The 72,089-nt window shown below is 36.3% G+C and overlaps 3 protein-coding genes, 4 long non-coding RNA genes and 1 pseudogene across 20 annotated transcripts; 2 read left to right on the plus strand and 6 right to left on the minus strand.

The window, feature by feature from the left end:
- Positions 1-9,524: 9,524 nt before the first annotated feature.
- LOC113280284 (heat shock cognate 70 kDa protein-like) lies at positions 9,525-11,270 on the minus strand. The gene is made up of 2 exons (XM_026528931.1): positions 10,788-11,270; positions 9,525-10,349 (listed from the first exon to the last, which is right to left on the minus strand). The coding sequence occupies exons 1-2, from the start codon at positions 11,268-11,270 to the stop codon at positions 9,525-9,527; spliced, it is 1,308 nt and encodes a 435-aa protein (XP_026384716.1).
- A 560-nt stretch (positions 11,271-11,830) lies between these two features.
- Positions 11,831-14,254, plus strand: LOC113278312. 2 transcript variants are annotated; one of them, XR_003325423.1, is made up of 6 exons: positions 11,831-11,912; positions 12,032-12,185; positions 12,972-13,089; positions 13,177-13,280; positions 13,439-13,575; positions 13,654-14,254. It is a non-coding gene; the product is annotated as an uncharacterized LOC113278312 (long non-coding RNA). The 2 variants fall into 2 exon arrangements; XR_003325422.1 differs by having other exon boundaries at positions 11,844-12,185.
- Positions 14,255-15,382: 1,128 nt separating this feature from the next.
- Positions 15,383-18,998, minus strand: LOC113283910. Of its 11 annotated transcripts, none has more exons than XR_003327810.1 (6): positions 18,655-18,998; positions 18,159-18,377; positions 17,648-17,742; positions 17,484-17,563; positions 16,505-16,944; positions 15,383-16,089 (listed from the first exon to the last, which is right to left on the minus strand). It is a non-coding gene; the product is annotated as an uncharacterized LOC113283910 (long non-coding RNA). The 11 variants fall into 11 exon arrangements; XR_003327812.1 differs by having other exon boundaries at positions 17,648-18,044; XR_003327814.1 differs by having other exon boundaries at positions 17,484-17,742; positions 18,159-18,351.
- A 13,485-nt stretch (positions 18,999-32,483) lies between these two features.
- LOC113280285 (DNA-directed RNA polymerase V subunit 7-like) lies at positions 32,484-32,840 on the minus strand. The gene has a single exon (XM_026528932.1). The coding sequence runs from the start codon at positions 32,838-32,840 to the stop codon at positions 32,484-32,486; it is 357 nt and encodes a 118-aa protein (XP_026384717.1).
- Positions 32,841-35,441: 2,601 nt separating this feature from the next.
- LOC113280286 lies at positions 35,442-36,134 on the plus strand. The gene has a single exon (XM_026528933.1). The coding sequence runs from the start codon at positions 35,442-35,444 to the stop codon at positions 36,132-36,134; it is 693 nt and encodes a 230-aa protein (XP_026384718.1).
- Positions 36,135-38,002: 1,868 nt separating this feature from the next.
- On the minus strand, positions 38,003-44,263 carry LOC113278313. Of its 2 annotated transcripts, none has more exons than XR_003325425.1 (6): positions 43,964-44,263; positions 43,806-43,866; positions 42,577-42,659; positions 42,217-42,293; positions 38,239-38,352; positions 38,003-38,143 (listed from the first exon to the last, which is right to left on the minus strand). It is a non-coding gene; the product is annotated as an uncharacterized LOC113278313 (long non-coding RNA). The 2 variants fall into 2 exon arrangements; XR_003325424.1 differs by having other exon boundaries at positions 42,217-42,299.
- A 19,793-nt stretch (positions 44,264-64,056) lies between these two features.
- On the minus strand, positions 64,057-64,507 carry LOC113280287 (annotated as a pseudogene).
- Positions 64,508-66,299: 1,792 nt separating this feature from the next.
- On the minus strand, positions 66,300-70,423 carry LOC113278314. 2 transcript variants are annotated; one of them, XR_003325427.1, is made up of 6 exons: positions 70,109-70,423; positions 69,951-70,011; positions 68,721-68,803; positions 68,361-68,437; positions 66,734-66,847; positions 66,300-66,638 (listed from the first exon to the last, which is right to left on the minus strand). It is a non-coding gene; the product is annotated as an uncharacterized LOC113278314 (long non-coding RNA). The 2 variants fall into 2 exon arrangements; XR_003325426.1 differs by having other exon boundaries at positions 68,361-68,443.
- Between the last annotated feature and the right edge of the window lie 1,666 nt (positions 70,424-72,089).

Consider the following 72,089-nt stretch of genomic DNA (forward strand, 5'->3'; position numbering starts at 1 on the left):
CTCAGGACTTTGAGTTTCTTAAGTCTAGGGTTTTCACCTCAAAATGGATTGAATTGTGGGAATAGTGATGAGTCTTTTCCTCTTTACACCTCAAGGGTGTTAGGACTTCTGGTTATTTACACCCAACTTTTACTATCTTACTCTTGTTTGGTATTACTATTTACCAATGTACTCTGGGTAAAAATTGCTTCTTCGCAATGACTGTGAGCATTTTACACAGTTGTTTTCCAAAAGTTGCAGGGTAATAAGTGAAAGTGCTTATATATACAATCTTATTTAGATAAGATCCTGACATAAAAAGTAGAACAAAACTTGTAAACAATGTAATCAAAACCCACCAACAGTAGTAATTTTCCCTTCATCTCTACTTTTTTTTTTTGTACCAGTACTTGTTGGTGGATGGGTGATTCAGTAACTTACATACTGTATAAAGAATGCGGATAATAAATAAGGACTTCAATGTAGAAAAAAGCTTCGTCTTGAATTTTGTCTGTCGAAAGTTCAAAGGCCTCCGTCGTCACCAGTAGAAGAAGGTTTTTGGGCCTTCACTGAACATCAGTTTCAGCAACTAGTAGTCTGTCTACATGAGCTTTAAAAGAGCTTGGTCCCTTAGTGTTCCTCATCATAGAATGTAGATAATCAACTTTCTTGACCTGAACCCTAATGTAATAGAAACCATTTCTTTCATGTTAATTTAAATTGTTTAAAGCTCTATCTTTGACAGACCCTACAGAAACATCATCCAGATAAGGGCTTGGTTCTCCTGTGGCGCTGTTCCGGGTGCAGCATATATTGACACGGCTGTTAAGCAACCAACATTTATTCATGAAAATATTATTATCATCAAGTGTCAACTTTCTAAGCAGCTGATGAAACTGTAAAAGAAAAACTCATGAAACAAATCTTGAATACCACGAGAAATGAAAAAGTCTCTACTGCATGCTTGGGGCTTGGAAACTGTATTTGTCTAATTTTGTGTATGGAAAATATCATACACCTAAATACTAGAATAAAATCCGAGTCATATTATGCTGGGAGGATGTTCAAGAAAACCTAATAGCTAGAGCATATAACACCAGTTCAAATTCCATGGGATTGATAAGAACCAACACAAAGATCTACAGGTATTACAAAACAAAACTTGAGGACATGGAAACAAGTGGTCAAGTAGTTGAGGAAGAACCAGCCTTACTGAGCATAGAAAACTCAGCAGGGCTTCTAACAACAACAAGTATGTATAAAGGCAATAATAGAATCAATTCGCACCACTGAAAAGGAGTCGGATTCATGTAAATCAAGAAACAATACATTGAATTAGCATATCCATTCTTGACTAGGTTTTGTGATACTTTACACGGACAAATATGAGAAATATTTAAAGTATGAACACTCGGATCCAGGACCAAATAATAAACCTTGAATAGCTTTCAAGTTGCGGGAATGAAAAGTGACTATAAAGACCAAGATATATATGTACATACCATTTCAGATTTGCATTGAGAAAAGTTTTTTCTCCCCATTGTGTGTGTGTGGCTTTTTGATGGCTCCGGCTCTTGATATTGTGATTGAAAAGTACCTTATGAAAACACAAGTCAGTATAGATTAGACATGATTGTAAAGAAGAAAATTACTAAGTGAAGATAACAGAGTTATGAATTTACGTGATGTTCTTCAGCAGTCCAAAATGTCACAAGATCTTTCCTGACCCTGTCGGTTTTATATAACGTTCATCTAGTGCGACAAAATCCTGAAATAGATAAAACAATGTCATCCAGTACATAAGTCACCCGAACAAATCGTATGGCACCCAAAACAAGCAAACATAAATAAAGAAATGGCTATTCCATGTTAAGTAATCGAATAATTCTATGGTTAATCACATGCCAACTATCGAACGAAGGATACAAATTCAGTTTATAGTAAGTATGGTCACCTGAAGTTGCCCTTTCTTATACTCCCAAGCTTGCTTATCCCAATGACTATAGTGGTGATCCTGTCTCAGAACCCTGAAGTCAATGCAGCTTTTGGGCGTAGCTTCTCCTCCAACCTACATACACATTACAAAGATATCACAAAATACATACATGCAATAATTATTTTACACAAAGACAGGACCTCTACCAGGATATACCTAACAGTTAACCATACCACCAACTATAATAATTCACAAATATGTTGTAGCAAAATCAAATCACTACAGCCCTTATAAAAAGATTCGCCTTATATTGTAATTTGTCTCATTGTTGTTGGTCTCTAATAAGTTGCACAAATCCATATGTTGATCAGAAATATTGGGTTGAGGGAGATATACTACTAAGATGTTCAGAAAGATAAAGGGATTGATCAACATAATTGCTGCTGATAATTCTGGATCTTGAAAAAAGAACAATCAAATTCAATAACCACCTTTGGCAACTTAATGTTTCTTCGATCTCTACTAACAGTGTGTTAGTTACTAGTGATGATGCACCAGGTTGGTGTCATATACACCGGATCCATTACTCTTGGATAAGATGCATCGGTCATGAAATCCACCTTTCCTAATCCGCTCATGCCAATGATTATCCACAAATGAGTTCCTTCCCTTCGTTCTTTTCTTCTTGGTCTTCTTCCGTGTTACCCGAGGCTTTAGCAGCAACAACTTGGTAACTTTTCTTCCAACATCTTTCATATCTCTCTTCCTTGCAGTTGATCGTCTTGATTTCAGATTGTTAGTCAGAATACTCAGTCAGCTGCAAAACAGTTGCAACCATCTTCACAGTCTACGCAAGATAAACATTTAGTCCAGTCTCTGCAACTATTAACTAGGATCTAATTGCATTCTGTTATTCTGTTTTCACTATCTTATCTTGTAATCCATATAAATATATGCAATCTGTCTCCACAATATTCTGTGGAAGTAATTCACCCAAATATCATCTTTTAGCTTGGTATCAGGCTCTCGATCCAGATTCCGGCTTCCGCACCTATCAAAAAAAATCTATACAAAAAAAAAAATCAAAACAATGGCAGAAGTTACAACTACTCTACGCCAGGTTCAAATCCATCACCTTGTTACTTTGAAACATACTGGTACTAATCATGTATTGTGGAAGGCTCAGTTCAAGCCTATACTGAAAGGCTATGACTTAACAGGGTTTATCGATGGATCAAAACAAAAACCACCAAGAAATCTACCAGAAAGTGAGGATGTTAATCCTGCGTTTACAGCATATGAGCACCAAGACTCGTTGATCGTTGGTTGGCTGAATTCAACCTTGACTCCTGAAGTTCTCAGTGTAGTTGCAGAACTTGATACTGCACAGGAGATATGGGATATCTTGGAGTCTGAGTTTGCTCCGAAAACATTTGCTCACCGGATGAATCTAAAGAGACAGCTTCATAACCTGCACAAAGGTAATAAAACTTTGAAGGTGTATTCAAATGATGCTAAGCGTTTATTTGATCAGCTTGCAGCCACAGGATACACCGTACCAGCTCATGAGAAAAAGCAATCCATTTGCAATGGATTAAATCATACTTATGACCCAATTGTTACAACATTGAGTACTGCTGAAACAATTGACATATCAATCTTCGTCACTCATCTTCTGACATTTGAGATGAGGCTAGAACATCAGATGTCTCAGATGCAAGAACCAGTTGCCAACTTTGTCAGTTCTTCCTCGTCGTCTGCAGGCAGATATGCACCAAGAGGGGTTTCAAATCCACCAAGAGGACCAAATCCTCCAAACAATAACAATTGTCGCCCTCAACAGCCTCCAAGAAATACTGGTAATGGTCCAGTCTATTGCCAGATTTTCAAAAGGCGCAACCATACTGCAGATCGATGCTGGTTTCGCTATGACAAAGATACCCACCAACATGCCAAAGCGCCTGAAGCTTATATTGCCTTACCAGGTGGGCAGGCTAATGGACAATGGGTAACTGATACTGGTGCAACCCATCATTTAACTCCTGATGTGAACAACATCTGTATTCCGCATGAATATGGAGGCACGAATCAAGTCCGTGTGGGTAATGGTAATGGTCTGGAAATTGCGCATATTGGTAACGCAACATTCACTCATAATACACGTTGTTTTATGTTAAATCAGATTTATCATGTACCAAAGATTAAAACAAATCTTCTATCTGTTTCTCAGTTCTGTAAAGACAACAATGTGTTTTTTGAGTTTCACACAAACTTTTTTCTTGTGAAGGACAAATGCACGGGAGCAATGCTGCTAAAGGGGAGGAATGAGAATGGGTTGTATATTTTCGATGGAATAGGTGACATAAATCCATCCAAAACGCCACGGTCTTGTCTCTCATCCAGTCAACCTGTTTGGCACCAGCGCCTGGGTCACCCAATGCTTGGAACAGTTTCAAAAATAATTAGAAATTTCTCCCTTCCTGTTTTGCATAAGAAGTTCGATTTTTGTCACTCTTGTCATGTTAGCAAGAGTAGAAAACTTCCCTTTTCTCTCAGTACTACTACCTTTGATAAACCTTTGAGTTTGGTTGTTTCTGATATTTGGGTTTCTCCACAAATTTCAAGACATGGTTTTCGTTATTACTTGTTGTTAATGGATGTTTTCTCTCATTACACCTGGGTATTTCCAATGGTTCATCGATCTAATGCTTACAATCTTTTTGTTCAATTTCACAAACAAGTAGAAAATTTAACTGGTCATAAAATCCAGATTTTCCAATCTGACAATGCTCTTGAGTACAAAAGAATTACCTCCTATCTAAACAGTTCAGGCATCCAACATAGATTTTCCTGCCCTCATACCTCAGCTCAGAATGGTTTTGCAGAGCGTCGTATAAGGCATGTAACAGAAAGTGGTCTAGCACTTCTATTTCATGCTCACTTGCCAAAAGAATTTTGGTCAGAAGCCTTCACAACTGCTTGTTATCTTATCAATAAAGTACCTAAATCTAGATCAGATACAAAAACACCTCTTGAGTTGCTGTACAGTAAAAAACCAGATTATGCATTTTTAAGAGTGTTTGGTTGCTTAGGTTATCCCTGTTTGCGACCATACAATGCAAACAAATTAGAGCCCAGGTCCCTTCCGTGTGTCTTTTTAGGGTACATTGCAGCACATAAAGGCTATATATGCCTCCATCTGCCAACCAATAGGCAGTATATTTCACGCCATGTGAGATTTGAAGAAACAACATTCCCATTCTCTCCTCGACAGCAGCAAGATCTTGAAGTTTGTCATCCAATTACTGCAACAAGCACAGATATCCTTAGCTCATCAGTTTTCAGTCCAACACCTCCTGTACAGCTACAGCTCCAGCAGCCGCTATCACCAGCTTTGCCGCAACCACAATCTCCAGCATATGCTCTATATTCTCCACAGTATTCTCCAGCTGCATCAGCAGAGTCAGCGGGTAATTCCTTGTCTACTGCTCATGCTGAATCTGAGGTTCAACCTACACCACAGCACCAGCAACAAGGTCACATGATGGTAACACGAGCTAAAGTAGGTATTACCAAACCAATCCAGAAATTGTGTCTTACTACAACTAAGTATCCTTTGCAAGACGAGGATTTTATGTAGCCAACATGCTACTCTAAGGCTTGCAAAATACCTGAATGGAGAGATGCAATGGACAATCAGATAAATGCACTGATACGTAATTGCACTTACTCACTCGTAAAGTATGAAAATGGCATGAATGTGGTGGGGTCTAAGTGGGTTTATCGGATTAAGAAAAACCCAGATGGTACTATACAGCGCCATAAAGCACGTCTGGTTGCTAAAGGATTTACACAGCAAGAGGGAGTAGATTATGGTGAAACATTCTCACCGGTAATCAAAACATGTACTATCAGACTAGTTCTATCACTTGCAGTGATGAATGGCTGGCAGTTGCGTCAACTAGATGTTGAGAACGCGTTTTTACATGGTGTCTTGGAGGAAGAAGTATACATGAAGCAGCCTGCTGGCTATGTCGATCCAAACTTCCCCAATCACGTCTGTAGGCTACATAAATCCTTGTATGGCCTCAAACAGGCACCACGTGCATGGTTTTCTCGTCTCAGCAGTCATCTTCTCCATCTAGGGTTCAAGGCATCAGTGGCAGACTCATCTCTTTTCATCAGAATTTCTGGTGGTTCAACTACATATGTGTTAATTTATGTTGATGATATCATTGTGACAGGCTCTGAATCTAAGATGATTGATCAGCTGGTGACTGATTTAAGGACTGCCTTTGCTGTTAAAGACATGGGAGCCCTATCTTATTTCCTAGGTGTTGAAGTGTTACACCAAGGTAACAACCTAGTGCTTTCTCAAAGGAAATACATCTCAGATTTACTACATCGCACTAAACTATATGGAGTTAAGTCGGTTTGCACTCCACTGGCTGCTAACCTCCAAGTTCGTAGACAAGGGGCTGAGAAGTTTACTGATCCTACTCTTTACAGAAGTGTTGTGGGGGATTTGCAATATCTTCACATCACACGGCCTGACATAGCAGTGGCTGTTAACAAGGCCTGTCAATTTATGCATGAGTCATATTTGAAGCACTGGGAACTAGTAAAACGTATCTTGCGTTACTTGAAGCAGACAATCGACTACGGCTTATTCTTCACGCCAACCTTAAATTATTCACTCAATGCCTATTCAGATGCAGATTGGGCAGGGAATTTAGATGATCGCAGGTCAACTAGTGGCTACTGTATCTATTTTGGGGGTAATCTTATTTCATGGAATGCCAGGAAACAAAAGACTGTTTCAAAGTCCAGCAAAGAATCAGAGTATCGTGGCATTGCAATTGCAACTTCAGAACTTATTTGGATTCAGTCTCTGTTACAGGAATTAGGAATTCATACACCTGTACCTTCCTTATGGTGTGACAATCTGGGAGCAACTTATCTGACAGCAAACCTAATCTTCCACGCCAGAACAAAGCATATAGAGATCGACTATCACTTTGTTCGTGAAAGAGGGGCAGCTAAACAACTACAAGTGCACTTCATCAGTTCCATGGATCAAATAGAAGATTTATTTACTAAAGGCCTGTCTTCCGCAAGATATCAACTTCTGCATGACAAATTGAACATCCGTAAACTCCAGTTCAACTTGAGGGAGGGTGTTAGTCAGAATACTCAGTCAGCTGCAAAACAGTTGCAACCATCTCCACAGTCTACGCAAGATAAACATTGAGTCCAGTCTCTGCAACTATTAACTAGGATCTAATTGCATTATGTTATTCTGTTTTCACTATCTTATCTTGTAATCCATATAAATATATGCAATCTGTCTCCACAATATTCTGTGGAAGTAATTCACCCAAATATCATCTTCTAGCTCAGATCATCCTGCCTCTCTCTCTCTCTAAAGCTTTCAGGGTTAGGGTTCAAGATGACACTTTCCCTTTCTTTATATCTTTACCTATGCTGTTGCTTTACTATTTACCAGTTACCTTAGTAGGAATGGGTGTCAGAGATTAACACAAGTAATTTTTCTTTCTGTGTTCCACTGGCCAGTTCTAACTTTTAACATGGTAGAAAGAAAGTCTGAACTTCTGTAATAATTAAAATAAATTATATTCCGGGCCTGGGTTTGCTTTATCTCTTTGTTTAATAATCCCAAATATCTCTATTTCGGTTCTTATCAATTTGATGAAAGCGGAACTGGTGTTATGTACTGTAGTTGTTAATCAATTCTAGATAGCTATTAGGTTTTCTGAAACATCCTCTCGGTATATGAGTCAAAAGTATCCTAGTAGGTAAATTGAATTCACATACTAGACTAGACAAATAGCGCGTCCAAGCGGTAAGCATTGTAAAGTTTATTGTTTTCGTTCTTATCTACATGTTTTGATCAATCTCTGTGTTTGTGACTGTCTACAGTGTTATAAAAATTCTGGTCAGTCGAACTGCTTTTTGGGATCATGTATTCTAACACACATACTCCATTTGTTTTTATTGCAGCTCTGGTTGTGGGGTGTTCGTAGTGAGGCAAGAAAAAAATGGTCTTATGCACCCATCTTCGTTATCTGTATGAGCGAACTTGTAAAAGTGAACAGGTAAGATGTATTTTTGAGTCCTATGTTTGACAACTAGAGCTTGTTATCAAGAATTTCAAATATAGCATATCAAGATTTTAATATACTGGGAATCTGAAATTGGATGGGATATCTATTTGGGGATTTGGTTAATTGCTGTTAAGTATATAATCTCCGAGCGTCTGTCTAATTAGAATCGCCCGGCCAGTAATCTATTCTAAATGTTTGAACCCTTTTTGTTGATGTTCTGTCTAGCCCTCTTAAAACTTAAACATGTTAGAAAAAATGGCTAGTAGTTCTTATGCAATAATGATAATGGTATGTAGTTCAACGATGGTGAATTTGCTAGATCAGAATGAACATTTGGATGCCGTAGGAGAGTGTACTATCTTGAAACCATTTTACTATCCAAAATTAACTTCTCAGATTCCTCTTTTACTGGCTATCAAACAAGGAATGTGTACTATCTTGAAACCATTTTATATGTTAAAAGTTATTCTTCTGAATATTTAAAGAAGAAAAAACATGATGTAGCACTAACACAGCAGCCATATTGGATGATACGAAGATGATGCTCATATCAATAAAGTTAATTCTTTTATTTTTGATTTAGGGCTTTTGTTTCTTACTTTAGGTGAAGAGATCTTCAACCTACTGGAGGAGTTCTCTTGTAGGGAAAAGTAGAAATGGAACACCTTACTACAAAAACGAGAGAAGGTGAGAGAAATTAAAACCGTTAATAATGCTAAAATTTTATCAAATTTATGAATCAATAACAAGATTGATTTTTCCCTGATGATTTTGGGAGCAAATCAAGTAGATCTTGGGTTACAATGTTTTCTTTTAATTTCTGCGGATACATGGGTTAGGGTTTTTAATTTCTGCTGAAAGATTGGGTTGCTTTTGATCTAGGCTCACGATTCATCTTGCTGAGAACAGAAGTTGGATTCATGATTTCTTAGAATCAAATGAAAGAAGATAACTAAGAGAGACTGAGTTAGAGAGAAAGAGATAGAAGATTGTTTGGGAAGATAACTAAGAGAGACTGACGATAATTAATTTTCATAGACAGAATTTAGTATAGAAACAACAAACTTTGAGAAAACCAAACAAAACTAAAAAAATTCTGAAATTTCTTAGAGTTCAGATATTTGACAGAGATGGAGGGGGAAAAAAAATACTTACTTGGTGGGAAGTCGTTGGATGCTATCTGCATTATGACCGGCTTGATGTTGATGAACAGATGAGTCTTCCGCACCATCTGAAGATAAATGATTCTTAAATAGGTGTCGTTTATCTTCATGATGATCATCTATGATGAACTCAACATTCCCATTTTGTTGTTATTTGTTATTTTGACAGCTTGAATCCATGGTCAAATTTCACCTCAACAAAAATAAAATTCTGTTGTATTCTCTTCACCTAAAGTAAGAATTTCACCTAAAGTATTTCCCACATTCTTAAAGAGTTCAGTACTACCAGGAGACGCCTTAAAAATTTCATCCAACTTACTATTATAACACTTGTTTACTTCTTGCTAGTAACCAGCCAGCCACCTCCTGAATCTTTCTCAATGCACCTGGATCCAAATTTTTGCAAAGCACACTGCTACCATGCTCAGGAAAAAATTCATGCACAAACATTTCCAGTAGTCTCTTAACTTGTTTCCCCCGCTTCACCTGGTTACCCGCAGTTCTAATTTCTTCTGCAGTTCTTAACATATCATCCATCTCTTCTGCTGTAAACCTTTCAGTATTACTCCCCCAGGTGACTTTATGCTTCAAGATTTTATCCTTCACATGTGCAATACTGAAGATCCTGTTAATGTCTACGGAACAACCTAACTCCAATGGTACAACTGCTGAAGAAGGTGGCACTGTGTGAAGATTAAATTTACCGAGACGGTGGTAATCCCTGGAATCTGTACCTTCATTCTCAATCTCACTAATTCCAATTGAACATCCAGATTCGCGATTAATAGAACTCGTAAAACAAGTTGAGAATTTACCAGGGATCTTTGTGTTTCGTGGAACCAAAGTGATGTCAGGATCATCGATTGCTAAGCGAGACGGTGAAAATTCATCAAACTTTCCTACTGCTCCAAAGCCACTCAAAATTGCTGCTTCAATCGCCGCACCTTGAACAACAGCTGTGTATGGATCTATTCCCTCGCTTATACGACTATCTCCATTAAAGATCTCTTCAAGCAAAGGTTTGATTAATTGTGAACCAGCACCAGCTAGAATAACTTCTTGAACATAACATGCAGTAATTTTTGAAACATAAAGGCATTCTTCAACTGCCTTCTCGCATCTATAGAACAGCTCCCTATTCAATACCTTAAACGCATCATGATTTATAGTACATTCAAAACTGTTCTCATCTGGATAAAAAGAATCGAGCTCAATTTCATACTTGTTATCAGTAACAAGATGTTGGTTGAATTCGTCATAAGCATTTATCAACCTCCTCATGCGTGTATCGGTATTTTTAATCTCGTCCATCCGTTTTTGACGTTTTTTAATCTTCTTCTTCTTCTTCTTCTTCTTCTTCTTCTTCTTCTTCTTCTTCTTCTTCTTCTTCTTCTTCTTCTTCTTCTTCTTCTTCTTCTTCTTCTTCTTCTTCTTCTTCTTCTTCTTCTTCTTCTTCTTCTTCTTCTTCTTCTTCTTCTTCTTCTTCTTCTTCTTCTTCTTCTTCTTCTTCTTCTTCTTCTTCTTCTTCTTCTTCTTCTTCTTCTTCTTCTTCTTCTTCTTCTTCTTCTTCTTCTTCTTCTTAACTGCTGAGGACTCATTAATAAGCCTCAAAACATTAAGTCCTGCAAGTTTAGCCGCATCTTTGGTTGCTTGGCGTTGAGAATCATTGAAGAACGTCGGAACAGTGATGACAACATTTGTAACAGTTTTTAAACCAGATTCTTCAGCTATATCTTTCAATCTCATCAAAATCAATGACAAAATCTCTTCAGGAGAAAACAATTTTTCAAATCCCTTATGTCTAACCACAATCATTGCTTTATCATGATTACCAGCAACCACTTTGAAAGGCCAAAACTTAATACTAGATTGAACAGTAGGATCTGTGAATTTTCTACCAATTAAACGTTTCAAATCGAAGATAGTGTTGGGAAGATTATCTAGTACCTGATCTTTAGCTTCTTGACCGATCAAAATCTCATCCGAATCTGTAAACGCGACGAAATTTGGTATTCTTTCGTTTCCATGTGAATCTCTGATGATCTTTAATAATCCGATACAATCCATCCTAACTCTCCAAACAATTATTGAACTGAACTTTGTTCCTAGGTGAATCCCAATTGATTTACAAGGTTGTCTTTCGTAATCACCCATGGGAGAAAGAATTGAAGAAAGCAAGAATTGAGGAAATGATGTTAGAGATGGTAGTTTCTAGATCTATACTCGAAAGAATAAAGATGATGAAGTTTCGATTACAGAATCTGCAATCGATTTGTTGATTGTTTTGTTCCTGAGAGAAAGAATGGTAGAAAACAAAAATTGAGAAGAAGATGATGTTAGAGATGATAAATTTGTAGACTGAGAGTTTACAGATTCGTAGGAAAAAAAGATTTTTGATCAAGATTATGTGACTAGGTTCAATTTGATTGTTTTGTTCAAGAACAAGAGTGGTGTTCTTGAGAGGGAATGTTTTGAAATGTGAAGTAAGGGGCGGAAAATTTGATTTATAGTCGAACCTAAATTATGGGCCTGGTTTTGGCCCGTCCACTAAATTGGAAATCCAAACGGTTAATATATGTCCAAACTACCCTCCTTTGATTTATTTCTTCCTTGTCTTTCCTCTTGGGGTCTTTTGCTCTCTGCAACTAAACACGATTTCTAGGGTTTTATAGAAATCCATTGTTAACGTATTACTTTCTGTTGGTGTTGGTAGGGATGGCAATGGGGCGTTACTTTTGTACACCTCATTTCTGGTTCAATTTAAGTTGAAAGTATAAATGAGATCCTGATTTTCTTTCAATAATGTGTTTGTTTATTTTTAATTGCAGATTCAATTTGTTCTCATAAGATCTTCAGTGTTTGATTTGGGTTGTTTATTGATGTGACGCTATTGGACGATGCCTGGTGATAAGAAATCTGCCATCGTGGATGGGTTATAGACGAAGTGGAGGGGAATCATCTAATGGGAATAAGAAAGTTTTGGTAAGTGTCTCGTGTTTTTCTCTGTGATTATTTTAGACTAAATGTTCTATAAATGCTGTTTTTGGAAGCAAATTTTGCGTTTTGAAATAAACATATCCATCGGGTTATGGTACATATGCATGCAATGATTTGGAAAGTAACTTGCTAAGACTTCTTAAGGGGATTGTAGGATTTCTTAATTCGGTTAATGTCTTAGGATTTTCAAAAAAAGTTTATGTGATTTACAAGAGTACATAGTCTCTATTATGTGTAGCTATTAGCTAGTGACCTTTTACAGTACATTTCAAATGTACTCTCTTTATGTGTGCTTGATGATTGTATCTAAGGAAGTGCAATAATTACTGAGCGATCAAGTTAGCAGTATGTACTTGAATTTTCGATCGGTGAGCATGTTGAAAGAGGCCCCTATCAGCTCAATGGCCATTAACCATTGTATATTAAGTGCATTTTACATAGTTGGTTAGAATTTGCTTCGTTGGCTAAATATCTGTAACTTTTGGTTTCTTTCAGCTAATTTATGAACTTTATATATATCTTGAGCTAGCTATTTCATAAAAGCAGCACTTGCAAGTGACTCTGTTAGTCCCATTAGCTCCTTATATTTTATTTTTTTTGGAGATCTTTCATATGACTTCAGAAGTAATATGTTGAGCTCATACTAGTGTTTGCTTGTCTGTTTCCATTTCGATTCATATGGTTTTGAACAGAGCTACTTCTTGTTGGTGTATCAAGCATTACTCTAGTCTACCTATATTTCCATTCAGGCAACATGTTTCTTTCTTTTAGGTGATTCTCCCTGATGGCGAGCAAAAGTCTAAAAAAGATACCACTGTTGACCTCCTTCGTTCTGAACTACAAATCTTGCGGATGCATATGGCTAAGCTTGTTGATGCAGGGCGAAATAGTATGTGTACGAGATTACCTATTTTTGTCTGGGGTGATTTAAAAGAACACTCTGTTCATAAAAAATTTGAAATTGCTAATGTTGCAGGAACTGCTACGGAGTTTGCAATTTCCCTTCTCCAGACCTTATTTACCCGGGAATCCTGAATTGGTGTCTCTGAGCTCCATAATCTCGTAGAGCCACTGGCAAAGGTTAGAATGCCTTTATTTGTTATTAAGTTTTAAATCACTATAAGTGAATGGGATTTTATTTTGAGACATTGATGGTGTTCACCTGGGTGGTGGTTTTTTAAGGCCTGAAATTTGATTGCATCAAGACACAACTGATGGATGATTTTATGTTGTTGCAGATAGGTACATGACCTGGATCTCCTGAATAGTTACCGCAGCGTTTTTGGATTTCCTGGAATGCTTCTGCTACCGTCCCTGATCCTCCGGTTATATATCTAGCAAGGACAAGAAAGGGAAGCAGTGTAGATATAGAGAGGTATTTCCCTATGAGTGTTTTTTATCTTGTTAATAACAGCATTTTTAATAGTTATTAATTGCATTCGTATTTCTACAGGCTCCCTCTGCTCGTTCACTTGTAAGGGATGAGGAGTCTATAACATAAGATTCTCTTGGCTTCCGTAAGCAGGTAAATGTAAATGTCACTTTGCTGAATACAGTTTGCATGCTACTTTACGTTGTTCATTTACTATATGTTGATGTTGTCTCTTTTTTGAGGTATTGTTTTTGTGTTATCCACTTATCTCCTGTGTATTGTACTGATTCCACCTTATTACGTTATTCATCCATTATATATATAGACAGTTTATCTTTGCCAACAGTTACATGTTTGTTTATACTCAGTGAGGATAGTAGAAATATCTATAGACCTCTCTCTTGAAACATCGAGATCGTTGGTTTGTTGCATTGAGTGAATGCACCCCATCCTCTACTTTGTTTGTAAACAGTGCGTTGTAAAATGCACTGGGTTTATTAAATAGTGCATATAAAATGCACTCGACTGTAATGCACTGGTAGAACTACAAGGTTTAGAAGCATTAAACTATGAAACCTTTGAGAGTTGCAAGTAAACAAGAAATTCTGAATCCAGTAGATGTCTTAGGATTTTTTAATTTTGTTTTTTCTCTATGATTTGCACGAGTGTAAGCATCCCTTGGCTGATGTTGTATAGCTACAGACCTTTTACAGTGCATTTTGTCGGTACTCGATTATGCAAACGTGATGATTGTATCTAAGAAAGAGCGAAAATATACTGAGAGATTAAGTTAGCAATATGGATTTAATCTTGGTATTAACCTGGTTTTTTCGGTGCATTTTAAGTGTACTCGATTATGTGAACTTGATGATTTACACTATTTTACACACATGGTTGAAATTTGTGTCGTTGGCTCAATATCTGTAAACCTTTGTTACTTCGTAAGCTTGCTCCAAAAAGCGCACCTGATTTTTTGCAGTCCAACAGTAAAAACATGCATATCACCCGTTGTATTATCACGCAGGAAACTGCAAGTTAGTTGCTCTTGGGTACCGATGAGATGGTTGTTTTTTCCGAGTCTATTTTATTTAGTGTTTACGTATCAGTGTGAATGCTAATGCTCAGTTGCTCACTGAAAGAAAGGATTTATAGACCCTCCCTAAAAACAGATCTATTTCTTCTGTTTCCTCACGAGGGTTTTTGCTCTCATAAAGATGATTTCCAGGGTTTATAGAAAATAATGAAAATACTCAAAATAGTAATCTACATAATCTCCCTAAACTCATTGTTAACTTTGAAGATACTTTCTGGTGCTGGTATGTCAAGATAAGAGGTATTCTACTTCTAAAGAAGTTTGTCCACTTAGTTAGCTTTTCTAACACCTAATTTCTGGTTCAATTTTGAGATGGTGAGAGCTATTGATTGTTATAGGGTCACCTAATTTGCCGGTTGGCACCAACATTGATGGCAATGACAAGAATAAATTAAGACTCTTGGTGGCTGTGATTTGGGTAGTTTGAAACAAGTCTCATGTGGAGCAGCTCCTTTAAGTGGAAAGACAATGCAAGATTTTCTTCAGAGCTTTCCTCATATCGTCTTTTGTCAAGTGAAATAGCTTTTCCTTTTAAGTGTATTATATTCACATAGATCTGTATGTTTTTTGCGATCAAAAATTGTTCGTTGTACGAGTTTGTCTCATCTTCAGGGCAATGGAATGACTGAGTCCACTGCTGTGGGAACCCGCGGTTTCAATACTGAATATTTTCAAAATTATACTTCAGTGGGACTGTTGTCTAAAAAGACTGCAAGATGACAGCAAGACAATCTAAAAAGAGTACAGAACAGAAGAACAGTTCATATATGGAAAGAGTAATTTAAGAAACCGCACATGTTACTAGAGATTACATTTTGATATTCCAAACCCTGCACAATTTCGGCATGAAAAAGGTGGTAATATCAAACTTCCCACACCTGAATCTATGAACTAGAGAACTAGGTAATATCAACCTAAACCAGAGAACTTCGAGAATTCAGTATAGTTGATACTATGACTGGGTTTCAATAGACAGCAGACGTGCAGCACATGAATGGTACCCATTGTTTCACTTTCCTCTTTTCTTTATGCATTGTCACTGGAAACCTTGCGGGAAATCCAATTCCTTCTGCTGGTCGGTTTTCATGGTCAATTCTGTGGCAGTTGTAGAATTCAGTCTTGGGTAAGAGATGATCGTCTTTTGTTTGGTTTTCACCTTCTTGCTTTCAATTATTGACCCAAGGAGACTTCTTAACGAAGTAGTATGTCTTTCTTCTCCTCTTGATTAGTTAGCGTCTGGATATCAGAAGAAGCAGATTTTAGGTCTCCTTCATCACTGGATTTGGCCAAGGATGTGATAGAAGGTGGCTCAAGCCTGTTAGTGCTTACATTCTGTGAGTCAGTTCCTTGTGCTGCCTTCATCGACACTGGGGTATTAGTGTCTTGTACATCACTCGCATCTTTCAAGGAAAGAGCCGTTACATCTGCAAAAAAATAAATCATCAAACAGATTTAGTAATTGCTTTCGCACTATTACTTCCTTTTCTTATTATCTTGGTCCTGTTATGATCTTTCTACATAAATTAGACAAACTAATATGAGAATAACTTTATATATGATTTCCTATGGAACACTCTATTTCCTAAACAATGTGGTATGTGGAGAAAAGTGATACTTCTGTAACATACAAAACAATTACATCGAAATGGAGGATCTAAAAATTGATGTTAAGGCTAGTTGTATGAAATAAAATAACTGCTAATTAATACTTCCCACACCTGAATCTATAAACTAGTATATCTACCCTAACCTAAACCAGAAAACTTCGAGAATTCAATATGGTTGATACTATGACTAGGTTTTCAAATTGACAGCAGACGAGCAGCACATGAATGGTACCCATTGTTTCGCTTTCCTCTTTTCTCTATGCATTGTCACGGGAAACCTTGCTGGGGAATCCCATTCCTTCTACTGGTTGGTTTTCATGGTCGATTTCGTGGCAGTTGTAGAATTTACAGTCTTGGGTAAGAGATGATCGCCATTTTATTTGGTTTTCACCTTCTTGCTTTCAATTATTGACCAAAGGAGACTTCTTAATGAAGTACTATGTGTTTTCCCAGAATTTTTTTCTTTCTTCTCCCCTTGAGTAGTTAACGTCTGGATCTTTGAAGAAGCAAATTTTAGGTCTCCTTGATCATTGGATTTGGCCAAGGATGTGATAGAAGGTGGCTCAAATCTGTTGGTGCTTACATTCTGTGAGTCAGTTCCTTGTGCCGCCTCCATCGACACTGGGGTATTAGTTTCTTGTACATCACTCACATCTTTCAAGGAAAGAGACTCTACATGATGAAATAAAATAACTGCTAATTAATATTTGCAACAAGAACCGATCAAATAGAATCAAAGACTTGCAACAATAACATGAAACATGGACTCAGTTCAATGGGGTGTCGATAGTCCACACCTAACAATTGGGTATAGCCATTGTGACAGTATCCAGAGCTATAAAGGCATCTTAGTTGTCTATATACTACCTTGCATTTCAACTGCTCTTCTATAACATCGTATATCAGAACACTCCCAAGCAGATAATTTCAGAAAACTTACAAGCAGACCCATGAATGCAAATTGATGTGAAAAAATGAAAGTTGCATAGAATTTTTGCAGCAGTAAAACATGGTGTAGTACTATCCAGTGTATACTGGCATATGGTATTCCCATTCTTGACTAAGTTTTGTAATGCTTTACACAGACAAATATGAGAAACATTTCAATCACGAACAGTCAAATTCAAGACCGGATAATAAACCTCGAATAGCTTTCAAGTTGCAGGAATGAAAAGTGACTGTAATTTATAAAGACTGACATGTGTATGTACCTACAGTTTCAGCTTTGCATCGTTGGAAGTTTTCCCTACCCATTGTGTGCTTGGTTTTCTGGTGGGTTCTACTTTTTTACCTTAGGAGCACAAGTTAGAATTAGTTAGACATGACTGTAAAGAAGAAAATTACTGGGTGAAAATGACAGAGTTCTCATTTTTACTGATGCTCTTTAGTAGATCAAAATTTCACAAGATCCTTCCTCTCTTTGTTGGTTAGCGCATTGGATTTATAACGTTCATCTAGTGCAAACAAATCCTGCAATAGAAAAACAATAAACTTTGTCATTCAGTGCATAATTCACACAAATGAACTATACGACGCACAAAATAAGCAAATGAGTAATTCAGTTTTCAATCGCCAATGTCCTGCATATTTGCACAAGCAAATGATTGTGTGTCAATCGTGACCAGCTTGAGAGCATACACATTTCAAACTGAAACCCCAGGAAATTTCCCTTTTAATGGGATCGATTTCAACCCAATTAGCAACCGAAAAACCCCTGCGGCAGCACTCGAAATCTGAAACCATGTGTATCACACACGAAGCTATAACAAAACCTATATATAATAACAAGAGACAAAGTTGGAATTGCTGGGAAGAAATTTGAACGATTGAGTAGCACAGGTGTCAAACAAAATTTTAGCAGGAGAACTAAAATTCAGAAAAATTACCCTCAGTCACGGCATTCTCGGTTTCTCCTTCAACCACTGCAATGTTATTAGGCTTCCCTTGAACATTTGGTTGCCTCGGCTGAATGGGGTTGCATCTTTGCGCTGTCGGTAGGTGGTTTGCCATGGAAATTCTGTCTCCGCATATAAAGCTGAGGAGGTTGATTTGCAACTGGTGGTGCAGGAACTTTGATATCTTGCATTTTAGCACATGCTGTATTACTGTCCGGTATTCAACAAATAATGAATGACCAACTGTTTTCTTCGTTTTTCACACATAAAAATGAAATCAAATATATGCATATAGTCATCTTCTTATAAGTTGTAACTAGTAGGTAGCAAAATCATTGGAAAATCTCTTAAGTTTGATAGATGCCAGGTAACTTTCTAGTATGGCTAGAAATCAGCTTATTCAAAGCACTCTTACAAAATTTCAGAATATAAACATTGTTAGATAGCTAAGTAGTCGGTTCAATAGCAGTTGAAATTACACCCTTACCTTAAATGATAGACATTAACCAGTAACTTTTCTCCTTAAATTTCTTTGGAGGTAGAGGCGATCACAGGACATGTTAACTTTTCCGATTCCGCTCATACTGATTATCCAGATTAGAGAAATAAACCACTTTGTTTCTTCTTCCGTATCTTCTTTTTCGTCTTCTGAATCTAGAGCAACAACCCAAACAGTTCTGATTTATTACTGACTTTTCTTCTTCCATATCTTTATGTTTCTTCATCTTTGTTTTAGTATTTGGATCAAACAATAAATTAGATCTAAGATCTATTTATTCATCTGGATGTTTTGATTTCAGAAAGGGAAGACAGATTGGTTTGTATCACCAATTCTCTCTCTCTCTCCCCCAAACTTTTCCAATTTATATATTTAGAGTTGGATTTAGGACACCCACTAAAATATCTTCCACCTGTCCGATGCTGTTGTTCTAGTATCTACACAGTACCCACTGGATAAGGGCAGCTAGGATAGAGCAATGACTCATTGTTTATTGATGTGGATATCAAGTGAGTGTATACAGAAGTTACTGAAAATGGATTTTATGGAACCTATGCTGTATTTCAACAAAATTTCACAACTGAATACCCAAAGTACTATTTCGACAAAATTTCGAATTTCTGAGCTCTAACCTAACCCATTCCCGGGCTCAGCATAGCTCATTAGCAACAATAATTTTAGAACATAATATTGTAGAACCATCATTTGAGGCATACAAGAAAATTTTGGGCATATTATATAAGACAAAAACAGAGTTGGGAATAGTGCTTCTAGGGTATCCCTTATCCAACCTATTTTCATAAATGCTAAAATATCCCGAATGATTAGTGTTTAATTAGTGTTAAATTAATTGATTAGTTGTTAATGGGTGTAGTTAGGATTAGAGTTTAATTTAGGATAATAATATTCTTTTTAAATAGATTGAGTGAGTAGATTAAAGAAGAAGAAGAGGAGGAGGAGGAAGTAGAAAAACAAACTTTTTTTTCTTTGAGATTTTTGTGATTGTTGATAGATGTGTGAGGAAGGTGAATCTTACTCACGTAAACCTAAGAATATACATATCAATTAGGAAGGAAATCCGGAGATGGCTTATTTGTTGGATTATGAAAATGATATTACCCAAACTCAACTTTTTTCTCAATCTCAAGATGATGACTTTTTTGAGCCAAATCTCGAAGATGAGTACATGGATGAAGAACCCAATGCTAATAATACACAGGTATGGTTGTAGACGTTGTCTAATGTCCTTTGTAGCTTGAATTCACCAAAAGTTTTGATTTTTGTATGTAGTTATGCACAACATAGTTAAGTTCGGCAGATAGGTGTATGTCGAACCTTGATAAATAAGAACAGTTCGGTTTGTGCGATTGTAATATTTATAAGCCGAAGTGTCATTAAATTATTTTGGCGCCAAATAATTTACATGGTTCGGCTTGAATAGGATGTGCTAATATAAGCTGAACGATATACAAAATAATTTATGAGTTACAATGTAATGTTCGGCTCTCACGTCATACAGGCGAACAAATATGTTTTCAAAAATTTCAAGTCTGATGGTTCGGCTTATAATATTATTTCCCAATACGCCGAATCCATATATGACGAGTAGTTCGCCTTTGAAAGTCAAACACGGATGAGTCGAACTCAGTAGCTCGGCCTTTAAATTGTATTGCGAATGAGCCGATCTAACCCAAAACCCATGCGATATTGTTGTAGATTGTTCCTGAAATGAAAAATATGGAGGATCAACCACCGGTTGTTGATGTCATTCATGAAGATACTAAAGATCACTTCCAAATTGACTTGGTAGGTAATCTAATTTATGTTTTTATTAATTTTCAAGTATGTTGTATTCAAAATCATTAATAAAACTTAACTTTTGTACTTGTGGATATGTAGACGTGGAAAACAAAAGAATAAGTTGTTCAATGGGCTGAGAAACATGGTTTGAAAATCAATTGCGTCCTAGTTAAAGGTAGACAAAGCCGAAAGGAGCGGGTTGAGATGGTTTGTGAGAGAGGCGGGAAGAAAGTAAGCAAGAAGAAAAAGGTACGGTGTATATTGGGAAGACCGGGAAAAAATATAAGACTAAAACAAGGAAGATAAATTGTCCCTTCAAGATCGTCTTTAATTGGAACATAAATGAAAGAGTTTTCACAATGAATAAAGATATGGATTGCCGTCATAACCACCCACGTCCAAAGGATCTTCATGTACATTATAGAGACGGAAGACTCAAAGCTCATGAATATGCGGAGGTAGATAAAATGACACGAGCACGTATGCCACCCTCTAAAATTCTTAGCAAGTTGAAGACGGATGATAAGAATAACAAGATTACGTTGCAACAAATCTATAACGCGAGAAGTACTTTGAGAAGAAAGGATTTGAAAGGTAGGTTGGTGATGCAACAATTATTGTGGTTGGCGCAAAATAAGGACTATGCTTGCCAAAAGAAATTGGATGAATTCGGCCATGTGATGCACCTTTTTATTGCCCATCGAGAATGCGTAAAGTTGGCGTTACGCTTCCCACAAGTTCTCATATTGGAATGCACTTACAAGACCAATAACTATGATACGCCCTTGATGAACATGGTTGGTCATACGTCAACCAAGTCACCTTTCACCGTTGCTTTTTGTTTTTTTGCATGATGAGTTGAAAGAAAGCTATGTTTGGGCATTGGAACAAGTGAAGTTAATCTTCCGAGAGGACGCTCTTCCAAAGGTCATGGTAACCGACCAGGAGGCGTTATTGATGTTTGCTGTAAGGAAGGTATTCCCGAACGCGCAAAACTTTCTTTGTACCTTTCATGTATGGAATAATGTTAGTAAAAAATTCCAACATATAATTCAACCGCTCAAGTTGAAAGAGCTAGAGGTGATTGCTAAATTACCGGATGGAGAACGAGAAGTGAAGAAGAAAAAATTCAAGAAATCATATGAGGCTAACGAAAAGATGTGGGCATGTTTCTCCAACGATTGGGATGCTTTGCAATGGTCAATCACGAAGAATTGTATGAAGAAAATGTTACAAAACTCATTGCGAATTTGGGCGTCGCATACCCGGAAATCATTATATATTTACGCAAGTAATTCTTGGATACCAACAAACATAGATTTGTTAGTGTATTTAAAAACCACTACAAGCACTTCGACAACCAAGCTACAAGTATGGTAGAGTCGGCTCACTATCGTTTCAAGAGTAATCTATTTGAGTGCGTGGACACTTTCGTCACGGTGTTTGACGCAATGGAAGACTATTTCATGAGTGATTATAAGAATCAAAACGTTATTCAAAAAAAGTCTAATGATGAAGCATGATGATTACCCGGATGATAAGTGGCTCTGGGGACTAACCCATAGGGTCTCTCATTTGTGCCTTGAACTTATAATGAAGGAAGTGGATTTGATGGACAAAATGGATGCTAAACTCCCAAGAAGAGTGTGTTTGTAAAATACACGAAAGCACGGGACTTCCGTTTCGGCATGATCTACTTCGGTACAAGGATTGTATTGTACCTTTTGAGGATATTGATCCTCATTGGAAACAATTGAGTTGTGATCCTATGCCCGACGAGGACGATGATGTAGATATTTGGGACACACCTTATGGGAAAAGGTTGGCCGAAATGTATCGTGAGATGTTCCGAGCTCAAAAACAAATCTTATGGCACAACATGATGCCAATCCTCTATCCTCACACCCAACAAGGTATAAAAGAACCGGAAAAGAGGCCACAAAAAGGTAGGCCACCGTTGAAAGAAACCCGAAAAGTGCAAAGAGAAAAAGCGTATGCTCTTTCCAGAACAAGGGTACCACAAGGGATCCATCCGGGGTCGAGTACCATGATGCATAGTACGAAGAAGAGAAGAAGGCAATTGAGAAGTTAGACAAGATGGATGAAGTGAAACTATCAAAGAAACGTGGTCGACTGAGCAAGGATAAAGGTGAAACTAGTAACAAAGAAGTTAAGAATAGTGGCCCTCTATGTCCTCCCCCATTGCAAGGAGACATCAAGCTTAAGGGTAAGATGTTTCCATCTCAACAAATGGAAACAAAAAAGAGTACTCCGGTGCCCAAGCAAAAGGAGAAGAAAACCATATATGCGGATGGTAAAATTAAAGGTCCTAAAAGAGATAGTTTGGGAAAGTATTTGCGACCTACTAATATGATTTACAAAAACTACTTGCTCAACCTACCCGAAGCCATTCACGAGTATATCATATCTATGGACGATGTCGAAGGGGATGGAAATTGTGGTTTCCATGTCACCGCGGAACAACTAGGACCTTTTAAAGATGGAAACCATCTGGTTGAGAAAGGGGACGAAGTTAATTATATAAGGCAAAGATTTTTACAAACACTAGCCGAAACAAGGACTTCTACAAGTCAACGATGAGAGGTGGCGGAGACCATGGGGTCTCACAAGAGTTCATTAATTTGAACGGCGTTTACATGGGGATATCGTCATCACAAGTGATCGTTGGATGCAAATGCCGAAATGTGGGTTTTTAATTGCAGAGACCTTCAATTGCATTTGTTAGAGCATTGCTCGGTCGAACTCGCATGCGTTGCTATCTCAAGAATGTTTTTCAATGTTAGTGATCAAAACTATAAGTCTTGATTTCTAGTCTACTATAGCTAAGTCTCGGACTAGGATAGAAAGTGAAGTTGAGCTCAAGGACTTCATGGCGATTCATCATTCAAGAAGAAGAACTACTCAAGGAACCAGTGGAACTTCTCGACAAAAAGGTATGTGAAGACTTGAACTTATTTGTCATTCAAAAGTTTATCTACTCTATCTCCTACTTCTTGAGACAAAAAGTCGTATGTTATATATAGACTTAGATTATACACATTTGGTATTTCGATCCGAGTATGCCTCGCCTATCTATATCTCTAAATATGTGTTGGTAAGCGTTTAGCTTCAACCATGTTTATCTTTACCTAGTGATGAAATTCATGATATGTTTCAATCACTTTGAAAATTGCTTTGACGAGAAATGGTGTAACAACTACATAACGTCCTCTAAGAATGTTTCAATGGTTGGAATGAGAGTTTAGATTACATAACCAATGATGGACATAAGTATTTTTGTGGAAACACATATGTACATATGTCATATCCCTTGAACCAAAGTTTGTGAACTTTGTTGATCAAGAGAAACCGGAAGAATGGCTTGTTGCCAAGTCCGCGAACTGCCGAACTTCTCATCCCGAGAAATTATGCTGGAGTTGACAAACTTGTTACGTGAGTACCAGTCCGCGAACTGGCGGAAAGTCTTTGCCGAGATTTTCTGCTGGAGTTTGTAAACTCTTCCCGGTTGATTAAGTCCGCGAACCTAGTGTGCGAACTTAAGAAGGTTATATATCTGAAGATGATTTCTGAACTTAAACTTATAAAGACTAAGGAATGCAATTTGCAAACCGTGGATATAAAGTTAATAAACCGATTCGAGTGAATCAAATCATCTTTGCTTCAATTGTGTCTTGTGTAGTACATAAGATTTCCTTGCAATTGAACAACTCTCTAACTAGTTCATTTGAGTTAGTTATGGTGAAGAAGAATATGGTTGGTATGAAATGCTCATATGGATAACCTTTTGGTTAACTATTGTTGAACCAACAAATGTACATCTTTGGGTACGGTTAACAAACCTAGAAACGTGCATTTCAGTTGTGTATAACAAGCTAAGTTTTCGATCTAACGGTTGAGAAATATTAGCTTGAATCTAAATTAGGTTTTCATCTAATGGTGGACATTGTTTGCTTTGTGACCAAGGCGAAACCATGATTTGAAAGACTATATAAAGGAGACATCTAGTATTGTGCAAAACTAATCCCCACACTTCACATGTGATACTAGTTTGCGTGCTAGAGTCGTTTCTTCTTTAAACTTTGGGCTTCTTCTTCTAAAACCAGGTTAACGACTTAAAAACTTCATTGGGATTGTGAAGCCAGACCGATACTACTTTTATCGTAGTTGTGTGATCTGATCTTGCAACTTCCTAAGGATGTTGTAGTGCGCTTGGTATTTGAAATTTTTTCATTTCCATTTTTGCCATTCCTCTAGAGCTCGAACAACAATCTCATCATTTAAAGCTCGAACAACAATCTCATCATTTGTTTCACCTTTAAGCCAGTATCGATTGAAAATCCGAACCGTAGCTATGAAGTCCCTAACTTTATTTTTAATTGTTTCGATTCGACAAAACAATGATGGCCTATCCCGGTTGTTAGGATTACCTGTTTCATTGGTGAAGGCTTCATGAATTCTGACCAAGTAGTACATACTCATTAGACCCTTTACCTGTCGCTCAGCATCTTTCTTCAGATAGTACGTTACGTAATGTTTGTAAAGAGACAAATCTTCTTCTAGAGTATACTTAGGACTAGAGACTGCCATTTTGTGCTTTGATAATGAGATACCGTATGTGGACATATATATGTTTGACGGATTGTACTATTTGTAACGGCTATATTTTCAAATAATGTTTAAATCTAGATTGTTCGGCTAATACAACATTAAAATTACAAGCCGAACCATACTAAACGTACCAACCCCAAAGGCTAGTTTTTGATATTTTGAAACACATTACCAGGTTCGGCAGACACACATTTTCATTTAAAACCCGAACCTGTAAATTTTTCGACCATCTAGTGTATCTCGGCGCAAATGTCTTTAATAAATCACGGAATTCTTATCTTCAGCTATCTGTAACATATTCTGAGCTCGTATCTTCCTCCTCCATGTCGTATAGCCCAAAGGATTTAAATTCTAGCTTCCTAAATAAAAAGGAATGAGAAGTTAGTTTTATAAAAAGAAAACTAAACAACTATATAATGCAACATTAAGCTTTTGGATTACTCACTTTTTTTCATTAGTTTCGCTGGGATGATATTTATTACATTCCTCGGCAAAGGCGAAGGACGTCACTCTATCACATTCCTGATGACCATATCTGATGGCAGGCCATAAACCAGAGGCTTGCACTACAACAATCACCTCAGGAACCTCTTTAAACAAATCCCAATGTGCATACCTTTGATGTATCAAAACTCGGACCGCACGAAAATGGTCAGGAGTCTCATATATCCTCTTAGCCCAAGACTTTCTGTAACCAATCAACACTTTGCCTCCATCAACTGGAAGACCGTGTGGTAAACCATCCTCCCGTGCATCTATTACATCATCATCATCAGGAATGTGAAACCCAACAACACGAGGTGTAGCATCTTGCTTCTCTGGTTGTTGTTGTTCTTCCACTTCTGATTGATCTTCCACATCTGGTTGATCTTCCAAGTTTTTCCTTTTACCTGTTTGGTTCCTATACATAGTAGTAGTACAAAAACATAAATAAGTATAATCCTACAGAATACACATCATATCCTAAATAATCAAAGTTACACAACGAAGTTGGCTTAAAATTATTACAGATGAAACAGCCGAACCTAACAAATTCAAAGATCGGTGGTGACCAAATTACACCAAACTGTTCTTTAATAAAAGTTCAGCTTCTAATATATAACACACTATGAGCCGAACTGTTCTCTGTGTTACGAAAAAAAACCTAAGTTTTTCTAATTAAACCTAATCTAACAATACAAGAAAATGCATTTATCAACAAATTAAATGGTTGGGTTTGTAGAAAATACCTTCTAATCCTCATTTCTGGGGTTTCTTCTTCACTTGATTGAAATTCTTTGTCAATTTTAGTTTGAACTCCTTCTAACGGTTGTTGGTCTTCAATTGACGGATTAGAAGAAGATTTTGACCGCCTACCAATTGCTTTTTGTTTTCCACGAGCCATTTTATAGTTGTGTTTAATCGATGATCAAATTTTTATGAATTGACGATTAATTTCGGCGATGAAATATGATTTTAACCGTTTTTCCCCTACTTGGTTCGGATAGAGAAGAGGAGAGGAATCGAAGAGGTCTTCTGGTGTTTCTTATGCTTTGACCCGAAAGAGATTTTTTTGCTTTTATATCACCTTAAGGGAAGTTTAGTAATTTGCACGTTTATAGAATATTCTAATACTTTCCAAATAGTTCGGCTCTAAAAAAATTGAAATTTAAGCCGAACATGTTTCCTTGAGAATTATCGAGTGCCAGTAGTTTGGTTCGGCTGTATACTAAATTGGAAATTTATGCCGAATTTATTACTAAGAGAACTACTGAATGTCACCAAATTAGTTCGGCTGATACGCATTAAATACTTATAAGCCGATATTTTTACTTGGACTATTAAGGTATGTCAGCAATAGGTTCGGCTCATACGTATTACGTATTCATAAGTCGAACCTTTTACTTTAACTTAGATATCACATTGTACTCAAAGCATAACATTTCACTTAAACATAAAAACATAACATTGTACTTAAACATCGTAACATTGTACCGAAAACCAAACAAATAACATTGTTTTCTTCAAGTAAATAACATTGTGCTAAATTCAAACATTACTTAAAAACCAAACAATAAAAACCTAGTGTACTTCCTTTTTAACATATTTATTCATTGAGCACGACCGCATTTTCCGCCACCACGACCTTTTTTACCACCAGTTCCACTCGCACCTTCACCTTTGTTGATTACTCCATCCCAACAGTTGTAAAGATATTCTTTCTCTTCTACCGCCATCTCTGCATTGCAATCAATTTTCTTCTTCATCCTCTTCAACACGTCTTTACCACCGGCCGCCTGATCAAATTTAGTTACAACAAATAATCAACAATATACAAAAATATTGAAAACAACTTTAAAAGAATGCACTCAATATACCATAGTTCAGTAAGCCTTTGCAACATCTTCAACAATTCCCTTTGAGTTCTTCCTCGTCTTCGGCTCCACTTCCTTTTGTTTTTGCTTTCCCCTCTTAGCATCTACCAAAGCTTGACCTTCCCAATTAATGATTAAGGGATGTGAAATTTGTTTATACCAATCTATATAAGTCGGGTCAACTTCACAAGGATCGTCACGCAACTCTTCTAAGTTATCCCAACTTAATTTGTTCTCTTCCAATTTATCCCAACAACCAGTGGTAGGATCGGGATCATATTCGGCATTCCATGAACTTTTCGTACTCTTAGTTCCTTTAGAACCCTTGGGAAACAACTTGAACTTTGATTCCTCTAGCACCAGAATCATTTGGATAAATCCATATTGACGGAGTACTCGACGGGGATCAAACACTGTAAAGCCTTTGGGATAAAACAACGGCCCGTAGTACATCCCCAATGGCATATCTTCATCCTCAACAACTTCATCATCTTCTTTATCCTTTTTGTATGGTTGGAATACAACCTGTTCAACAGTCAAAGAGTCTAACTTTTCCCTCAAAGCTATCAAGATTTCCTTTTTATTCCTCTTCTTATTTTCCTTCAAAATCCATTTTCCCGAGGTAGGGAATGTATCTACCCACTTGTCATCTTCCTTGGAAAATTTCAATTCCGGGAAATGGTCATATATCCATACCTACATCAACAATATGAAGGAAAAAAACCAAAACTCTTTTATTAGAATCAGTAGAATCGGAGCATTGAGGATGACAACTTTGGGAAACAGAAGAAAGTTCGGCTTATATGGAAAACACAATAACAAGCCGTACCAGATAAGTTTATCAAATATAGTGTTATGATGCTTAGGTTCGGCTTAAACAATTAAATTCGTAAAAGCCAAACCCTAATAAAATTAAGTTCGGCGTAAAACTAAAACCTAATATTGAGCCGAGTTTAGTCATGAAAATAGAACTAAAATGTGTAAACTTACCTGAAGCATGGTGAAATAACCTCTAATATTTGTACTTGTTAACCTAGAGGCAGTTCGAAGCTGCTAGAATAGGAAAGAAAGGGTCCCGGTTCCCTAAGAGTACTTGTGGCATCTTATCAAATCCCTTAACAATTGAAGGTATTGAGCATTAACCTTGTTCCCACTGTTATCGGGAAATATAACACTTCCTAAAGTATATAAAAAAATACGCGGTAGCAGTGCGCCTAGCCGTGACCTCGTCCATAACCATCTCTCATTTTGAAATTTTCTCATTTGTGTCTCCAAAATACTTTTTCGAAGCGGTGAACTTGATTTTCTTCAACTTCTGTGTGCTAAAATCCACAAACTTCACCTCTTTAGCAGCGCAGGAAAACTCCAATTCTGTCTTGTCTTTTGGCCAACCTAGAGTTTCTTCAGCAAGTAAATACAACTCATCCCAAGTCATTTCATAAACCTCTGAGTTCACATTTTCCCCCTTCATTCTAATACCACTAATCTTAAGTGCATCATCGGGAGTAATTGACATCTCGCCAAAGGGGAGATGAAATATGTAAGTCTCCGGACAAAATGTCTCACACAATGCTGAGTTTGTAACTGCATCAAATTACTCTTGTGCATAGAAAATAACATGCCATAAACCAGAACCCTTTACTAAAGCCACCACCTCAAGAGCCTCTTTGAAAATATCCCAATATGTGGTACTCTGGTGTCTAAGTACGCGTACTGCACCTTTGTGATCCAGAGTCTCATAAATTCTCTTCTCCCATGACTCCTTGTAGCCAGTCAACACTCTTCCACCATCTTCCGGAAGACCATGCGGCAAACCATCCTCGCGTTCACGTATAACATAATCATCACTAGGAATGTTCTTACCTGTCTGCCTTGATGTATCAGCTTTCTTCTTCCCTTTCTCTTGTTTTTGTTGGTTTTCTTGTTGCGGTTCTTCCTCTTCATCACCATCATCCTTATCTTCATCACTGTCACCCTCTTGATGTACATGCAAAGAGCAAGTCGTGTCAATTCTCTTTTTCCCTGCATGCAAGTTCTTAGTGCCACCACCTCGAGGTTTGGGAGTTTTTGAATTAGAAGGAGACACTTCCATTGTTCTCCTTTTAAGCTTGTCTTTGAATTTTCCTGGGTGGGTGCTAAGACAAATGATAAAACTTAATTAAATTTCTAAAATAAATAAATATGATTATACTAAACAACGTGATAAGTCAACTATAAATGGACAAATTTATAGGAAGCTATTAGCCATGCACAGAGTCAAGTTCGGCACATTCGATATTTATCAAAATGAGCCGAACAATGTGCCGAACAAGTTAAGTAATCATATCCAAGTTCGGTTGATTAGCATAAAAAAATATTATAATCCGAACTTATGGGTTCGGCTCATTCGATATTCAAAACATAACAAGTTTTCAGCCGAACTGTTCTTCGTCTGTAGAAAAGAAATTAAGTTCGGCTACAAAATTTCAGCCGAGCACTACTCTGGAACTACCAAAACCAAGAGGAATCATCGATTTGCATGTCATGAAATCAAGTTCAATACGAAAAACCAAGCAATGGGTTTGTGGGAAATACCTTTCTATGTGCAATTTTATGGAATTAGGGTCTATTTCTCGCTCTCCAACACCAATCAATCCACTATCCTCTTTATCTCCATTGTTTCCAAAAACCTTAGATTGAGATGCTACAGAAGCAACACCAGGATTCTGCACCATATTTCTAGGGCATCGCTTAACACGGGGTGCCATATATGTGTTTAATCGAGAACTTAATCGAACAAAGAAATTTTCAGAAATTTTGGAGAAGAAGATGAGAAGAAGAGGGAGAGAGAAAGGTTTTTGTTTTTTAAAACTTAAAAAAAAAAATCCCTTAAGTAACTGTTTTAGGATTAATTAGCCTAGCATTTATAGGGGCCACTCAAAAGGAATTAGGGGCCACTCTTTATTCCCACCGATTGAAGGGGGTTAAGGGATGTCTTAAAAATATGGAAATTGTCTATATTGTCCTTCATCCTTATACTAAATCTAAACCTATATCCTTTATTTTAATAATTATATAATTCTTCTTCTTCTTCTCTTTTCTATCATTGAAATTCTTTTTTCATCATTTTAATGTTGATTGAAACCCAAGGTCGTAGATTAAACAAATTTTATGATTGATTGTTTAAAATTAAAACCCAAAATTCATTAACCTTAATGTTGAAACTTAGAACATCAAAAAAAAAAAAACCCCTTCAATGAGTTTAGATTTGATAGTAGTTGTGATCCAAAATGATAGTAGTTGTGATCCAAAATTATGATTTGATTGCTTGAAATCAAAAAATTGATCGGAACATTTTCTCTTCATTTGCAGTAGTAGGAGCATAATCGGTAGATGTTCTTTTGAAATGAAGAACATCAACCATAATCGGTAGATAAATTGATTGTTATCTACCGATTATGCTCCTGCTACTGCAAATGAAGAACATCAACCATAATCGGTAGATAAAATAGATTGTTATCTACCGATTCTATTCCTGCTACTGTTTCAAATTTTCTATAATAAAATTAAACACAATCGGTAGATAATGAACATAATTTACTACCGATTATGGCAGTACCAAAATTCGAAAATTGAAGGATTTTGGAAAAAACTCATTTTGGGGCCAATATATATTCGGAAGTTAAAGTAACACACTTTACTGCCGATTATCGCAGTACCAAAGTTAAAGTAACACAATTTACTACCGACTATGGCAGTACCAAAGTTCGAAATTAGAGGATTTGGACAAAATATCATTTTGGAGCCAATATACATTCGGGAGTTAAAGTAACACACTTTACTACCGATTATGGTTGTAGGAAAGTTCAAAAATTAAATGATTTTGGCAAAATCTCATTTTGGGGCCAATACATTCGGAAGTTAAATTTACTACCGATTATGGTAGTACTAAGATTCAAAAAATGAATATATTCGGAGGCTAAAGTAACACAATTTACTACCGATTATGGTTGTACCAAAGTTCGAAAATTTAAGGATTTTGGCAAAATATCATTTTGGGGCAAATATACATTCGGAAGTTAAAGTAACACACTTTACTACTGATTATGGTTGTACCAAAGTCGAAAATTAAAGGATTTTGGAAAAATCTCATTTTGGGACCAATATACATTCGGAATTTAAAGTAACACACTTTACTACCGATTATGGTTGTACCAAAGTTCGAAAAAGCAAAAAAAAAAAAAAAATCCCTCAAATTTTTTTATCACCCGAATCCTGCTCAAACTACCGAATATTGAAGGGTAATTTTGTCATTACGAAATGTGGGAGATAAGGGGTGAACACAATTTAGGATTGGGTGACCTTTTTTGTTTTATTGTTGGCCCCTAATTTCTTTTGAGTGGCCCCTAAAAATGTCAGGTTAATTAGTGCGAGGGTAGTTAATTAGGGGATGGCTTAATCAATAGGAGAGTTTTAGAATTAGAATTTAATTAAGTGGAAGGGTAGTAATGTAATTTAAATTATGTACGGGTGTTACAGTAACTTAAACATCACTAGGACACCCCTTAACATCTTGCATTGGATGGTATAATAAGTCTGTATGCCCCAGACGAGGGTTCTTATTTTGAGAACAAGTTTGGATCTTTAATTTAAGTGGAAATCTATGTCAGTGTCCTCAAATGAACAAGTTTGAAATCTAGGAACTTGATCTCAAATTGAATCAAGAAATGAATTACTTGAGAAGTCAAAAAAACTACTAAATTTGTAGTTACTGGAAATGGGAATGTCATTGCCCTCAAATGAGTAAGTTGGGTACATTTCACATTTTGATACAACGAGTTAAAGTATACACATCATTCATGTAGGGAAAATGTGAGCACGTTCAAAATTAGCCTTCTCCGGAGCAGATAGGTCCTAGATAACCTTCGGAGCTTCCCAGTATCCAAAACTCCATCTACGGTCTACCATACGATCAACCTTGTATCAAGGACCTTGAAACGAACCTCCACGTCTTTCTCTATCTGGGAGTCCTTGACATTCTGGAAAACTGGATTCTCACCAGGGAAGTGACGGCAATCTCCAATCTTTGTAGGTGGAAGGAAAACCACAAAATAGGAAAAGCCCCTGTTTACCACGCCACACAGGATCTGTCCCTTTTAACGGTTTGAAGGTGATACAGTTGAAAACAACAGGGAAGAGAATGTCGCCTGAATCCTGCCTGACCTTTCCATCCCCTATACACTCCCAGACAGTAGGAGGAGCCATGAAATACCCGTAATCCAACGTAGATTTGCAGTTTGAGAAGTCCTCCAATAATTGCAAGATTATAGCTCTTTGGATAAGCAGCCCTTCACCGTACAGCTGCTCGGCAGGCACCACTACGTTCCAGGGAAATTCCACGTTGAGATACATGACTGTTTACCTGCCCAAAAAAAAAAAACGAGAAAAAGAAAGCAGTTAGCTGCGTAACCAAATATTGAGACTAGGAAAGAAAGTTCTTCAGTTGAACCATATATCATTCACTTGAACATATAATGGTGTAGAATGACAATATTGGGTACCAATATAATCCTAACAAATACACAATCATTTCAATTGCAACGAAAACTAACACACCGTCAAATACATAGATCAGAAACCTGTGAACCACTAGGAGAAGATTTCCAGAAGATAAGATTTGCCAATTTAGTAACCCCACATGCGCATCATATGCTTAAAACAGCTCATATATATCTAGAATTATGTAAATTTTCCCCCATCACATATCTTAGTTAATCAAGGCAGAAAAAAGCAGTGGCATGGTTCGTGCTGGTTAAGTAAATAATATATACAAAGGGTTTAAGTAATGAAATAACTTCTTTTATAAAAACTGCAGGGGTCTTTCTAGGCTTCTAGCTGCTATGAAGGCATAACCAAGAAAGGCCAAGTATTTGAGTGTCTAGATCAACTAAAATTCCCCAAACAAATTCAGGTGTATGAAAAACATATTAATTGGCAATAAAGTTGTAAATGGCATAATTTCTCTAGAAATTGTTGTCTGCGGAGCTTGTATTGACCATGTTACTCATCAAGTCACTGTGACATCCAGTCTAAACTCCATCTCAGATGTCACCCCTTTTTCGGGAACGTTTTACATAAAGAGAGTTGTGTGATTTCTGTTGGTGCAGTAACAAAAACGATTTACTATGTATGCAGCTAAATGAAGAGAGCGAGAGTACAGTAACCACACTCCCAAGTTGCAAAGACACACTCAAAGTAAATCCCAAGGAATCAAGTTTCAAACCTATGTATGCAGCTAAATGAAGATATTTGAACAATTGAGTAGCACCAGTGTCAAACAAAATTTTAGCAAGAGAAATAAAAATCAGAAAATTACCCTCGGTTACCGCATTCTCTGCGCGGTTGGTCAGGTTGCTTTCAAATTATATATCTGCGTACGACTGAGGAGGTTGATTTGCAACTTGTTTTTTCCACCGTGCAGGAAGGGTCAATCTTTGATAAGGTGATCTTTAAATCCCACTCATCACTGTTGAATATTCAAAAACCAATGATTCAATGGATGATCAGCTTTTTTCTTCTTTTTTCATACAAAAGCAATATAGTAATCCTAATAGTCATGTCCAATACACTTAGCCCATCTATTTGTAATTAGACAGTAGCAAAATTATTTCTTAATTTTTACATAAGTGACTTGTATGGCTAGACTAAATCAGCTGATTCAAAGTATTATCAAGAGGATTTTAGAATACAAGCAGATAACTAACTGTATAGTGAGTTAAATGGCAGGTGAAATTACACCCATACCTTAAACCATTGCATTTTTGTTGCATATGTAGATCCAGGCTTATTGAATGCTAAGGTTTTTGCAAGGCTTCCTTTTCCGATTCCGCTCATACCCATAACGAGGATGAGTAATCGAACCATTTTGTTTCAGCAGCAACCCAAACAACCTAAAATCATTATTAACTTTTCTTCTCCCAGCACCTTTCATATCTTTATGTTTGTAGATCACTACTCTGGATGAATACTAGGGTTAGTTAGGACATCCACTTCCACCTGTCCGATGTTGTTTGCACTGTACCCAATGGATAAGGGCAAGATAAAGCCATGACTCATCAAAGATTGTTGAATTTGTAGTTGCTGGAAATCTCAATGTCCCAAAATGAAAACAGCACCAAGAAAATCTCAATGGGGTAAAAATTTCACATTCTGAATACCCAACAAAAATTTGAATTTTTTTTGCCATCAAATGGCAGTCATGAAAACTGGCAAGGCCACCATACCACAAGTCTGATTTTGCACACCAGCAAGACAACCTTTTTACAGCCTTTCTTGTTCAATTGTTTCTCCACATAAACCAGAATTTTAGAATCACTTCGCAAACAAGAAAATGTGTAGCATTTAGCAACCAATGCAATGCTGAGATTAACAACCAGGGAATACATATGAGTTCTTTTTACCACTTTTAGGTTTATATATAAACTTGGCAACTTGGATTCCACATAGAAAGTAACCATTCCCCAATATAGCTCATATCCTGAGCTCATTGGCAAACAAGATAACGTGTTGCATTTTGCAAGGAAAGCCTTTTCTTCTGCAACAAAGAGGGCAGAACCACAGAAAGATCCTGCTTGGAGATGTTATAGTAATACTTAAATCACTAAGGAAGTTTTAAGTTGATAGAGGTAATCCATAACAATATAAGACAGGAATATAATCTGAAAAGTGTACCACACAGAAAAACAATACAAATATCGAAAGAGTAAAAATTCCAGGCTGCTCCAACACACCACAAGAGAGAGAGGGTCTGATGACGTGTCAAGGAGATTTTCAGGCGATTTTTTAGGTCAAAAATTTTCTTCGTTTTCTCCATGGAAGGCGGCACTCATCGTCCATCTAGATCCCCTGCTATTCATTGTGGAAAATCAAAGGGGAATAGGCTTGATTTTAATTTTGTGAAAGAGAACTTAGCCTCTTTGTGGAAAATCAAAGGGGATTTCTCCATGGCTATTCATGGAGAACAAGCTTTCATGTTCAAATTCTCTCTTGAAAAAGACGTTAGAATTAGGATCAGTGCATATTGCCAGTAAGCTTTTTCTAATTCGTGCTTGGTCTCCATTTTTAGAACAACAAGTTGGCTCCTTAAGTTCTGTTCCTATTTGGATAATTCTCAGAGATGTTTCTTTACATCTCTGGAATGAAATTGGTTTTTCTAGGATTACAAGTCTTGCAGGGAAACCTATTATGACAGATGCTCCTACTGCTATGAAGACAAGAATGGCATTTGCCAGGGTTTGTGTCGAAATTGATGCCAATTGCACATTTCCGACTAAACTTCCTTTTCAAATTGATGACAAGAAATATGAGGTGAGGGCAGAATATCCATGGAAACCAACCTCTTGTTGTCATTGCAAAAGCTTTGGTCATTCAAATGATAAATGTGCTGCAAATCAAGTTAGAAAATACACCAAAAAGTGGAAGCCTAAGAAAACCTTTACATCCTCAGATGTTAGGGGTACAACTCTTGCTGGAACTTCACAAGAAGCTGAAGTTAGAGTTGAGAATCAAAATAAGAATGATGATCTTCAACTTCTTGAGAAAGTGAATGAGACCGTCTCTGAAATTGTTGATGCAAATTCTATGGAGGTGACCACTTGGAAAAAGAAAATGAAGAAGTGCCAGCTCTTCAGGGGGAGACTCTTCTGATAGAGGAAAACTGGATAACCTTTAACAGAAGGAATAAGAACGCAATGAAGAAAGGCGATGACAAGAATAAGGAAAAGGCGATTGGTTGTTTGAACTCCTTCAGCATGTTAGAGGGCAATTTTGAACAGGCAGATCAGGTAGAAGATGAATGTCACGCTACTGTCGCTATTGACACGGAAGATATTAATTCTTCGGGTGATGATATGGAAATTGTGCATGAAAAATCCCTGGCAGATATTTCTTTCAAGATACATAATACTAATGCTCAACGGGTACACAAAATTTCTGCTTTGATAGGAGATCCTAGCGGAGAACAGGCAAATATGAGTATCTTTAGTGAGTTAAATGATAAATATCAGAAATCTAGGAAGGAGAGAGAGCTTGGAAAATTAGGCTTGAAAGAGGAGCCTAACAATGACAAACTTGGCAGGGGGGATAGAAAGGCGGCAAAGAAGAAATGATTGTCCAACTTGATAACCTAGCTTGGTGTTGCTTTCTTGCTTATGTTTTCTGGTTTTCCTGTTGGATATTGTGTTGGTCCGCAATTGACCTTGTCCTTGGCTCATTGGAGCTTTGTTTTTATTTTTCCTTGTATGTGTTTACTTTTCGTTTTTCCTTGTATGTGTTTACCTTTCTCCTCAAAAAAAAAGCGCCAGCCAGAATGGACTCATCTCCACAGATATAGCAATAAGAAGACAAAAAGTGTCCTAAATCAAAATTTAGTGCTTCATTTCTTTCAAAATCAAAATCCGGAGGAAGTAAAAGATATTGTTCACATGATTTATTTCATAAAAACTAGTACTCATTTCTATGTTTCAGTTTTAATAGGGCTAAGCAGAAAACGTTGAGGAATCCAAAAAACAGATCTAAAGCACTAAAACCCCATAAATGTAAGGAATCATTATAACAAAACAAGGTAAGATTTTACCCTTAATCTTATGCTTTTGGCTTCTGCTCAGCTTGGATGTTCCAACTTCCAACTTCACTGCATATGTGCAAGGCATGGATCTTGACCTCATTTTTCTTCTTGATCTACTGCTTGAAGATTGATGCCATAGTTCTCATGTGATCAAAAATCTATCACGTGAGACTTCATCCAACCCATCTTTTATAAGCATCCTGATAAGGCATTTAATGAAGAATCAATTGAATCATCTGCATAGCAATCCTGGGTGTAAGAAATGAAGTTCAACTTTCCGAATCCGCTCCTACCAATAATGAAGATGAGTACATAATAAACCATTTTGTTTCTTCTTCCTTTTCTTTCTGGTATTGGATTCTTCCATATCTCTATGTTTCTTCATCTTCTTTTACTATCTCAACTTTCTCTCTCAATGTCTCTCACTTCTCTTTTATGTAGTGTTAGGGTTTGGCCCTTTAGGGCTTATGGGTGCACCCAATTTACTATATCATCCACCTACTCTGTTGCTTTTTTTATTTACTGTGTACCCAAGGGATAAGGGCAGCTTCGGATGACTGGAAATAAGTTTGAGAAATTGCAGACACCAAAAGTGACTAACAGGACTAACATAAATCGTAAGTCTAGACAAAACCATATTCCCCAGCTTTTCCTGTTCAATTGTTTCACAACATAAATCATGCATGAGTTGCATTTTGTAACCTGCAAGGAGAAGTTCTTCTTGTATCATGGGTTTGTATGTTATCTGATGAACTTGGAAACAAAAGAATGAAGTTAACTTTACAGATCCCGAAATAGTTCAGTATGTCAAAGGCTTCTCCTAAATGCTCCGTAAGTACGATACACAGTTACTGGGAGCAAAGAATCCGACCAATAGAAGTACAAAAGCTAGTAACTTCATTGCTACAATCTTAACAGTAGCCAGTAGAAATACGGAAATGGAAAAAATCCTGGTGTTCATCCAAGATCCTATATAGTAAAGTATTGTTGTTGTTTTTTCTTCCCATGACCCTAGTTGCAGGCACACCAGACACAAAAGATGTATACAGACTCTAGACTCCACTCTACATGCACTCTAATCCCATGTATCCTGCACAAAAAATTAGTTTGTTTGCATCAGATTAGAGGCTGTTCTAAATACTGTATAATATAAAGAGCTTATTATTCACCATATGTGGCCTTTACCTTTGAATACTGTTAAACAACGGCACGGCCGAGACCCAATGTAAAACATCCAATTCTAAGATACTAAGCCGTTGCACTGGATTCTTCCTGAACATCCCATAATCAGAGCTGCAACTGAAGCAAATAGAGTATGTGAATTTGCCAGCATGAATGTAAACAGGCACAAACACAGAATAAAAACACAACTGTCAATGGTTATTGCCTAGTCTAGTATGTGGAATTCATATGCCGAGAGGATCTTTCAGAAAACCTACAGTAACTGAAACTACTGTATCCAAAAAATAGAATTTAGAAATTCATTTTTCCTGCTGCAAACACAAAATTCCAGACACCCAAAAACATATTACTCGTACGTTTTAGCTATTAGATTAAATTGTTGATCATGAACTTTCTAAAACACAAACAGGATTTTCCACAACACCCACCAATTCATCAAAATCAGATTTTACATAGCAGTTCACTTCTATCTAAACTAAGTACAAACAATCAACATAAAGTTCTTTCAAACCATTCTTGAGATATAAGGATGTTTAGTGATTCATAACTATCAGTAAGGGGCAGTAATCCATAACGGATGGCTACCTAAGATGGTTCAGTGACAAAAAATTACACCAAAAAATCATAGAGAACGCACGAGCTCCTAAAACATTTGACTAAACTTGTAACACAGACTGTAATACAAAAAAAAGGCAACCAATGTAGTTATTACTCAATTATCTTACTATCTAAACAATCACCGCAACTACATCAAACCACTAGTCCCAGACTAAACTAAATCAAACATCTTCGAGAAAACACATAAACAGGCAATCATTCCCAATTCCATCTAAATTAAGCCACAGGATAACATAAAATCAATCTGTATCCCATCTAATTAAACAATAGTGCACCAACCCAATTTTGATTTTTCAAGAAGCTATCAATTTCTATCCATACCCAAGATCTAGTCCAAGCAATTTTTAGTCAAAAACAGTATAGTTCATGTATTTCTATACACTGTAGTTCAAATTCCGTCGAATTGATGACAACCAAATTAAAGACATAAACAAGTGGTCAAGTATTTGAGGATGAACCGGCTTACTAAACATAAAATCGCTTACTTACTGAAATTATAACACGCACAGAGAAAGCTATGCAAAGGTCACAACAATACTGATTTGGACGTTTTAGCAATGCAAATTGGCTAATAAAATCAACATAAATCAAATACCGCAAACAAGATTTTTTTTTTTTCGTAAGAAACCTGGTGTGGACATCAATAGAAGCTATTGGTCGGAAACTGAAACAGGCCTGGAAGATTTAAATTTGGCGTTCAAGAAGGGTCTCTTAAAATGGTAAATTCCTGCGCCATCACTCTCTACTTCCACTCTCCATCAACCAGAAACTAAAAATACTCAAGTAGTGATTTAGGTGTCTAAAAAATTGAAGTTTTTAGGATTTTTTAAAGGGCTTTTTACAAAAATAGGCCCGTTTTTTTGGTGCTTTTCATTTCTAGGCCACTTTTTTTATTTATTGTTAGACTAGGCAAGTTTTGACCAAAAGTGATGGATGGAAAGTTAGCTGCAGTTATCTTCCAGCTGTCCATATCTTCTTAGCTAAAAAGACGTTTTAGTCCTTCAAATCTATTGAACATTCAGTGCTTGCTGAACTCATTGAATTGCCTGAGCATACATCATCAGTAAAGAAGCAACGCTGCACCAGTCGGAATGAATGCAACAGACATTACAGAAAAGTCCGAAGATTAAGTCAAATAGCAGAATCTGCAGCTATTCCTCGTCTTTTACGTTAGGCGAACTTAGGCGCAGGCCCAATAAAAAATAATGTGCATAACTGCTTATGCAGTAAAATCAACTATGCATAACTGCATAGCTTATTATGCATAACTGGTTATGCAGTAAAATCAACTATGCAGAACTGCATAACTTATTATGCATAACTGCTTATGCAGTAAAAACAATTATGCATAACTGCATAACTTATCATGCATAACTTGTTATGCAATAAAAGCAAACATTCTGAACTGTGTAGCTTACGATGCATAACTGGTTATGCAGTAAAATCAACTATGCAGAACTGCATAACTTATTATGCATAACTTGTTATGCAGTAAAAACAACTATGCATAACTGCGTAACTTATCATGCATAACTTGTTATGCAGTAAAATCAACTATGCATAACTGCGTAGCTTATCATGCATAACTTGTTATGCAGTAAAATCAACTATGCATAACTGCGTAGCTTATTATGCATAACTGGTTATGCAGTAAAATCAACTATGCATAACTGCGTAGCTTATTATGCATAACTGGTTATGCAGTAAAATCAACTATGCAGAACTGCATAACTTATTATGCATAACTGCTTATGCATATCAGTATATACAACTTCAAATACACATCTTGGTTCATTCTCAGTTTCATAACCATTTCAAAATCATCTCACCAAACCCATACTTCCTGCAACATCTCATTCATTCAGGCCATCCCATAACACCTACAGTTTCAACTACACAAACACCACCACCATTCTCTAGCTATCAACACCACCAATCTACGGTTCATGCATCTCATACAATCCTTTCACTGAGAAGAACAATTACCTCAAGATAAATCCATTCCAGCAAATATAATTCAATTCTTGTTCTTTCTTAACTGGATTCTGCAATTCTTCTCAAGGCTACAACATTCCACCAAATTATTTCATCCAACACCAAAATACTCCCATCATCACCAACAGTTCTCAATCTTCATAACAAATTCTATCGAACCCTTCTCTCGGTTTCCTGATTTCAATCAACTCCAGCACCACCACCAATCTTCTTTAATCTTGAATTACTCTTCATTGTTTCCATCAATTCAGCATCAACAGCTTCTACATACTCTTCTCATATAACTGAAATCACCAGCAAACCCTAATTCTTTGATTCATCTTCAGGACAGCTTCAATCAAACATCAATTAGAACAAAGCCATCTTCTAACTTCTTCTTATTCATCCTCAAATTAAACTCTGATTCCATTTCTCAGAAACCGTAACTCAATTCCCAACTATTCTCCCAGAACTGCTTCATATCATCAATTCATCAACAACCCCTCTTTTGCTCATCCATTAAGATCTCAATTCATTTCTCAATTTCATGCCAAACCCTAACTCTGATTTTATCAGATTAATCCCGAAACCGTAAAATCTCTAATTGTTTTTCTTCATAAACCTCAACCACACCATCTTCTTCAACAATCATACCACCTCAACATCTGATGTACTTAGATAGACATAACACACGACTCGCAGAGAGTCAGCAGAAAACAAACGGAGGATGATATCAGCAGAATCATTCAAAACCAGCACCAAGAACCCAATTTCAGTTCGAATTCAACCCTAGTCTTCGATTATCGAAACCATCACTGCCAAACACCATCAATACTTTCTTCACAAACTGAACCTTAATCTACTTTGCTTCTTCTATCAAACCCTTTTTCTTCACTAATGAGCAGAAGAAAGAAAACGGAAGGAGAAGAAGATAAGAAGAAGAAGAATGAATGAGATCGAACACGTGACTGACACACACGTGTGAAAGACATTTCAGTAATCTTACCACATGTATGAGATCTCCCTATATGATATTTTGGCGAGATATTGACAAGTCAACGCGATAAATTGACCGAGATGGTTAAAGTGGATGGAATCCGTTTAACTTGCCTAGTTTTGCAAGAAATAAAAAAAGTGGCCTAGAAATGAAAGTGAGGGTCCAGACGAGGCCTACTTCTGCATATAATCCTTTTTTAAAAGTTCGGTGAGCAGATATGTCTATCATATGGGGTTCCCATTCTCGACAAGTTTTCTAATGTTTTACACACAAAATATGAGAAACATTTCAACCACAAATAGTCAAATCCAAGACTGCAAATAAACCTCAAATAGCTTTCAAGGTGCAGGAATGAAAAATGACTGTAAAGATCAACATATGTATGTATGTACGTATTTCAGCTTTGCATCGCGGGAAGTTTCTCCTGCCAATGTTGTGCTTGGCTTTCTGGTGGCTTCTACTCTTGATACTGTACCTTACAATAACACAAGTCAGAAAAATTAGACATGAACAATGAAGGCTGCATAAATTTTTTGCAGCCGTAAAACATGGTTTACAGGAGTAGCACTATCCGATGTCTACTATCATATGGAGATCCCATTCTCGACAAGGTTTCTAATGTTTTGCACACAAAATATGAGAAACATTTCAACCACGAATAGTCAAATCCAAGACTGCAAATAAACCCCAAATAGCTTTCAAGGTGCAGGAATGAAAAATGACTGTAAAGATCAACATATGTATGTATGTACCTATTTCAGCTTTGCATCGCGGGAAGTTTCTCCTGCCAATGCTGTGCTTGGCTTCTACTCTTGATACTGAGATCGGAAAGTACCTTACGATAACACAAATCAGAAAAATTAGATATGAACATTTTGATTGTTGCTGAAAGATGAACCCTCTTTGTATGAAGTAAATTTGTTCTTCTCTACGGCTGATTGCAATGATAAGTACATGTCAAGTACCAGGAGACCAATCAATGATGCATCTAAAGTACCCAGTAAAGCAAATGAGTGTGTGTCAATTGTGACCAGCTTAATAGCATACATATATCAAACCAAAATAAGATCCTCCACTGGTAAGCTCTCAGAGATAAGATATAAACATCAAAACGATTTTCACATAAAAATGGGACACTGAACTAAGAGAAAACATGTAAAACTCAGAGATCTCAACCTTATTTAAAACACTCAGAGGTATCTAAAGCAATCTCTAAGCACCAGTCAGAATAGACTTATCTCCCACAGAAAATTGATTGTATATTTAGTATACATCATATATATGAAAGTTTCACCATATTTCTACTTAGCAACATTATTTCTACAAAACAACCCATTTCTAATATCGTTTCCAATCAAACCGCAATAATTCAGAAGAAGATAATATAGCTAAAAGGAAGAATTGAACTGAAAGACGGGATAATTCCGAGCTTCCTAATCAAGTTAAAAAATTGGATAATGATTGATTACAAATAGTGAAATTAAACAATGGAAAATGGGAAGGCGTATGGTTTAAGAAGAATACTTTCTGCTCTACTACATTCATTCTAGTTAGGATTTCCATATTACTCCACTCATGAGTCTGTGTTACAAAATTACCCCCGCAATTCACATTCTTCTATGTTGATGTCTAACGAGTTCATATAATTCTAGTTCTTAGTGCCAGCATCATACTCCGACAGAACTAAAATTATATGAACTCGCAGGTAATTGACATACTACAAAACATTCTACATGGTAAGCAACTATAAGCATATAGTACTTCAAAGCATTGTCATGTCCAATACACTTGCCCACCTTCGTGTAACTACAGTTGCAAATTTCTTTTTTTAAAAGATTTGAGAAGTAACTTTCTAGATAAATGACTTGTATGGTTAGATTAAAGCATCTTATTCAAAGCATTCTTACAAGAGACTTTAGAATATAAGCACTGTTAGAGAACCAAGCAGTCGATTAGATGGCAGTTGAAATCACACCCTTACATTGCAGATCTCATCAGTTGCTTCACAGTAGCAGATTGCATAGCTTAAAGGAAGAATAGATCTGAAACAAAGTGATAAACTAATTAATGATATACCCAAACACATAAACGATGTATTCGCAACAAAACACCACAAAGACCAATTCAAAAGATACACACCATTTTCATCCACTGATTTCATGATGGATCAGCATGTTCACATTTACGAGACCGCTCATATCGATTATCTAGATCCGTGAAATAAGTCATTTTCTTCTTCTTTTTCTTTCTGCTCTTTTGAGTCTTCAGCAACAACCCAAACAACCTAGATTCATTTCTAACTTTTCTTCCAACACTTTCGATATACTTCTATGTTTGATGATCTTGAATTAGAAATTTAGAATTTGGATCAACCAATAACTCAATTCATACTCTGGATGTTTGATTTAGCAAGGGGAGACGGACTAGTTTGATTCATGAACTCTGTCCCCCTCTCTCTTCAACTTTTTCTTTTTATATATAGGGTTAGGGTTTATGACACCTTCTTGAATGACTTCCACCTGTCCCATGCTATTGTACCATATAGCTAAACTAGGATACCAGGGCTTAACTCGTGCGGATTTGGTTATGCATTTTCTTTTACATATGGATATTAAATATAATATTTATTAATTATCAAGTTTGTCCTTCTTATCATGATAAAGGTAAAGAAAAAACATATAGATATTTCAATTTTCCAGTCCGTAAATGTTTTCTTATATATGTACTTATATATGATTCATTTCTAGCATTTTCTGCCTTGGCGTTCTCCTAAACTATGCCCCTTCTTTTCCGAATTGTATCCTCAATCCATCCATAGAATTATATCGGTATTAATTTTTCATACTTTTTCCCAGAAAAAAAATATTATTTGATATGTTTTTTAGTTTACACAAATATCTTATCAATCATTTGAAATGGTATTGCCCTTCTGCATGTAGGATGTAACAAAATTACAACACGTGAACTCATCTGTCTCTAGAATAATTATGTAGGTATTAACAATATTCGGGTCCTTGTTGATTTTGTCCCCTTTAAGAATAGTCTGAAAAGAGTAAAACTCAGAATTGACTCAACGATACATATCGCATTGTATGTTCTTACTATTTCAATAACATAAAAAAAAGCTAATGCATTCACTTAAGCTACTATATTTTAAAACCTTAAACCATTTCCGATGGAAACCATTCTACTCATATAGGATGTTTCTAGTTCAAAATACCTAGATAGTCTATGTACATAATCCAATTCAGCAGGCATGGTTCACCGAACATAATATAGGTAATGGTTTGTCATTTCCTAACATTGAGGCATTTTTAGCATAGTTGGATCCAGAGTCATCAAAATCTCTATATTTATGCATTCTCGGGCGAGAATAATCCATGGATGGGTTACTTCCCAAGAAATTGTTGATGGAAGACCGCATCAGTGTCATTTGAAAACCCCACACCGTCAGATAACTACAGTGGCTAAGTGGGGAGAGTATTGGCGGAGGATCAGGTCATTATAAATGGTATCAGAGCCGACCATGGGTTACCTTTCGAGGGTGAAAGAGTATGTTGGACGGGTACGTTGTGTCAGGTAAGGGTCTCATGAGTGACAAAGAACGCCCGATTCTAGGATTTAACATATCCCGGAGCCAAGGACGACTCCACTTAAGGTGGTGGTATAATAGTACCCCGACTCGGTAGGTAGGATTCATCGAATAGAATATAGGTAATGATTTTTTCTTTCCTAACAGCGAGACCGTTTTAGCATAAGAGTTGGCAAAAAGTTCTATAGTTAAGCCTGCTCGGGAGAGAGTAATCCTGGGATGGTGACCTCCTAGGAAACTGCCTCTGGATGACCGCAGCGGCGACCATGAAAACCCTACACTGTCAGATAACCACAATGGCCAAATGATAAAGGATCGGGCCATTGCATTCTACGATATTAACCTAGCTTCCAAATGTGAGGTTATTCTTTGCATAAAAATAATGAAACCATGATATTAGTTAGTAAGTCAAATGATTAACTACTTTTTTTTTGGACAACCAACATATTTCAATTCATTCAAATCAAAATAGTGATTACATGTTGGCTTACAAGAATAAAAAAAACATCAAAATAAGAGATAATCAAAACCCTAATACAAATAAGGACATCAATTACAAGTAGATCGCGAAGAGAAAGAGCGATAAACCATAAAGATATCCAAAAAAGCTATATGTATAAGGGAGAAATGATGGTATATTCGGAAATAATCTGATTGTATTCTTCTTCCATAAGAGATGCTCCTAAAACAAAGGAGTACATTTCCCATAAAATTGTTGATCCACACGAACACGGATGCTCGATGTCGTGATAAATCGTTGATGCTTTTGAATCGAGAGTACCGAGCCACGAACCAGTCATTAAAATTTGAAGAACTCGCCCCACAACGACGAAGAAAATCGACCCAAAACGACGAAGAAATATGTCAAAAGACACCAAAAATGATGTAAAAACATCTTATTTAATTACCTACTATGAAAAACTTAAAAAAAGAAAAGAATCCTTACTCAGATCTGATCCAAAAGGACCAAATCTGAGCAAGATGGCTTTTGAGTTTTTTTTTTCTTTTTTTGAGAAAGGGAAGACGAAGAGAAAGAAGAGAGAGAAGAGAAGAGATGGTTAACTACTTAATTAACCTATTAACAATATATTATAATAATAATAAACAATGTTAGCCATCATCCTTGAATCAAAATAACGTTAAATCATTCATTAAGAAATTCGTGAGACGATGCGAAATTACTCACTAGGCACTAATACTTGCCACCAGCTCTATGGTCTACTAATATAATTGTTAGCCAGTCTGAGTGAGTTCGAGACTACTTTTTTCTTTCAAGAAAAGTACTTTGAAAACGTATTCATAGCAATATTTTTTCATTCGAGTGTTTGGTAAAAATATTGTAAGGTGCTTTTTATGCGAAACAATTTTAAACTCTATCAAGTTTTAAAAGTTGGGCAGAAGGAGCTTCCAAAGATATGTCCATCCCTAAATTCAAATTTGTTTTTCTTTTCTATCCCAATTCTTTTTTGTAACTGACAAAAATTATCCCTAAATCTATATATTACCAATTTTTATTCGTTATATTTTATTCTGTAAAGATAATTATTTTTCATTTTCAAACTATATTTTATATTATATACAATTTCAGCGAAAGATTCTTTAATTTATCAACAATAATAATACTAATTAAAAAGTGGTTAAGAAAAATACTACCTTCTAATAATAATACTAATTAGTAAATTTAATATTATATATACGTCTAATAGTAAAAGATTTTTACTTATTTTTAAACACGGTAAAGTGGAATAAAATAATTTTCAGAGATATGTCTATTTTTGTCATTTGCTACAACGATAGTTGAACCTGATATTTTCTCAAACACAATTTGATGGCTTTTTAAATCAATTTTAGCTTTAGTTTATATTTTGCAAACGTTCAATTACTTTTTTACATAGCCCAACACAGTATCGCACATCGAAAAAGCACTTTCGTAAAACTTACGGTAATACCAAACTGATCCAAAGTATTAGCTACGAAAAATATATTTATTACCATCATGAATAGAATAATTTATTTATTATCATTTTTAATTTGACATTTATCATGGAAAATTAATAGATATTTATTATGAAGAGTTAATGGAACATTATTGACATGGTAAATTTTATCCATTAGATGCATTTCTAATTCCAATCACAACCATCAGTTATGACAAACGATTACACACATAAATTTATCTTTTGTGAGGACAAATCCTGACCACTCTTTACATAGGCAAAGTTATCCAAACTGTGCTATGTATTCTTGATGACCCGTGTCGTTACGGCACGGGCTTTGTGTTGTGATACCGCTTAGTGTGTTCCATGTTCTTTTATATATTAGAGATATGATGCACTAAATAAGCTTCCTTTGTGCAGGTTGAGGTCATTTCCTTTCGGATTACATATGTTTGAGCTGGCAAGTATCTATGTAAATGTAAATGATAATAGGTCTCTCTCAGTCTGTATGCCCCAAGTTTATACTTGGACTCAATTACCCAATGACATATACTTAGAAAAAATGATGGGAATATATCCGGTCGGCTGCAAGGATATGTTTTTAACGTAAGAATTCAGAATTCAGAGTCGTTTCATCATTATCTGAATTATTGGGATCGATCATTAGCTAAAATTCAATGCAACACTTCTGTTGTTACATACTTGAAATGCATTTGAACTTGCACATGCTCGTGTCAAATGACAAAAAAAAATACCTTACTCGGTGAGATACGCTCTTTTGGTTGTGACCATCAAAAAAATGTGGCTTCCCCGTTTTGGGTTGTATATCATTCCAAAAATTGTTAAGAACTCGCATGCCAAAGAGCATCAATCAGTGTTCAGAATTATTATAATTTGAATTAAAAAGAAAAGTATATCATACAGGACGAAGTGGAAAAAATTATTATTTGTTTTACATTGTAACTGATGCAACTTATGTTGGACATGAAACAACCAATAGAAATGTTAAAAGACTGAGCTGGCTATACCAACAAACCCGAGTGATTAACCTATGAAATAAAAATGGGAACTTGAGGATTTAGGATTACACATTTTCAACTTGGAAGTTTAAAGAATCACCGCAGGACTGTAGCTGTGGTCACATGACTATTGGAAACTATATTGAGAAAGAAAATAAAAATAATTGAACAAAGAAAACATCAATTATTTCACATGGTTTATAACGCAACACTATCTGATATCACTTCCCGCCTTTCAATCTTGATATAGGGAAATCACATACTACATTTTCTTCAAGGCGCGCCTTTTTAGGAGGGTTTCATCCTCGGATCTGGGGAAATTCTTTTTTGACAGTGTGAAGCCCATGGTTTGTGCTAGGCGCAGGATATTATCTTAAAGGATTTTGCGAGTCGTTGTGAAGTAGCTGAAACCACCTTAGCCTTGCCTTCCTCCTTGAAAATAACATAAGCTGCTCATGCCCGTGCGAATGTTATTGTTGCAAGAATGTACTCATGATAGAAATTGCCCGGTTGTGTATGATGGTTAATTTAGATAAAAGAACTATATTGAGGTGTAACTCTCCGATAATGACTACATCCAACGCAGTCGACCATGCAACCCTTTTATCTCACTATCCAGTGCGCAAATGCAATTGACCTGATATCGTGCCGAGACTTCAAAATGAAGCATGAACCTGGATAAGATTACTCATAAAATATACTTCCCTCCTGAAGTAAGACAGTCACTAAGAATGCATCTAAAAAATCTTCCTGTACTTGGAAGCTACTTCTGACATAATTATATTGCCTATCCAAAGAACAACGAAATGAAATTTGTCTAATCTAAATTGATTAATTAGTAATTTCTTAACTATTTATGGGTTATTCTCGAATTTTTTCTGCAAAAATCATGTGGCGTTGAACTCTTACCTAACTGTACCACTTTCCAAGTGATTTTTAGCTGGTTCACCGTTATCTTAGGAAAATGAGAATTACTTATCCATACTAAAATGAAACTAAAATGCCCTACCTTTTCCTTTTGTACAGCTCCCAAAAAGAAAAGGACATTAGCAACTTGAAATGAAATCTTAATGTTTCAATACAGACGGGTTTTTAACTATTCGAAGAAAACCTTCAATGTAACCACCTTACAACAATGAGAGCTTCAAACCTTCCAAATAACCAACCAAAATAGGCATACAGTTTTAACATTGAGCATTGAAATGCAAATGCTCCAGACACTGATAGCTGGCAGATAATTCTCTTCTGGTATATAATGCAAATGACATAATACAGTAATTGAAAGTCTAATGTGTATAAACTAAGTTATATACCAACAAAAAAATATATAGTTGAATTACGTAGTTCCACTAAAAAAAAGAGGTAAGAACAAAGGAAAAAAGAATCAACTTATATTTTAGAGTGGATAAATTTTAGTCGTAGTTCAATGCTTCTAATGAAGTAAAGATGATTATTTGCATTTCAAATTTAGCTCTACATTCCTGCACCAAATTTAATCAATTGTTCTTAGTCGCAGTTAAATACTTTACTTACTTTACTTAAGATTAAACACTCTTGCACCGAAGTTCGAATAGAACAAAGGATAAGAAAAATATTTACCTTGTTCTTTATTGAATATGCAGATGATCATCTTCACTTCATAAACTATTTTCCTTTAAAATCTTTAGCTTTCTCCGCATAATGAAGATTCCGATAGTTGGATCTTAGATAAGGCACACTAAAAATCCCAAGGGGAACAAAAACTCAAATCAGTACCACACATAATTTCAGCACACCACCACCACCAGCAACAACAATAAAAAGAAGAAAAAAAAACCTAAATGAGTATCGAGGTCAAACCTTGAAGCGCATAAACAAAACCAAACCATTAATCAGAGAAACAATGTAATTACATATAACATATAAGTAAGAACAATTCATCTCAGTAAGAATTAATCCCTCATAATCCAAACTTAATTTTAGCATCTATTTTATAATCCCCAATCGAACTTACTTTTGACACTACACATAAATCTAAAAATTATGGATGTAAAGGCATTAAAGGCCTAACTGTACAAATTACAGTATCGCCAAATGGAGCGACAAAATCCTAGAAATTGGATTAAGAAGAGTCTCCAAGTTTATAAACGGAGAAATGAACGGACGATGAAGGGAAGAAGGTTGGAGGATAGCTGGGGTTTATATATAAATGAAATTGATGGCCGAGAAAAATTGAAACGCTCCAAATATTAAATTGGATAAATAATGTAGTCTTCCAGTGAGGACCAAATCAGATTTAGGGAGGGTGTAAATGTTAAAAATATGTGGTGCGGTATCAGCCGTCTTTTATATATCGAAATTGTAGATATCGGTCCAACATGTAAAACCTGAGAGGTGAGTGTAAATACTGAATCTAGACTGTCCTTTATGTGTCCAAACTATAGAGAACCGTTGATGTAGGAAAACACCACTATCCCTTATAATATAGATGGATAAGGGCCAACACTCATTGTATACAGAAGTTGTTGAGTTTATGGAACCTATGCATGAATGAGAGCGGAGATTAAGGCCTATTCCTATGCATATGGCAAACATCATGTTTTGCCATATATGCACCCACTATGGATATGCCGAACTTCCAAACTCATATGCCTATATGTCAGGAATTACATATAGGAATACACGGCAAAATTTCCAGCTAGTGATAGGAGAAGTCGAATAAGGCGGAAACCAAAATTCACAGTTGCGGAAGATGAATGTATTTGCAGGAATTGTATTTCTTCTATTGAGGATACTGTATTCGGAAATGCATTACTTCTCGAAACATTATGACAAATGATTTTTGGGAAATTTCAAGAAAAAACAATGAATCTTAACAATCGTGATGTTTCAGATTTGATTCAACGCTTCAGTACAATCAATAAGGAAGTTACTAGGTTTGTTGCTTTACTTCATCAAGAAGATCCAAATTTCAGGAATGGTGAATCCATGATGGAATTTCAACAAAGGTGTCGTGCGGATGGTGCAACTATGATGAAACTTCGACGTAGGTGTCGTGCGGAATATCGTCGCATCTACGAAAAAGAATTCCAATTTGAAAATTGTTTCGACATTTTAAAATATTTGCCCAAATATTATCCAATATTTATGTTTTAATATCTCGATTTTCCACTTAAACATTTAAATTGTCTAAGTATTAGTTTAAGTTCTTATGTTTTAATTTAAAAATTATCTAAGTATTAGGTTTTAATATTTGTTTAAATGTATCTCTAATTAAAATGTAAGATTGGATTAAGAATAGAATTAAGCTTAATTTTTAACAGTACTCGTCAAATTTTCAAATTAAATAGTCATTTTTTGCAAGACATAAAACTAGACAATAATATTTTGAAATATAGACTTTAAAAATAAAAGTTTGGGACAATGTTCTTCATCTTGTTAATCTTCTTCATTTCACCAAATTTCCAATCAATGCGCTCATGAACGGATTCTCCTGTGTTTATCTTTTTCTTTGGCGTCAAATTTGTTTTGCCTTGATTTTCATTGCCTTGAACTTTTCTTTGCCTTTTCTTAGTTGCGGTTTTGACTTGGTTGATATCTAAAACTTGGAGACTTCTTTGCTTCTTACTTATTTCTTTATAACTATCACATATCTTCTTAACGGCACCTTCAAGCACTACTCCCGAAAAATCAAGTTGTGTTGCCAAATCAAGTTGGGTTAATCGTGCCATTTGGAGAAAATAGAAAAAATAAATTAGATTGAGAAAAAGAGAAATTTTTTGCGTAACAAATTTGGGGTAAGTTTTGAGTTTGAAAGTTACATATTTATAGCGATAAAGAACTAGTCGTTGGCGCTAGAGACAATAACGCTGGCGATAAAGACTTTAACTCTGGCGATAATCTCTTTATCGCTGGCGTTATTCATAATATCGCTCGCTAAAAAGTCTATCGCTTAGTAGTTTTTCCATAATGGCGCAATTGATTTGCAATGCCACCTGATATGCCAAACAATTATTTTTTTTGGCATGTGCATAGGAATAGGCCTAATGGTTCTGAATACCCTGGTTCTAATAATCTACTGTAATTTTAGAACTCATGAAAACGGACGCAAGGCCCAGCAAGCCAATAAACCACAAGTCTGACTTTGCACACCGGCAGGACAAAACCGTTTTTCACAGCCTTTCTTGATTGATTGTTTCACAGCATAAATCAGAATTTTAGAATCACTTGGCAAACAAGAAAACATGTAGCATTTTGTAAACACTGCATTGCTGCAAGGAAAGCCTTTATATCTGCATCAACGAGGGCAGAACCCTTGCAAGATCCTGCAAGAGATGTTTCAGTAATCTTGTAGAGTAATGGTACAAAGAAATATATCATACCCCAGAGAATTCAAAAATGTTATTTGAGATTAGATTGTATGAAAAGAAGAAGAGATGAACAATAATCTATTTAAACAACTGGAGAGAAAATAATGTTTTGCAAGATCAGAAAGATGAGCGAACCATGGGACGGAACCAAGCTATAGAAAGTCGCCAAATTATACAAGGTGTTGTGCCATAAACAGTTCGAGGAAATATAACAAGTTCCATATAAAAAAAATAACATCATCGCTGAAACAATAAATTCTGTTTCTTATCAGGTCTACAAGTGCTGACGTCGCTCTCCATTTCTTGATCTTCATCCTGTATAAAACAATATTAATTCCTCCGTAAGATAACTTCGTCGTTAATACTGGTAAACTTACTGACCACTAGATCAATGTAACCAAATCTAATTTTACATCTTTTTAAAAGGTGGGGGAGTCTTTAACTAGCAGGAATTAAATGGACATACTACCAAGCACTCTACAATGCAAATATTAATCCAAATAGTCATGGGCAATACACTTGCAAATCTACTTGTAACCAGACAGCAGTGAAGTTATTTCTTAAGCCTGGTAGATGCCAGGTAACTTTCTGCACAAATGATGATTGTATGGCTGCGTTAAAGTAGCTAATTCAAAGCATTGTTACAGGGACTTTAGAATATAAGCGTTGTTAGATATCTACTGTGAAGTTGCAACTCTTTAACTATTAATACAAAACTGAACCCTAATGCTCAGCAGTAGTATACCATTCAATCTTTGGCTTCCACGAAAAATCGGAGTTGAACACAATCCATCATCCTTTACCTTTCTTCTGCTGTAAACAATCGGGGGGAGGTTGCACACTTTTGTGGGCATATTCAGATTCGATTTCAACTGTATTAGGAGTTGAGTCTTGAATGGCTTCTTGTCCAATTTGTTGCATACACGTGAAGCTATATCCAACTGAAGCAAATGAAGGACGCGTTAGAATACAAGATTCCGAAAACAGTTGAGTTTCCCAGCCTTTTTGTAAGAGTGTAAACAGGCGCAAACACAGAGATGGATCAAGATATATAGATAAGAATGGCAGCACAAAACTTTTCAATGCTTATGGCCTGGACACTCTATTTGTCTAGTCCCGTGTGTGGAAATTAATACTGTAAATACTAGAAAACCTTCGACTAGTGTGCGGAGAACATGCTTCAGAAAACCTTATAGCTACCAAGAATTGATTGACAACTACAGTATATAACACCACTTCAAATTCCATCCAACTGATAAGAACCAAAACAGTTATACTTTGGGTGTCATACAAAAAAAGTTGAAGACATAGAAATAAGTGGTAAGTATTTGAGGAGTACCCAGCTTAACTAAGCATACAGTCGCTTATATACTGGAATTATGATATGCAGAGAGGATTGCTTTGCAAAGATCACGTCATAATTGGTTTGAACGATTTTAGTTTGCAAATTGGTTAATGAAACCAACCAACTTAAATAAATTGGAAACCAAAACAGAATGCTTGGAAGGACATCGCAAAGCATTCTAATTTGTTTCATAAGTCTGCATTTGGGAAGAGAAAAGAAAAACATGAGGTTGCACTCTACTTGTAGTATACGAGTTATGCTAGTTTTAATCGTTAACACTTTGTAGGCAGTACCACAAATGCAAGTTGATGTGAAAGATTGAAAGTTGCATACATATTTTGTAGCCTTAAAATATGGTGCAGCACTATCCAATGTCTACTAGCATATGGTGTTCCCATTGTAGACAAGTTTTATAATGTTTTACATGGACAAATATGAGAAATAATTCAACCACGAACAGTCAAATCCAAGACCAAATAAAAAACCTGTAATAGCTTTCAAGTTGCAAGAATGAAACGTGACTGTAAAGACTGATATATGAATGTACCTACCATTTCAGCTTTGTGTCAAGGGAAGGTTTTCCTACCCATTGTGTGGCTTCTACTCTAGATATTGCGATCGAAAAGTACATTACGAAATACACGAGCCAGAATTAATTGGTCAATGAACGCAAAGAAATAAATTACTGGGTGGACATGACAGAGTTCTGAGTTTCCTAACCTGGTGCTCTTCAGTAGTACAAAATTTTACAAGATCCTTCCACTCCCTGTCGGTTAACGCATTGGGTTTATCTGCAAGACGCATTTCATTTGTATCGTGGGGGTGTATAGCGATGTCTTTTCCATTTGGTTTTCTTGTTCCAACATATATTCCACAGGGAATCTACAAGGTAACTTTTTTTTATAACGTTCATCTAGTACAAAAGAATCCTGAAATAGATAACACAATAAACTTGTCATCCAGTGCATAATTCACACAAATGAATCGTATGGCACCCAAAACAAGCAAACATAATATAAAGAAATGGCTCCTGACTCTTAGATGACCAATTCTCTTCCCTATGTATTCAAATGATAATGTCAACAACAGTTTCAAGTTTCAACTAATATTAAGAAAATATAAGAAAATGCAATCAATCTCTCAGCCAACATTGTTTCAGTATACAGAACCAACAATATCTTTTTAAATTGCCTAATTTCAATTAAAAACCACACAATTCTAATCAAATCACAAAATTAATACAAGGCCCGGAATATTTACCATCCGAATACATGATTCAATCACTTCTAACAAAATCAACAACAACAAAAAAGTGAACATTGAATTTGAATCAGATATTGAATAAGAACCAGGGCTCTCCAAATTGACCAAAAGCGCCAGCCAGAATGGACTTACAGAATAAGGATAAGGATTTTATATAAAGACAGCATAACTATGACTATTTCACCATGTTTCTACAGAGTACCCCATTTCTAATATTGTTTCTTATCGAACAGCTATAATGCGACAGAAGATAAAAACAGCTAAAAGGAAGAATTGAACTCCAAAGACAGAAGAATTGAATTTCACATAAGATTGAGACACTAAACTAAGAGAAAACTTGTAATACTTGGGGATCTCAACCCAACAAAGGTTTTATTTAAAACACCCAGAGGTATCTAAAGCAATCTCTAAGCACCAGTCAGAATAGACTTATCTCCCACAGAAAATTGATTTCATATTTAGTATACATCATATATATGAAAGTTTCACCATTTTTCTACTTAGCAACATTATTTCTACCAAATAACCCATTTCTAATATCGTTTCCAATCAAACCGCAATAATTCAGCAGAAGATAACACAGCTAAAAGGAAGAATTGAACTCAAAGACGGGATAGTTCCAAGTTAAAATTTTGGATAATGATTTAAACAATGGAAATTATGGGAAGGCGTATGGTTTAAGAAGAATACTTTCTGCTCTACTATATTCATTCTAGTTAGGGTTTCCATATTACTCCACTCATGAGTCTGTGTTACAAAATTACCCCTGCAATTCACATTCTTCTATGTTGATGTCTAACGAGTTCATATAATTCTAGTTCTTAGTGCCAGCATCATACTCCGACAGAACTAAAATTATATGAACTCGCAGGTAATTGAGTGGACATACTACCGAACATTCTACATGGTAAGCAACTATAAGCTTATAGTAATCTAAAAGGTAGTGTCCAATAAACTTGCAAGTAAGAACCACGCCAACTTCCTAAGGAATATTCTACATCGTAAGCAACTATAAGCTTATAGTAATCCAAATGGTCGTGTCCAATACACTTGCCCATCATCTTGTAACCACAGTTGCAAATTTGTTTTTTAAGAGATTTGAGAAGTAACTTTAAATGACAGTTGAAATCACACCCTTACATGGCTTCACGACACCAGTCTTTGCGTCTAAACCAATGCAGATCTCATCTTACGCTTCATCAAAAACTTCTTCCAAATATCCAGCAGTATTAACACGATTGACATTCAGGGCAAACTGACCGGCCACTTCATTGTACATAACTCAATGCATACTCTCGATCTTGTTTAATTTTAGAAAGGGTTTTATGTTTGATGATCTTGAATTAGAAGTTGGATCAACCAATAACTCAATGCATACTCTCGATCTTGTTTGATTTTAGAAAGGGAAGACGGACTAGTTTGATTCATGAATTCTTTACCTCTCTCTTAAGCTTTTCCTTTTTATACATAGGGTTAGGTTTTAGGACACCCACTTGAATGCCTCCCACCTGTCCTACGCTATTTTATTTATCATATACTAAATGGCTAAGGGCAGCCTGTGACTCACTGTTTTTGGATGGCAAATTGAGAGGGATAAGGGCAGGATAGAGTTCATGTCTCATGGTCAGATGACTCAGATTGTCTCAAAATGAGAATAGAGGGGTAAAAAAATCATATTCTGAATACCCAAATACAAAGTAACTGTAATTTAGATATATTTCAGCCATGAGGACGGATTGGCAAGGCCCAGCAAGCCAATCATTTTTTCATACAAGTCTGATAATCAATTGTTTCACACATGAACAAGAAAACTAGTAGCATTTTCCAACCACTGCAATGCTGCAAGGAAAGCCAATAACTCATATGTGGAAAGAGTAATCAAAAAAATTCATAAATGTTACTTGATTATATTGTATGAAAAGAAGAAGAGATGAACAATGATTTGTTCAGATAAATATACAATCAAAGAGAAAAAACTTTTTACAAGATCAGAAAGATGACAAAAGAGCAAAAGTTTAGCAACCGAGCTACGGATAATCCAATCACCAAATTATATAAGGTGTTGGTGCCATAAACAGTTCTAGGAAATTTAAGCTACAACAGGTTCTGGATCTTAAAACATGAAGATAACTGACATACCCTTGTTGTCTAATGGTACATACATAACATACTTGAACTGTGTATCTTCAGGAGCATCGACTAAGTTGTAGAATCTTATATACTCTATTATCCATGTCTTTGGTCCAAACCTGCAGGTATCAACTTTCATCAATGTTTATTTTCAATAGAAATGTAATCCGAGCTTACGCAACAAGCCAGAAGTCAGACACAACTTTGAACAGAAAAGTCATTGATAGATGCCAGATAACTTTCTACATAAATGCCTCGTATGGCTCGACTAAAGCAGCTTATTTCTAATTAAGTCTACAAGTGCACTATATGCAGCTGTGCAAAGTACTGAGTAATTTCATAAATACAGGGCAAATTGAATCATCAATCCTGATCAGCTTGGGAGCATACATACATCAAATCGAAATGAGATCCTCCACTGGTAAACTTTCAGAGATTTATTTTTCTAACACAAAAAACTCTCGGAGAGTTAAAGAGTAACCCCAAATATATCTAGTGGAAATAGGCAGTTTGGTCCTATGGTGGAATCAACATCCTTAATTTTTGCTGGGCATCCATAAAGTACCTTATGGTGCCCTTTCTCAGTCCAACTCCTTAATTACAGCTAAGGTCTTTATACTAATCAAAATAATTGCTCAACTAATTTCTTACAAAGCGGGTTATGTTGATACCATTTATTACAAGAATAAATAAACTAAAACAACAAAAACAAAAGACTAGTTAAGAGAAATCGTGGATTACCTCTCCTCCTTAAAGAGTGCAGTTAGGATGTTTGCATCCATAACCAGTGCCATTTATGACCTGAATAAGGTTTCTTCCACCTTTTCAACCAAATCAAGAACGAGATGGCCTGTGGCATAGTTGCCGAGGGAAATAGAGAGGCTTAGCTCCAGAAGTGATGATATTATCGACACCCAACCTGGAAAGAGAAAGATTGTGATGTCAGTCCTAATTTAAAATTGAAAATTCATACTTCAGTTTGGAATATACAGTCTATTTCAGTAGTGTCATGGATTCTAGTTTCAAAAGCAAGCTTAAGTTTTATTCGTACGCCGTCAATACCAGTAACAAGGTATGAATCAGAATCCCTTGTTCAGTGAAACAAGATGGAAGAACCGAATCAAAAGACTAAACCAGAATGAAACGATCATTTCACAGCCGAATTCTCTAGAGTAAATAAGCAAACTAATGTCAGCAAGATGTAGACCAGATTTGCAACATACTGTATGAACCTCAAAATTTCAAGACAGAGCAGACCAAACCTTGACACACTGATCCTAGCCTGATGTGCTCTTTCGGTCTTCAATAGAACCTTCCCAATCGCTATCTGTGAAGCCATTTAAATCATTATCTTTTTCTCTTGTATACTTGATGCCAAAATCCTTCGTTCCCTTGATATACCGAAGAATTCTCTTTGCGGCTGCATAGTGTAACTTGCTTGACTCGTTCATAAACCGAGAAACAATACTGGTTGCATTGACGATGTCTGGCCTTGTATTTGTTAAGTAGATCAGTGAGCCGACTAGACTTCTGAATAAGGTTGGATCAACTTTTGTCGCTCCATCATTTTTACCAATTTCTCATTGGTACCCATTGGAGTTGAAATTGGTTTGCAATCCATCATGTTGAACCTTTTCAGTAAGTCTTCTGCATATTTTTTTTGGGAAATGAATATTTCTTCCGGAGATTGTTTTACTTGAATCCCAAGAAAATATCGCATAAGTCCTAAGTATGTCATCTCGTACTCTTTCATCATCTCCTTCTTAAATTTTTCTGCCATGTCTTGTTTTGTGCTGGCGTAAATTAAATCATCAACATAGAGACAGACGATTAGGAAATCCGTACCTTGTTTTCTTATGTAGAGGGATGGCTCACTTGGACTTTTCTCAAATTCATTATCTCGGAAATACTTGTCGATTTTGTTGTTCCATGCACGCGGTGCTTGCTTAAGACCGTATAGTGCTTTGCGGAGACGATATACCATTTTTTCTTTTCCTTTTCGGATATATCCTTGAGGTTGTTCAACATACACCTCTTCTTCAAGTTCTCCGTTTAGGAACGCCGACTTTACATCCAATTGGTAGACTTTCATTTTGAGTTGAGCTGCCAAAGCTAACACCATCCGGATTGTTTCCATGCGAGCGACTGGGGCGAATGTCTAGTTGTAGTCAATTCCTGGTTGCTGGGAATATCCTTTTGCAACTAGCCTTGCTTTGTGCTTTTGAACTGACCCATCTTCATTATATTTTGTCTTGTAGACCCATTTCAGACCAATTATTTCTTTATCAATTGGCTGATTGACAAGCTCCCATGTCTTATTTTTCTCGATCACTCGCATTTCTTCGTCCATGGAATGTCTCCATTTTTCTTCTTTTGCCGCTTCCTCATATTTTAGATTTTCTAGTGCTATAAATGCACAATTATATGTATCATAAATATCTCTCAAGGAACGCACCTTTCTAGGTGGGGCACTTGCTTCCGATGAACTTGGACTTTGTTGTGTTGGACTAGGAGATCTTGGGCTTGCTGGTGGAGTGTTTTCTTCTTGGTGTGACAGATCTGGCTCTTCTTCGATGAGTAGTGGAGACTCGTGGTTATCTGGTCCATCATTCCAATCCCAAGATTTGAATTCATCAAAGATTACATCTCTTGATATTACCAGTTCCTTTGTATATGGCTTTAGAAGTCTATAGGCTTTAGACTCCTCGCTATATCCGATGAATATTAGATTTTCTCCTTTTTCATCAAACTTTTCTCTGTGTTGAGATGGAATATGTGAATATGCAACGCAACCAAAATTTTTGAAAGAAGTTACCTCGGGCTTTTTCTTATGCCATGCCTCATATGGAGTTTTGTTGTGAACCGCTTTTGTTGGAGAGCGATTAAGGATGTAGACTGCTGTGTTGACTGCTTACGCCCAGTAGGTGTTGGGTAGCTTCCTTGCTTTTAGCGTACTGCGAGCCATTTTCACGATCGTACGATATTTCCTTTCCGCGACTCCGTTTTATTGCGGAGTGTATCGGACAATGAGCTCCTTTTTAATTCCATTTTCTTTGCAGTAGTTGATAAACTCTTTTGAAGTAAATTCTCCACCACGGTTTGTACGGAAGACTTTCAATTGATGGGCACTTTGCTTCTCTGCCAGCGCCTTGAATTCTAGGAATTTAGTGAATGCCTCGGACTTTTGCTCGAGAATGTACACCCACATCATCCTGGTATAATCGTCCACAAATAAGAGAAAATATCTTCTGTTGTTGAGTGAAGTTGTTCTTGTCGGACCGCAGATATCGGCGTGCACCAATTCGAGGGGCCTTCTTGCTCTCCACGATTTGTTTGTGAATGGAAGTCTATGGAACTTCCCAAGAATACAACCTTCACATATTTTATCTCCACCGTTGATATCAGGAAGACCAATTACCATGTTCTTTGATTTTAGAACCTTCAAGGATCTGTAGTTGAGATGCCCGTATCTCATATGCCATAGCTTGCATTCATCTATATGATTGGTACTCATTGCACAATTTTCAATTGATGGCATAGATAAAGGAAAGACAAAATTCCTGACATTTTTAATTTTTCCACCAATTGTTTATTAATTTTATCATAAATTGTGCATTCTCCGTCTTCGAAATGTAGTGAGTACCCTTTTCTTATAAGCTGTCCAACACTTAATAAATTTTGAGCTAGGTCAGGAACATAAAGAACATCAGATATGTATCGAGTTTTACCTGACCTTGTACGTACGGATATGACTCCTCTTCCTTCAACATTCTGGAACTTTCCATCTCCGAGCTTGACCGGTGGAATCTCTTGCTCCTCCAATTTTACGAAATATTCTTTGTTTCCTGTCATATGGCTGCTGCATCCGCTGTCGACATACCATATACCTTGCGCTTCTTGTTGCGAGGTGAGGCAGGAATAAAATACTTGATTTTGAGAATCATTTTTCTCGGAATAGTTGGCTTCATTATTTTTAAGCCAACAACTCTTTTCCATGTGATTTAATTTATCCATTTGGTGCACTTGTACTTGCAATTTTCAGTTGCATGGCCAAACTTTTTGCAAACATTACATCGGAGATTTGAGGAGTAATTTTTTCCGTACCTTTGGTTGTTGTTTTTCTATAACCTCCTTTCCTCTTCCACGTCCGCGTAGTAGTAATTTTTGGGTCCTTGATTTGATGTCGACCCTTCTCGTGAGGTGATGTTGATGCTGATCCCCCTCTGGAGCTTTCTTTTCTGGCTTCCGTATTTTTCTTTTCACTGAAATTTATTTTTTTGATTGAAATGCCTGCTCCAACGGTTGCTCCGCGAACCCTATTGATTCTTTTCTCGTGCGCCTCGAGTGAACCCATTAATTCATGTACTGAGAGAGTCGATAAATTTTTGACTCCTCAATTGCAGCGACGATATAATCAAATTTGAATGGTAAGCTTCTTAATATCTTTTCTACCACTCTTTTTTTCAATGGTATCTCCATAACTACTCATTGATTTACTATGCCAGTAACTTGAGAAGAAGTTCTGGATAGTTTCATTTTCTTTCATAAGTAAATTATCAAAATCTCGCCATAAATTTTGTAGTTTAATGGAGATTACCTTTTCTGATCTTGGAATGCTACTTTGAGATATTCCCAGGCCTCCTTTGAAGTTTTCGCCACCGAATTCGAGGAAAAATAGCTTTGCTACGCCATGTGTGTAGAAACAGTAGTGCTTTAGCATCTTTCTTCTTATTTTCCTTATACTCCTTTTTCTCTGCGTCCGTCCATGACGATAGAGCTTCTGCCGACTCTGGTACTTTATAACCATCTTCTACAAAATCCCATAAGTCTTGTGAAATGAATAATGTTTTCATTTGTAAACTCCAATAATCATAACTCTCACCATCAAAAATTGGAATTAGACTTTGGGCATAATTGAAACCTTGAATACTTTGGTTAATTGTCATGGGTAGAGTTTTAGGATTACTGGGTTAAGTTTGCTCTGATACCAAATTTGTTGGCGCAATGCGGAAATGTGATGGGTTTATGAAAATGAAATTAGAGAAAGAAAGGTTGGTTACAATGTAGTTGATTTCGGATTCCGATTTGTCTCGGTCCCTAACGAGACAATGGTACAACGTTGTCTCGGAGAGATTCCGTTTCTAAATCTCGGTATAATTTCGGTTCCAACTTCCATATATAAATAATTTTTATATATCAAGATATAATGAAATGCTATCAAATTAGCCAAAACAAACTAATATTCACTAAGAAAGCACAAATATTCATTAAGAAAACAACCTTTATACTTTATACTTTATACCTTTATACTAACACCTGTAATCCAATACATAATTCTCATGTATCGCAAGTTAACACCTGTTCGCATGCCTTTCGGTTCAATTGAAAGGAAGCACCGTTGTTAGCATTAAGAAAATGAAGGAGAGGAATGAGAAGAGGGAATATACAATTAACTGTCTCATTTTTCTTTACAACTAAGTGTCTCTCTTTGTTTCTTCGAACCCTTTCACATGAGTAATTTATACGGAAGCATTGGGGTTAAGACTTTGGTTCTGCTTACTGAGATCTTCCATGGAAAAGCTCGTTTAATGGATAATGGGTTTGGAGAAATTAAAAAGAGAATATAAAAGGAGATCAATGAAACAAGATTAGTGAGATATTTTTAATATCAACAGGGTTGATGACAGTGTTAAATTAGAAGAAATCTTCCTCACTAAAACATACGAAGGTCCTGCAATAGAGGTTTCTAGTGGGGTTCATCGATCTGGAAGTGGTTATACTGATTCGTGTATGGTATTTTTTTTTGATTATTTCTGTCTATCTCTTTCAAGAATATTAGTATTATTTGACTTTTAGTTCAAAAAATAAAATAAAGGACTCGTGAAAACCATAATACCGTCAAATTGAGGAGCTTCAATTTAATGAAAACCATGGAACAATTAAAGGTAAAACAAAATTCCGTCCGAAATAGCAGCCGAGATTGAATAATTCCGGCGAGATTCCCGGTGAGATATTGTCTCGGCGAGAATGTGCTTATCGGCTGCCCAATGACAGAAAACGGAAAAATCACCGAAATCTCGGCCGAGACGGCCGAGATTGATTACACTGGTTGGTTATTTGAAAAGTGAGGCTTATATTAATTTGGAAATTAAATATTACAAGAAGTTTTAGTGTAACACTTTGGCTCACTCAATTTCTTACAGGAAAGTCACTTGGACTTGCACTCATCTCTCTAGCTCTCACTCTTTCTTTATTTACCTCACATGAATTTTCAGATGATATGATTTGATGGATTACTATTGATCGGCACTTGCCTATTTATAGATAGTCCATGACCGACCAAAGGTACTCTTGTAAACTCTAGAGCATTCTACCACTTGACCGACCAACTAAGAAAAATATCTAGAGAAAGAATCCTCCAGATAATTGACGAAGATGCTAGAAAAAGAAGTATCCAGACATGTACTCTAGCTCCCCTTTTGGGCCAGACAAAGCTAAATTGTTTTGGGCTTTTCTTAACCCAGGAAACTAAGTCATACACACTTCAAGATTATTCTAGAATAATCACAAATTAATTTATAATTTTAACACTACGGTCTACCATACGATCAACCTTGTATCAAGGACCTTGAAACGAACCTCCACGTCTTTCTCTATCTGGGAGTCCTTGACATTCTGGAAAACTGGATTCTCACCAGGGAAGTGACGGCAATCTCCAATCTTTGTAGGTGGAAGGAAAACCACAACATAGGAAAAACCCCTGTTTACCACGCCACACAGGATCTGTCCCTTTTAACGGTTTGAAGGTGATACAGTTGAAAACAACAGGGAAGAGAATGTCGCCTGAATCCTGCCTGACCTTTCCATCCCCTATACACTCCCAGACAGTAGGAGGAGCCATGAAATACCCGTAATCCAAGGTAGATTTGCAGTTTGAGAAGTCCTCCAATAATTGCAAGATTATAGCTCTTTGGATAAGCAGTCCTTCACCGTACAGCTGCTCGGCAGGCACCACTACGTTCCAGGGAAATTCCACGTTGAGATACATGACTGTTTACCTGCCCCCCAAAAAAAAACGAGAAAAAGAAAGCAGTTAGCTGCGTAACCAAATATTGAAACTAGGAAAGAAAGTTCTTCAGTTGAACCATATATCATTCACTTGAACATATAATGGTGTAGAATGACAATATTGGCTACCAATATAATCCTAACAAGTACACAATCATTTCAATTGCAACGAAAACTAACACACCGTCAAATACATAGATCAGAAACCTGTGAACCACTAGGAGAAGATTTCCAGAAGATAAGATTTGCCAATTTAGTAACCCGACATGCGCATCATATGCTTAAAACAGCTCATATATATCTAGAATTATGTAAATTTTCCCCCATCACATATCTTAGTTAATCAAGGCAGAAAAAAGCAGTGGCATGGTTCGTGCTGGTTAAGTAAATAATATACACAAAGGGTTTAAGTAATGAAATAACTTCTTTTATAAAAACTGCAGGGGTCTTTCTAGGCTTCTAGCTGCTATGAAGGCATAACCAAGAAAGGCCAAGTATTTGAGTGTCTAGATCAACTAAAATTCCCCAAACAAATTCAGGTGTATGAAAAACATATTAATTGGCAATAAAGTTGTAAATGGCATAATTTCGCTAGAAATTGCTTATGTTTTCTGGTTTTCCTGTTGGATATTGTGTTGGTCCGCAATTGACCTTGTCCTTGGCTCATTGGAGCTTTGTTTTTATTTTTCCTTGTATGTGTTTACTTTTCGTTTTTCTTAATATATTAACCTTTCTCCTCAAAAAAAAAGCGCCAGCCAGAATGGACTCATCTCCACAGATATAGCAATAAGAAGACAAAAAGTGTCCTAAATCAAAATTCAGTGCTTCATTTCTTTCAAAATCAAAATCCGGAGGAAGTAAAAGATATTGTTCACATGATTTATTTCATAAAAACTAGTACTCATTTCTATGTTTCAGTTTTCATAGGGCTAAGCAGAAAATGTTGAGGAATCCAAAAAACAGATCTAAAGCACTAAAACCCCATAAATGTAAGGAATCATTATAACAAAACAAGGTAAGATTTTACCCTTAATCTTATGCTTTTGGTTTCTGCTCAGCTTGGATGTTCCAACTTCCAACTTCACTGCATATGTGCAAGGCATGGATCTTGACCTCATTTTTCTTCTTGATCTACTGCTTCAAGATTGATGCCATAGTTCTCATGTGATCAAAAATCTATCACGTGAGACTTCATCCAACCCATCTTTTATAAGCATCCTGATAAGGCATTTTATGAAGAATCAATTGAATCATCTGCATAGCAATCCTGGGTGTAAGAAATGAAGTTCAACTTTCCGAATCCGCTCCTACCAATAATGAAGATGAGTACATAATAAACCATTTTGTTTCTTCTTCCTTTTCTTTCTGGTATTGGATTCTTCCATATCTCTATGTTTCTTCATCTTCTTTTACTATCTCAACTTTCTCTCTCAATGTCTCTCACTTCTCTTTTATGTAGTGTTAGGGTTTGGCCCTTTAGGGCTTATGGGTGCACCCAATTTACTATATCATCCACCTACTCTGTTGCTTTTTTTATTTACCGTGTACCCAAGGGATAAGGGCAGCTTCGGATGACTGGAAATAAGTTTGAGAAATTGCAGACAACAAAAGTGACTAACAAGACTAACATAAATCGTAAGTCTAGACAAAACCATATTCCCCAGCTTTTCCTGTTCAATTGTTTCACAACATAAATCATGCATGAGTTGCATTTTGTAACCTGCAAGGAGAAGTTCTTCTTGTATCATGGGTTTGTATGTTATCTGATGAACTTGGAAACAAAAGAATGAAGTTAACTTTACAGATCCCGAAATAGTTCAGTATGTCAAAGGCTTCTCCTAAATGCTCCGTAAGTACAATACACAGTTACTGGGAGCAAAGAATCCTACCAATAGAAGTACAAAAGCTAGTAACTTCATTGCTACAATCTTAACAGTAGCCAGTAGAAATACGGAAATGGAAAAAATCCTGGTGTTCATCCAAGAGATCCTATATAGTAAAGTGTTGTTGTTGTTTTTTCTTCCCATGACTCTAGTTGCAGGCACACCAGACACAAAAGATGTATACAGACTCTAGACTCCACTCTACATGCACTTCTAATCCCATGTATCCTGCACAAAGAATTAGTTTGTTTGCATCAGATTAGAGGCTGTTTTAAATACTGTATAATATAAAGAGCTTATTATTCACCATATGTGGCCTTTACCTTTGAATACTGTTAAACAACGGCACGGCCGAGACCCAATGTAAAACATCCAATTCTAAGATACTAAGCCGTTGCACTGGATTCTTCCTGAACATCCCATAATCAGAGCTGCAACTGAAGCAAATAGAGTATGTGAATTTGCCAGCATGAATGTAAACAGGCACAAACACAGAATAAAAACACCATTTTCAATGGTTATTGCCTAATCTAGTATGTGGAATTCATATGCCGAGAGGATCTTTCAGAAAACCTACAGTAACTGAAACTACTGTATCCGAAAAATAGAATTTAGAAATTCATTTTTCCTGCTGCAAACACAAAATTCCAGACACCCAAAAACATATTACTCGTACGTTTTAGCTATTAGATTAAATTGTTGATCATGAACTTTCTAAAACACAAACAGGATTTTCCACAACACCCACCAATTCATCAAAATCAGATTTTACATAGCAGTTCACTTCTATCTAAACTAAGTACAAACAATCAACATAAAGTTCTTTCAAACCATTCTTGAGATATAAGGATGTTTAGTGATTCAGTAAGGGGCAGTAATCCATAACGGATGGCTAGCTAAGATGGTTCAGTGACAAACAATTACACCAAAAATTCATTGAGAACGCACGAGCTCCTAAAACATTTGACTAAACTTGTAACACAGACTGTAATACAAAAAAAATGCAACCAATGTAGTTATTACTCAATTATCTACTATCTAAACAATCACCGCAACTACATCAAACCACTAGTCCCAGACTAAACTAAATCAAACATCTTCGAGAAAACACATAAACAGGCAATCATTCCCAATTCCATCTAAATTAAGCCACAGGATAACATAAAATCAATCTGTATCCCATCTAATTAAACAATAGTGCACCAACCCAATGTTGACTTTTCAAGAAGCTATCAATTTCTATCCATACCCAAGATCTAGTCCAAGCAATTTTTAGTCAAAAACAGTATAGTTCATGTATTTTCTATACACTGTAGTTCAAATTCCGTCGAATTGATGACAACCAAATTAAAGACATATAAACAAGTGGTCAAGTATTTGAGGATGAACCAGCTTACTAAACATAAAATCGCTTACTTACTGAAATTATAACACGCACAGAGAAAGCTATGCAAAGGTCACAACAATACTGATTTGGACGTTTTAGCAATGCAAATTGGCTAATAAAATCAACATAAATCAAATACCGCAAACAAGATTTTTTTTTCGTAAGAAACCTGGTGTGGACATCAATAGAAGCTGTTGGTCGGAAACTGAAACAGGCCTGGAAGATTTAAATTTGGCGTTCAAGAAGGGTCTCTTAAAATGGTAAATTCATGCGCCATCACTCTCTACTTCCACTCTCCATCAACCAGAAACTAAAAATACTCAAGTAGTGATTTAGGTGTCTAAAAAATTGAAGTTTTTAGGATTTTTTAAAAGTTCGGTGAGCAGATATGTCTATCATATGGGGTTCCCATTCTCGACAAGTTTTCTAATGTTTTACACACAAAATATGAGAAACATTTCAACCACGAATAGTCAAATCCAAGACTGCAAATAAACCTCAAATAGCTTTCAAGGTGCAGGAATGAAAAATGACTGTAAAGATCAAAATATGTATGTATGTACGTATTTCAGCTTTGCATCGCGGGAAGTTTCTCCTGCCAATGTTGTGCTTGGCTTTCTGGTGGCTTCTACTCTTGATACTGTACCTTACAAAAACACAAGTCAGAAAAATTAGACATGAACAATGAAGGCTGCATAAATTTTTTGCAGCCGTAAAACATGGTTTACAGGAGTAGCACTATCCGATGTCTACTATCATATGGGGATCCCATTCTCGACAAGGTTTCTAATGTTTTGCACACAAAATATGAGAAACATTTCAACCACGAACAGTCAAATCCAAGACTGCAAATAAACCCCAAATAGCTTTCAAGGTGCAGGAATGAAAAATGACTGTAAAGATCAACATATGTATGTATGTACCTATTTCAGCTTTGCATCGCGGGAAGTTTCTCCTGCCAATGCTGTGCTTGGCTTCTACTCTTGATACTGAGATCGGAAAGTACCTTACAATAACACAAATCAGAAGAATTAGATATGAACATTTTGATTGTTGCTGAATGATGAACCCTCTTTGTATGAAGTAAATTTGTTCTTCTCTACGGCTGATTGCAATGATAAGTACATGTCAAGTACCAGGAGACCAATCAATGATGCATCTAAAGTACCCAGTAAAGCAAATGAGTGTGTGTCAATTGTGACCAGCTTAATAGCATACATATATCAAACCAAAATAAGATCCTCCACTGGTAAGCTCTCAGAGATAAGATATAAACATCAAAACGATTTTCACATAAAAATGGGACACTGAACTAAGAGAAAACATGTAAAACTCAGAGATCTCAACCTTATTTAAAACACCCAGAGGTATCTAAAGCAATCTCTAAGCACCAGTCAGAATAGACTTATCTCCCACAGAAAATTGATTGTATATTTAGTATACATCATATATATGAAAGTTTCACCATATTTCTACTTAGCAACATTATTTCTACAAAATAACCCATTTCTAATATCGTTTCCAATCAAACCGCAACAATTCAGCAGAAGATAATATAGCTAAAAGGAAGAATTGAACTCAAAGACGGGATAATTCCGAGCTTCCTAATCAAGTTAAAAAAATTGGATAATGATTGATTACAAATAGTGAAATTAAACAATGGAAAATGGGAAGGCGTATGGTTTAAGAAGAATACTTTCTGCTCTACTACATTCACTCTAGTTAGGATTTCCATTTTACTCCACTCATGAGTCTGTGTTACAAAATTACCCCCGCAATTCACATTCTTCTATGTTGATGTCTCACGAGTTCATATAATTCTAGTTCTTAGTGCCAGCATCATACTCCGACAGAATTAAAATTATATGAACTCGCAGGTAATTGACATACTACCAAACATTCTACATGGTAAGCAACTATAAGCATATAGTACTTCAAAGCATTGTCATGTCCAATACACTTGCCCATCTTCGTGTAACCACAGTTGCAAATTTCTTTTTTTAAGAGATTTGAGAAGTAACTTTCTAGATAAATGACTTGTATGGTTAGATTAAAGCATCTTATTCAAAGCATTCTTACAAGAGACTTTAGAATATAAGCACTGTTAGAGAACCAAGCAGTCGATTAGATGGCAGTTGAAATCACACCCTTACATTGCAGATCTCATCAGTTACTTCACAGTAGCAGATTGCATAGCTTAAAGGAAGAATAGATCTGAAACAAAGTGATAAACTAATTAATGGTATACCCAAACACATAAACGATGTAATCGCAACAAAACACCACAAAGACCAATTCAAAAGATACACACCATTTTCACCCATTGATTTCATGATGGATCAGCATGTTCACATTTCCGAGACTGCTCATATCGATTATCCAGATCCATGAAATAAGTCATTTTCTTCTTCTTTTTCTTTCTGCTCTTCTGAGTCATTTTCTTCTGAGTCTTCAGCAACAACCCAAACAACCTAGATTCATTTCTAACTTTTCTTCCAACACTTTCGATATACTTCTATGTTTGATGATCTTGAATTAGAAATTTAGAATTTGGATCAACCAATAACTCAATTCATACTCTGGATGTTTGATTTAGCAAGGGGAGACGGACTAGTTTGATTCATGAACTCTGTCCCCCTCTCTCTTCAACTTTTTCTTTTTATATATAGGGTTAGGGTTTAGGACACCTTATTGAATGACTTCCACCTGTCCCATGCTATTGTACCATATAGCTAAACTAGGATACCAAGGCTTATCCCGTGCCGTTAAGTTTTCATTTGGTTATGCATTTTTTTTAGGCATGGATATTAAATATAATATTTATTAATTACCAAGTTTTTCCTTCTTATCATGATAAAGGTAAAGAAAAAACAGAGAGATATTTCAATTTTCCAGTCCGCAAATGTTTTCTTGTATATGTACTTATATATGATTCATTTCTAGCATTTCTGCCTTGGCGTTCTCCTAAACTATGCCCCTTCTTTTCCGACTTGTATCCTCAATCCATCCATAGAATTATATAGATATTAATTTTCCATACTTTTTCCCAGAAACAAAAAACAAAAACAAAAAACATTATTCGATATGTTTTTTAGTTTACACAAATATCTTATCAATCATTTGAAATGGTATTGCCCTTCTGCATGTAGGATGTAACAAAATTACAACACGTGAACTCATCCGTCTCGAGAATAATCATGTAGGTATTAACAATATTCGGATCCTTGTTGATTTTGTCCCCTTTAAGAATAGTCTGAAAAGAGTAAAACTCAGAATTGACTCAACGATACATATCACATTGTATGTTCTTACTATTGCAATAACATAAAGAAAAGCTAATGCATTCACTTAAGCTACTATATTTTAAAACCTTAAACCATTTCCGATGGAAACCATTCTACTCATATAGGATGTTTCTAGTTCAAAATACCTAGATAGTCTATGTACATAATCCAATTCAGCAGGCATGGTTCACCGAACAGAATATATGTAATGGTTTGTCATTTCCTAACATTGAGGCATTTTTAGCATAGTTGGATCCAGAGTCAGCAAAATCTCTATATTTATGCATTCTCGGGCGAGAATAATCCATGGATGGGTTACTTCCCCATAAATTGTTGATGGACGACCGCATCAGTGTCATTTGAAAACCCCACACCGTCAGATAACTACAGTGGCTAAGTGGGGAGAGTATTGGCGGAGGATCAGGTTATTACAAATGGTATCAGAGCCGGCCATGGGTTACCTTTCGAGGGTGAAAGAGTATGTTGGACGGGTACGTTATGTCAGGTAAGGGTCTCATGATTGACAAAGGACGCTAGATTCTGGGATTGAACATATCCCGGAGCCAAGGACGGCTCCACTTAAGGTGGTGGTATAATAGTACTCCGACTCGGTAGGTAGGATTCATCGAATAGAATCTAGGTAATGATTTTTCTTTCCTAACACCGAGACCATTTCAGCATAAGAGTTGGCAAAAAGTTCTATTGTTAAGCTTGCTCGGGAGAGAGTAATCCTGGGATGGTGACCTGCTAGGAAACTGCCTCTGGATGACCGCAGCGGCAACCATGGAAACCCTACACTGTCAAATAACCACGATGGCCAAATGACAAAGGGTCGGTCCATTTCATTCTACGATATTAACCTAGCTTCCAAATGTGAGGTTATTCTTTGCATAAAAAAAATGAAACCATGATATTAGTTAGTAAGTCAAATGATTAACTACTTTTTTTTTGGACAACCAACATATTTCAATTCATTCAAATCAAAATAGTGATTACATGTTAGCTTAC

Source organism: Papaver somniferum, chromosome 5 (assembly GCF_003573695.1).
Source record: "Papaver somniferum cultivar HN1 chromosome 5, ASM357369v1, whole genome shotgun sequence".
NCBI lineage: Eukaryota > Viridiplantae > Streptophyta > Magnoliopsida > Ranunculales > Papaveraceae > Papaver > Papaver somniferum.

What these genes read in the sequence shown, in the direction of transcription:
- LOC113280286 (XM_026528933.1), top strand. Translation starts at nt 35,442, where the DNA reads ATGGAGAACAAGCTTTCATGTTCAAATTCTCTCTTGAAAAAGACGTTA.
- LOC113280284 (XM_026528931.1), bottom strand. Translation starts at nt 11,270, where the DNA reads ATGGATTGTATCGGATTATTAAAGATCATCAGAGATTCACATGGAAAC. An exon ending in TTATTAATGAGTCCTCAGCA is followed by an intron (nt 10,350 to 10,787) that starts GTTAAGAAGAAG and finishes GATGCGTTTAAG; the next exon opens with GTATTGAATAGGGAGCTGTT.
- LOC113280285 (XM_026528932.1), bottom strand. Translation starts at nt 32,840, where the DNA reads ATGTATCTCAACGTGGAATTTCCCTGGAACGTAGTGGTGCCTGCCGAG.